The sequence below is a fragment of the Triticum urartu genome, unplaced genomic scaffold (genome assembly GCF_003073215.2).
Source record: "Triticum urartu cultivar G1812 unplaced genomic scaffold, Tu2.1 TuUngrouped_contig_294, whole genome shotgun sequence".
Lineage (NCBI taxonomy): Eukaryota > Viridiplantae > Streptophyta > Magnoliopsida > Poales > Poaceae > Triticum > Triticum urartu.
The window spans coordinates 1-58,035 of NW_024113445.1; the positions used below are offsets into that span (position 1 = coordinate 1).

Consider the following 58,035-nt stretch of genomic DNA (forward strand, 5'->3'; position numbering starts at 1 on the left):
TTCCAAATAAAGCAATAGTCCAGTACAAGTTAACTATATACAAAAAAAAGAAACAAAAGAGGGCCAAGAGAGGCAAACTTACCTAAACCTACCTATACAAAGAAGAACTCAAGGCAACCCATCCAACCAGGCTAGAAGGAGGGGTCTAACATGAGCCTTAACTCTATGAGAAAGCAAAGTTAGGTCATGTACAAATTTACAACGCCAAGCACTAAACGTAGATCGTTCCCCCTCTGAAAGTCCTTCCATTCCGGAGTATCCAAATGTTCCAAGCTGCTGTGAACACCACCTCAAAGAAAAAGCATTTACCAAATCTTTGTCTGGCCAAAGAGATGCATTGATGGACATTAGAACCACCAGACCAGTCAATCTGCAAATAAGTCCAGATCCTTATACTGAAGTTGCAAGAAAAAAACAGGTGTTGACGATCCTCATAAATATGCTAGTGGCACAACACACAAAGATTATCAGCATCCCCAGCCCGCCAGTGCCTCCTCACCAGCAGGTCCTTGGTGTTGAGCCTGTCAAAGAATAGGAGCCAGGCAAAAACCTTGATTTTCAGCGTACATAGACTACTCCATAACCATTTGCAAGGCTGAATGGTGACCATAGGAGAGTGCATGATGGTGTAGTAGCTCTTTGATGTGTAAGCTCCAGTGGGTCCTACCCAAGACCAAACATCATTAGCCAACGGGTCCCTATCCAAATTGTTCACCCAGACGGTGAGCGAATCAAGTTCAATAGCAGCCTGCTGGGAGATAGGCAACTGAAAGAAAGAGGCCCTATCGTGGCTGTCAATGAAATCTGCCACAGAAATCTTATCATCCAAAGCATAAGAGAACAACCATGGCAATCTTTGTCTCAAAGGCATCGTTGAACCCCCAAAGTCCAAGCATCAGACCAGAACAAAACCGAGTCCCCTTTGTTAACTGAAACAGAGGCAACAGCTCTGTAATTATCAGCTAACTTAAAAATATCCTTCCACCAAAAGGAGCCACAAAGAACAGTGGCATGAGGGATAACTCCATCATAATATGAATCCCACAACAAGGATACCCAGGGTATATCCGCTTTATTGTAGAATTTATGTAAGTGTTTAATGAGGAGCCCATGGTTCTAAAGCTGCAGGTTGATGACCCCCAATCCTCCTTTCTCCTTGGGTCTGCAAACCATATCCCACACAACAAGGGATTGCCTCGGGGTATCAGAGTTGCCTCTCCAAAGACATTGGCGCATAATCCGCTCTAATTGCTTGATGATGCCAGGTGGGATGGATAGGGAGCAGAGGAAGTATATAGGCATTGACGAAAGAACCGATCTCAGCAACTGGAGTCTGCAACCTTGGTTCAACATAGCTGAACTTGCAGTCAAACGCCTCTCAAGTGAATCCACCAAAGGCATCAGATCAAGGATCATGGGCTTGGTCGTTCCCAAGGGGAGGCCAAGATAGGTGAATGGCAGTGATCCAAGAGTACATTGAAAAACCTGAGAAAGCCGAAGAGCCTCATCTTCAGGGACATTAATAGGTACCATCATGGATTTAGCAAAGTTTACTCTGAGACCAGTAGATTCAGCAAAAACCTACAACATATCTCTGAGGGCTACGAGCTGGGCTTCATCCGCAGGGAGTAGCATGATAGTATCATCAGCATACTGGATTATTGGAAAATCCTTGTCATTGCAATCAATCGGCAAGGAGAGAATACCATCAAGCAACATCTTGTTAACAACCGACTGCAACAGGTCTGCTGCCAAAACAAAAAGCAATGGAGAAAAAGGGTCCCCTTGCCTAACCCCACGCTTACACTTAAAGTGGTTGCCGGGGATGCCGTTAAGAAGTACCTGAGAGTCACCAGAGGACAAAATTTCCTTGACCCAACCAATCCATTTAGGGGGAAAACCTTTTTCCATAAGCAGAGCCAGAATGGCCTCATGCTCAACAGTATCAAACGCCTTAGCAAAATCTAATTTTAAGAGGATGATTGGTTTCTTTGATTGCTTGCACTGATAGATGTATTATTGCTTTGGTTTTTTTACTTTGCTCTTTTTATTTTACTTTGCATCTTTATACCAAAAATACCAAAAATATTATCTATCATCTCTATCAGATCTCACTCCCGTAAGTGACCGTGAAGGGATTGACAACCCCTAATCGCGTTGGTTGCGTTGAGCTATTTGTTTTGTGTAGGTATGAGGGACTCGCGCGTAGCCTCCTACTGGATTGATACCTTGGTTCTCAAAAACTGAGGGAAATACTTACTCTACTCTGCTGCATCACCCTTTCCTCTTCAAGGAAATCCAACGCAGTGCTCAAGAGGTAGTAGGAAGATTTCTGGCGCCGTTGCCGGGGAGTCTATGCAAAAGTCAACATACCAAGTACCCATCACAATCCCTTATCTCTCACACTACATTATTTGCCATTTGCCTCTCGTTTTCCTCTCCCCCACTTCACCCTTGCCGTTTTATTCGCCCTCTCTTTTCCGTCTGCCTTCTTCCCGCTTGCTTGTCATTATGGCTAGTCTTATATCTTCTCCGTTTTCTCCCGAGAATGAAGTTCTAAATTTTAAGCAAAGGGAGGGAGAAAATCTAAAAGATGCTTGGTATAGGATTTGCAATGCTCAAAATAGATCTACCAGGAAGCAATCTACTTCAGTTCTTCTCTGCAATTTTTATGTCGGTGCTAATCCTTGGTATAGATATATCCTCGATACCATTACCGGAGGGAATTTCTTGGGTAGCCACACTTTTGACTCTTATAATGCTATGATAGATTTATTTGGCTCACCACCTCTTTTGGTCAATGGAACTATGGTAACTTTGGAGCATGTAATGCAAAGACTTGAAATTATTGAAAATAAAGTTGCTACCGTAGAGTTAATTGAAAATCTTGATAAAAAGATCCACAACCAAATTACACAATATGGATCTAAGGTAGGAGTAACTTTGAAAAATATTAAGGAGAAGGAACCCATAGTTAATGAGAGAATAAATCTAGATTCCACAAGAATCGATAAACTTGAGGGTATCATTACCAACTTGGGAACCACTTTTTCTTCTGTAAAGAATACTCCAAGTCCTCCCGCTAAAATTGCCAAGCTTATGTATGTTCCTAAAAATAAGGGTGGATCCTCTAATAAGGAAACTGCAGATCTTAAATCTATAAGTACTCATCCCAATCTTTTTGCTATCATTAAGGAACCATTTGCTACAAATGAATTTTTCGATCTTGTGCCTAAAAGTTTGATAATAACTAGAAAGAAAGAAATTTCTAAGGAAGGTAGATGCCTCATTGAAGAATTTCCTACCAAAGATGGCAATACCTAGATCTATCATTGCTTTTATGCCTAGCTAGGGGCGTTAAACGACAGCGCTTGTTGGGAGGTAACCCAATTTTATTTCTAGTTTTTTTGCTTTTTTCTTCTGTTTGGGAATAAATAATCCATCTACCTTCTGTTTAGATGTGGTTTTATGTTTTAATTATTGTTTGTGCCAAGTTAAACCTATAGGATCTTCTTGGATGATAGTTATATGATCTTGCTGTAATTTCCAGAAACTTTCTGTTCACGAAAACAATTGTTAAAAATCACCAGAACGTGATAAAATAGTGATTCCAATTGCTGCTGATCAATAAAAAAAATTTCCTAGGTCGTCCTATTTTGGTTGATTTCTTGGTGTTCCAGAAGTTTGCGTTAGTTACAGATTACTACAGACTGTTCTGTTTTTGACAGATTCTATTTTTCGTGTGTTGTTTGCTTATTTTGATGAGTCTATGGCTAGTAAAATAGTTTATAAACCATAGAGAAGTTGGAATACAGTAGGTTTAACACCAATATAAATAAAGAATGAGTTCATTACAGTACCTTGAAGTGGTCTTTTGTTTTCTTTCGTTAACGAAGCTCACGAGATTTCTGTTGAGTTTTGTGTTGTGAAGTTTTCAAGTTTTGGGTGAAATCTTTTGATGGATTATGGAACAAGGAGTGGCAAGAGCCTAAGCTTGGGGATGCCCATGGCACCCCAAAGATAATCCAAGGACACCAAAAAGTCAAAGCTTGGGGATACCCTGGAAGGCATCCCCTCTTTCGTCTACTTCCATCGGTAACTTTACTTGGAGCTATATTTTTATTCACCACATGATATGTGTTTTGCTTGGAGCGTCTTGTATGATTTGAGTCTTTGTTTTCTAGTTTACCACAATCATCCTTGCTGTACACACCTTTTGAGAGAGCCATACATGAATTGGAATTTGATAGAATACTCTATGTGCTTCACTTATATCATTTAGAGCACAATGGTGGATTTGTTTTATAGAAACTATTGATCTCTCATGCTTCACTTAGATTATTTTGAGAGTCTTAAATAGCATGGTAATTTGCTTAAATAATCCTAATATACTTGGCATTCAAGATTTGTAAAACTTTCTTTTGAGTGCGTTGAATACTAAGAAAAGTTTGATGCTTGATAATTATTTTGAGATATGAAGATGGTGATATTAGATTCATGCTAGTTGAGTAGTTGTGAATTTGAGAAATACTTGTGTTAAAGTTTGTGATTCCCATAGCATGCATGTATGGTGAACCGTTATGTGATGAAGTCGGAGCATGATTTATTTATTGATTGTCTTCCTTATGAGTGGCGGTCGGGGACGAGCGATGGTCTTTTCCTATCAATATATCCCCCTAGGAGCATGCGCGTAATACTTTGCTTTGATAGCTTCTAGATTTTTGCAATAAGTATATGAGTTCTTCATGACTAATGTTGAGTCCATGGATTATACGCATTTTTCCCATCCTTCCACCATTGCTAGCCTCTCTAATACCGCGCACTTTTCGCCGGTATCATACACCCACCATATACCTTTCTCAAAACAGCCACCATACCTACCTATCATGGCATTTCCATAGCCATTCCGAGATATATTGCCATGCAACTTTCTGTTGGAAATATGCCCTAGAGGCAATAATAAATTAGTTATTATTATATTTCCTTGTTCATGATAATTGTCTTTATTCATGCTATAACTGTATTATCCGGAAATCGTAATACACGTGTGAATACATAGACCATAATCTGTCCCTAGTAAGCCTCTAGTTGACTAGCTCGTTGATCAATAGATGGTTACGGTTTCCTAACCATGGACATTGGATGTCGTTGATAACGGGATCACATCATTAGGAGAATGATGTGATGGACAAGACCCAATCCTAAGCCTAGCACAAAGATCGTATACTTCGTATGCTAAAGCTTTTCTAATGTCAAGTATCATTTCATTAGACCATGAGATTGTGCAACTCCCGGATACCGTAGGAGTGCTTTGGGTGTATCAAACGTCACAACGTAACTGGGTGACTATAAAGGTGCATTACAGGTATCTCCGAAAGTGTCTGTTGGGTTGGCACGAATCGAGACTGGGATTTTTCACTCCGTGTAAGCGGAGAGGTATCTCTGGGCCCACTCGGTAGGACATCATCATATGCGCAATGTGACCAAGGAGTTGATCACGGGATGATGTGTTACGGAACGAGTAAAGAGACTTGCCGGTAACGAGATTGAACAAGGTATAAGGATACCGACGATCGAATCTCGGGCAAGTAACATACCGCTAGACAAAGGGAATTGTATACGGGATTGATTAAGTCCTTGACATCGTGGTTCATCCGATGAGATCATCGTGGAACATGTGGGAGCCATCATGGGTATCCAGATCCCGCTGTTGGTTATTGACCGGAGAACGTCTCGGTCATGTCTGCATGTCTCCCGAACCCGTAGGGTCTACACACTTAAGGTTCGGTGACGCTAGGGTTATAGAGATATTAGTATGCGGTAACCCGAAAGTTGTTCGGAGTCCCGGATGAGATCCCGGACGTCACGAGGAGTTCCGGAATGGTCCGGAGGTAAAGAATTATATATAGGAAGTGCTATTTCGGCCATCGGGACAAGTTTCGGGGTCACCGGTATTGTACCGGGACCACCGGAAGGGTCCCGGGGGCCCACCGGGTGGGGCCACCTGCCCCGGGGGGCCACATGGGCTGTAGGGGTTGTGCCTTGGCCTATATGGGCCAAGGGCACCAGCCCCAAGAGGCCCATGCGCCAAGAGAGAAAAAAGGGGGAGAGTCCTACAAGGGGAAGGCACCTCCGAGGTGCCTTGGGGAGGATGGACTCCTCCCCACCCTTGGCCGCACCCTTCCTTGGAGGAAGGGGCAAGGGCTGCGCCTCCCCCTCTCCCTTGGCCCTATATATAGTGGGGAAAAATGAGGAGCAAACCAATCTAAGGCCTGGCGCCTCCCTCTCCCTCCCGTGACACATCTCCCTCCTCCCGCAGCGCTTAGCGAAGCCCTGTTGGAATCCCGCTACTTCCACCATGCCGTCGTGCTGCTGGATCTCCATCAACCTCTCCCTCCTCCTTGCTGGATCAAGGCATGGGAGACGTCTCCGCTCCGTACGTGTGTTGAACGCGGAGGTGCCGTCCGTTCGGCGCTAGGATCATCGGTGATTTGAATCACGACGAGTACGACTCCATCAACCCCGTTCTCTTGAACGCTTCCGCGCGCGATCTACAAGGGTATGTAGATCCACTCCTCCCTCGTTGCTAGATGACTCCATAGATAGATCTTGGTGACACGTAGGAAAATTTTGAATTTATGCTACGTTACCCAACACTTTCCACCGTTCCGTTTATTATGACACGCTCCATCATTGTCATATTGCTAGCATGATCATGTAGTTGACATCGTATTTGTGGCAAAGCCACCATTCATAATTCTTTCATACATGTCACTCTTGATTCATTGCATATCCCGGTACACCGCCGGAGGCATTCATATAGAGTCATATTTTGTTCGAAGTATCGAGTTGTAAATGTTGAGTTGTAGGAAAAATAAAAGTGTGATGATCATCATTTTTAGAGCATTGTCCCAAGTGAGGAAAGGATGATGGAGACTATGATTCCCCCACAAGTCGGGATGAGACTCCAGACGAAAAAAAAGAGGCCATGAAAAAAAAAGAGAAAAGGCCCAAATAAAAAAATGAAAATGAGAGAAAAAGAGAGAAGGGACAATGTTACTATCCTTTTACCACACTTGTGCTTCAAAGTAGCACCATGATCTTCATGATAGAGAGTCTCTCATTTTGTCACTTTCATATACTAGTGGGAATTTTTCATTATAGAACTTGGCTTGTATATTCCAATGATGGGCTTCCTCAAAATGCCCTAGGTCTTCGTGAGCAAGCGAGTTGGATGCACACCCACTTAGTTTCTTTTGTTGAGCTTTCATATACTTATAGCTCTAGTGCATCCGTTGCATGGAAATCCCTACTCACTCACATTGATATCTATTGATGGGCATCTCCATAGCCCGTTGATACGCCTAGTTGATGTGAGACTATCTTCCCCTCTTTTTGTCTTCTCCACAACCAACATTCTATTCCACATATAGTGCTATATCCATGGCTCACGCTCATGTATTGCGTGAAGATTGAAAAAGTTTTGAGAATGTACAAAGTATGAAACAATTGCTTGGCTTGTCATCGGGGTTGTGCATGATTTAAATACTTTGTGTGGTGAAGATAGAGCATAGCCAGACTATATGATTTTGTAGGGATAACTTTCTTTGGCCATGTTATTCTGAGAAGACATAATTGCTTTGTTAGTATGCTTGAAATATTATTATTTTTATGTCAATATGAACTTTTATCTTGAATCTTTCGGATCTGAATATTCATACCACAATTAAGAAGAATTACATTGAAATTATGCCAAGTAGCACTCCGCATCAAAAATTCTCTTTTATCATTTACCTACTCGAGGACGAGCAGGAATTAAGCTTGGGGATGCCTGATACGTCTCCAACGTATCTATAATTTTTGATTGCTCCATGCTATATTATCTACTGTTTTGGACCATATTGGGATTTATTTTCCACTTTTATATTACTTTTGGGACTAACCTATTAACCGGAGGCCCAGCCCAGAATTGATGTTTTTTGCCTATTTTAGTGTTTCGGAGAAACAGAATATCAAATGGAGTCCAAACGGAATGAAACCTTCGGGAACGTGATTTTCTCATCAAATAAGACCCAGGAGACTTGGACCCTCCGTCAAGAAAGCCATGAGGCGGTCACGAGGGTGGAGGGCGCCCCCCTAGGGCGCGCCCCCTGCCTCGTGGGCCCCTCGAAGCTCCACCGACGTACTCCTTCCTCCTATATATACCTACGTACCCCCAAACGATCAGATACGGAGCCAAAAACCTAATTCCACCGCCGCAACTTTCTGTATCCACGAAATCCCATCTTGGGGCCTGTTCCGGAGCTCCGCCGGAAGGGGAATCGATCACGGAGGGCTTCTACATCATCATCATAGCCCCTCCGATGGAGTGTGAGTAGTTTACCTCAGACCTTCGGGTCCATAGTTAGTAGCTAGATGGCTTCTTCTCTCTTTCTGAATCTCAATACAATGTTCTCCCCCTCTCTCGTGGAGATCTATTCGATGTAATCTTCTTTTTGCGGTGTGTTTGTTGAGACCGATGAATTGTGGGTTTATGATCAAGATTATCTATGAACAATATTTGAATCTTCTCTGAATTCTTTATGTATGATTGGTTATCTTTGCAAGTCTCTTCGAATTATCAGTTTGGTTTGGCCTACTAGATTGGTTTTTCTTGCAATGGGAGAAGTGCTTAGCTTTGGGTTCAATCTTGCGGTGTCCTTTCCTAGTGACAGTAGGGGCAGCAAGACACATATTGTATTGTTGCCATCGAGGATAACAAGATGGGGTTTTTATCATATTGCATGAATTTATCCTTCTACATCATGTCATCTTGCTTAAGGCATTACTCTGTTTTCTTGAACTTAATACTCTAGATGCATGCTGGATAGCGGTCGATGAGTGGAGTAATAGTAGTAGATGCAGGCAGGAGTCGGTCTACTTGTCTCGGACGTGATGCCTATATACATGATCATGCCTAGATACTATCATAACTATGCTCAATTCTGTCAATTGCTCAACAGTAATTTGTTCACCCACCGTAGAATACTTATGCTTTTGAGAGAAGCCACTAGTGAAATCTATGGCCCCCGGGTCTATTCTCATCATATCAATCTTCCATCACTTTATTATTGCTTTGGTTTTTTTACTTTGCTCTTTTTATTTTACTTTGCATCTTTATACCAAAAATATTATCTATCATCTCTACCAGATCTCACTCCCGTAAGTGACCGTGAAGGGATTGACAACCCCTAATCGCGTTGGTTGCGTTGAGCTATTTGTTTTGTATAGGTACAAGGGACTCCTGCGTAGCCTCCTACTGGATTGATACCTTGGTTCTCAAAAACTGAGGGAAATACTTACTCTACTCTGTTGCATCACCCTTTCCTCTTCAAGGAAATCCAACGCAGTGCTCAAGAGGTAGCAGAGGGGGGCACCGCACATGGCTAAAAGATCAAACGATCAATTTTTGTCTCTAGGGTGCCCTCCTGCCCCCGTATATAAAGGAGCAAGGGGGGAGGTGCGACCGGCCTAGAGGGGGCGTGCCAGGAGGAGTCCTACTCCTACCAGGAGTAGGACTCCCTCCCTTTTCCTTGTTGGACTAGGAGTGGAGGGGGAAAGAGGAGGGAGAGATGAAGGAAAGGGGGGGGGGTGCCGCCCCCCTCTCCTTGTCCTATTCGGACTAGGGGGGAGGGGCGCGCGGCCCTGCCCTGGCCGCCTCTCCTCTTCTTCACAAGGCCCACTATGGCCCATTAAGCTCCCGGGGGGTTCCGGTAACCTCCCGGTACTCCGATAAAAATCCCGATTTCACCCGGAACACTTCCGACATCCAAACATATGCTTCCAATATATCAATCTTCATGTCTCGACCATTTCGAGACTCCTCGTCATGTCCGTGATCACATCCGGGACTCCGAACAACCTTCGGTACATCAAAACATATAAACTCATAATATAACTGTCATCGAAACGTTAAGCGTGCGGACCCTACGGGTTCGAGAACTATGTAGACATGACCGAGACACGTCTCCGGTCAATAACCAATAGCGGAACCTGGATGCTCATATTGGCTCCCACATATTCTACGAAGATCTTTATCGGTCAGACCGCATAGCAACATACGTTGTTCCCTTTGTCATCGGTATGTTACTTGCTCGAGATTCGATCGTCGGTATCTCAATACCTAGTTCAATCTCGTTACCGGCAAGTCTCTTTACTCGTTCCGTAGTGCATCATCCCGCAACTAACTCATTAGTTGCAATGCTTGCAAGGCTTAAGTGATGTGCATTACTGAGAGGGCCCAGAGATACCTCTCCGACGATCGGAGTGACAAATCCTAATCTTGAAATACGCCAACCCAACACGTACCTTTGGAGACACCTGTACAGCACCTTTATAATCACCCAATTACATTGTGACGTTTGGTAGCACACAAAGTGTTCCTCCGGTAAACGGGAGTTGCATAATCTCATAGTCATAGGAACATGTACAAGTCATGAAGAAAGCAATAGCAACATACTAAACGATCGAGTGTTAAGCTAACAGAATGGGTCAAGTCAATCACATCATTCTCCTAATGATGTGATCCCGTTAATCAAATGACAACTCATGTCAATGGCTAGGAAACTTAACCATCTTTGATCAAGGAGCTAGTCAAGTAAAGGCATACTAGTGACACTCTGTTTGTCTATGTATTCACACATGTATTATGTTTCCGGTTAATACAATTCTAACATGAATAATAAACATTTATCATGATATAAGAAAATAAATAATAACTTTATTATTGCCTCTAGGGCATATTTTCTTCAATTGCATCTCCGGAATAATGGTATTGTGCTCTGCTTGCTCCTGTTGACCATAACAAATTCCGTATGCGGCTCTCCTCATCAGGTTGTACTCTGTAGTAGAGCCCAGAATCCTTTGCTCCCAACTCAGCAAAAACATCCATTGTCTTATTCACATCATCGTCTGCTTGTTCTCGACTAATGCTCTTTTGATGAATGGTACGTTGGTCATTGAACCAAAGAAACTACCAATTATATTGTAGACCTTGCCAACACTAATATCATTTTTCACGGAGTTGCTTCACAACGTCACGGGTGTATATATCAATATGCCTGTGCGAAGGCTAGTAAACTTTCTCCCCATATTTTTCTGTTAGTGAATGGTTATGCGCTGGTCTGTACTCGCTTCTGTACCAGCCATTGTCATTTGATCGAAGCAATCGTATCATTGCGGGGCACCTGCATTGGCATGTCCGTGTGTTACTCTTCTTTGGGATTCCCTGTAACCAGCACAACAAACACGAGTGTGTCAATATGTAACTTTCACATGTCTGTCTAAAGCTAGGTTGGGATATGTGATATTGAACTGAAATGAGTACCCCGAGTGAATCAAAGTTGCTTCCTACAGCAGGAATTATGACTGTCTCCGTTTTCTTTTCTGCATATCTGCTCAATGTTTTCTCCAGGGCACTCATTCTGCCAGCACACGGGGGCGTTCATCAGGTGCACACCAACAAGCATTCTGCATTATTCAGAATCACGTAATTCAGAATTGTGTTTGAGCAGGTTCAGGAAGTACATTGTATCAACATTTGCGTGCAGCGTGTATTGTCTACTGGGAAGATAACCAATTATCATATTTGATGAGATTGAGAAGAGCTAATTTATGTCACTCACATTTAAGTTTTTCTGGAATTACAAGTGCGCTATACCTTTTCGTCCAGCCAGGATCTTGAGGGTCGTCTTTGCCTGTGGAATGCTCTGAATTTGGCGCGGATAGGGTCATTCCATCGCAGGCGCTGTTCAACTCTAGTTCTAATGTCTCCGAAGCATCGCCGGCATCACCAATGCTTGACTCAGCGGCCATACATAGGAGTTTGGCTTGCTTCGCCGGCCACCAACGATTCTGCGGCGGCGAGATCTGGCAGGGGAAATCTACGGAAAATAAACCAGTACGCGATTGAGATGCGAGTCTAGTTACAGCGGCTACTACCGGGAACAAAATTTGGGGGCCGCAAGACATACCTGTCAACCGGATCCGAGAGGAACTCGAATGCGTCGTCTCCTACGTCCGCCATCGCCATAGCCATGAGGTTCTTGCCTTATGCGGCGCACGAAGGGGGAGGATAAATTGCTTATTTCGCAACAAAAAAAAGATAGATAAATTGCTCTCAGTGTCGGGCACGACGTTTGCGTAACGGGCCGCAAGCGACTGTCGTCATCCTATACCGTGACAGGCCATCTGTACCCCTGAGACAGCATAATCGTGGACCACTACTGACCTGTTAGTTTACACGGCACCGTCTGCGTACGCCACTGTTTTCACGGACGTAGGCGACCTCTGTCCCTACGATCGCATTCATTAAAGCACACAACGCGTCGTCCAACAATTCGGCCACGAACCAGGAGCACGCGAGCCCGTCCACGCCATCGCCATCGCCGCTGTCACTGAAACTGTGCATACTGAAACTGAAAATGATCAGATGGAGTACAAAACCATTTGAAAATGATCAAGATGATCGAAATGATCAAATGGAGTACTCCTTTTCAGTTAATGTAGAGTACTTACAGTAATTATTTTTAATTGTCACTCCTACAAGCATCTCTTTCTCTTCTCTTTCTGGCTTATCACTCCATACAATTTAAATGATCATTCAAGTTCGAGTGAAGTCTGTTTTAAACCTTGAATTCGTACGGCTCGTCGGAACCAAGCCCTAACCTTTCAATCTCTGAAGTTGGTATCCTATACTGTACTCACCGATCCCGATCTATCTTCACCTTGAACATGTTTGACACACTAGGAAAAAAGATGATCCTGGCCGGGATTAATCTGTACTCCCACTTACAACACTGGCCCACGTGTCAATTCCATTCTCCACCCTATCCCCTCTCTCTCTCCTAAGATGGTGGAACACGCAGCCGCAGAACGGCGGAGGCGTTGGTCGGCGGTGAAATTCTTGAGGCAGACGGACCAGTTGAAGTGCCGCCCCTTTGTGCTGGAGCTGGACAGCTCGCTGTACGAGAACGCCTGCAGCAACCCGTCGATGGTCGCGCCCAGGTCTGTGCCGTCCCGTGGAACAACCGTTACAGCTCTCGTGGTGCTCCACGGCCTCCGGTCCGCCCTGGCATTCGCGGGTGCTGCTTCTCCCCTACAAGCTGGCGCGCGTGCTGCTGACGGCGAAGAGAAGGCTGGGCACGAGTCGTGCTGGGTTTGGCCGAGCGCCGCAGGTGCTGCTCGCTGGCATCCTCCTAGCGGAGGAGAAGATGGCAATGAAGAGCTAGAGCTTCTCCTCACCAAGCAACAATCACGGCGACTGGCCAGGACGGATGGATGGACAAGCACACGAACATCCTGCGTGCTTAGGCCAACTCCAACGCGCGGCGTCATCCTGTCCACCCGCGTCCGTTTGGGGGTAAATGGACAAAACATGCCTCCCAACAAGCGGCGTTCGACCCATTTCAGGCCCAAAGTTTGCAGCAGAACGGACACGCGCGGACGCGAGCGGCGCATGCCCTTGTCCTGCCCTGGCCCGCCCGTCGGTGAGACAGACCCCCCTTTCTCTTCCTCTACCTCCCTCCGCGCCCCTGCCATCGCCATCGCCGCCGCCACCACCACCCCCGGCCGCGTCGTCTTCCACCAGGGCCGTCCAAACCACCACTGTGCCATGCCATACTATCTCCGCGTCGGCCTACCGGAAAGCATTTGGCCGGCGTTCTCTGTGTCGCCGGTGGGAGACAAACTACGGCCGTCGTCGTCGCGCGTCGTCCCCAACCTCTTCCGGCCGGCCGTTCGGTCACGCAGGGCACCCTCCACCATCACCGACCCCAAAATCTTGGTTTGCTGCTTGCGAGGGGAGCAGGGCGTGCACTATCCGGCCGCTTTCCGACCATGACCGCAAGGCGTTCGACGGATTGCTCAGAAGGTACAATGGACAATGGTGATGAGTTTTTCTTTCACAATTTCATTTGCTCATCGGATGATGAAGAGCTGGCAGCTACGTTGGTCGTACATGAACACATCACTAGGAAGTGGCCTCGGTACAGAGGATCAATCCCCGGCCATGCTCCGGCCTTGGACCGCAATAGAGAGAAGGGCCACACCCTTCTCTATGCCGATTACTTTAAGGATGGTCCACTCTTTAGGCCACATCAATTTCGTCGCCGATTCTGAATGAGAAGGCATGTGTTCAATCATATTCGCGAGGGAGTGGTCGCGTATGGCCCATACTTTGAGTGCAAAGTGGATGTCCTAGGCAAGCTTGATTTCTCTTCATACCAGAAATGCACTGCGGCTATCCGCATGGTTGCATATGGAATTCCTGGTGATCTTGTGGATGAGTATGTTCGTATGGGTGTGTCCACATGTCTCCTCTCATTGTACAGTTTTTGCATGGCCGTGGTGGAAGTTTTCGGCCCGGAGTACCTCAGAGAGCTAAATGCCGCTTATACAGAGAAGTTGTTACCGAGAGGGGCTTTTCGGGCATGCACTAGTAGAAAAGGGGGCCATTTGTCCCGGTTCTAGAGGGCCTGGAGCCGGGACTAAAGGCCGTCCACGTGGCCGCTGTTACCAACCGGGGCCTGGAACCGGGACTAAAGACCGTCCACGTGGCCGCTGTTACCAACCGGGACTAAAGGTATTTTTATGATAAAAATTGAATTATTTTTTATTTTAAAATTTCTGAATTATTTTCCAATTTAATCTCTAATCACCCCTCATCACTGCTCAATTTAACCTCTAATCTTTAATCACCCCTCATCATTCCAAATCATCTAACTTCTCGGCCGGTCACCCATCCTCTCACTACTCCAGCCTAAGCACACTTAACTTCCGGGTTCAATCCTATTAACCCTCAGGAGTTTAGCTTGAGCATGAAGTCACACGTTTCACTGCTTGAGTTTGAAACTATTATTTTAAAAAACAATAATTATTTAGTAACACTAATATTTCTTAAATAAGTAGTTTGATCACAGTTTGACCAGATTTGACCAAAATTCAAAAAATTGAAATAATTATTTAGTAACACTAATATTCTTGAATAATTATGTAGTAACACTAATATTTCTTGAATAAGTAGTTTGACCATAGGTTGACCACAGTTTGACCAGATTTGACCAAAATTCAAAAAAACTGAAATAATTATTTACTAACACTAATATTCTTGAATAATTATTTAGTAACACTAATACTTCTTGAATAAGTAGTTTGACCAGATTTAACCAAAATAAAAAAAAAATACTGAAATTTGAGCATAACTTTTTTCCTTTTAGAATTTGAGGATTCTAAAAATTTAACAGGCCATAGTTATAGCCGTTTTATACGTTTTCGTGCTGAACATTTTGGTATATTATACATTTTTTTCGACATCATATGCAAAAGTTATATCCGTTTTAATTTTTCATGACATTTTTTTGCAAAACATGTCCAAATTTAAGTTTTTTAATTTTCCTAACTAGTAGGTGTAGTAATATAACTACATCTCGAAGGATTTTATTTTTTTGAAGTTTTTATCATTTTATTTATAAAACTAAAAAGGCGATGGGGGGGGGGGGGTTAGAGTTTGAAAATGGGACCTTTAGTCCCGGTTTGAGACACGAACTGGGACTAAAGGTGCACCCTTTAGTCCCGGTTCGTGTCTCAAACCGGGACTAAAGGTCTAATCTTTAGTCCCGGTTTGAGATACGAACCGGGACTAAAGGGCATCGCACCCTTTAGTCCCGGTTCGTGTCTGAAACCGGGACTAAAGGGCTCATTTGAACCGGGACTAATGCCTTTAGCCGCACGAACCGGGACCAATGCTCACATTAGTCCCGGTTCATGACTGAACCGGGACTAATGGGCTTATCTGGCCCGAACGAAAGCCCTGTTTTCTACTAGTGATGCTTGGTAGTATAGATTGTATGCACTGGAAGTGGAAGAACTGTCCATTTGGTTAGCATGGGCAGTACAAGGGGCATGTGAAAGGTGCCACTGTTATACTTGAAGCTGTGGCTTCACAAGATCTCTGGATATGGCATTCTTGCTTCGGCATGGCTGGTTCATATAATGATATTAGTGTTCTTCAGCGGTCTCCGGTGTTTACAAGGCTTGCGGAAGGGCACTCCCCGGAGGTGAACTTTGAGGTCAATGACCACCATTAACAAGGGATATTACCTAGCTGATGGCATTTATCCTCAGTGGTCCACTCTTATGAAGACCATACCCAATCCACAAGGAGAGAAGAGACAGAGGTTTGCCAAAATGCAAGAGAGTGCCAGGAAGGATGTGGAGCGTGCTTTCGGTGTGCTTCAATCTCGGTGGGGTATCGTTCGTAACCCTGCATTGACATGGAGCACGAAGAAGCTTTGGGAGGTGATGACTGCTTGTGTGATCATGCACAACATGATCGTGAAAGATGAGCGCGATGATAGCATCTACGACCAAGGGTTTGATTTCTAGGGTGAAATGTTGAACCTGAGCATGAACCTCCTGCAACCGTTAAACAGTTTGTCGAGTTTCATCAGGAGTTGCGTGATTGTCATACTCATGTCCAACTCCAGAATGACTTGGTTGAGCACGTGTGGACTCACATTGGCAACCGGTAGATCTATGAGTTTAATTCTTGTCATGCAAACAAACTTCGATTGGGTTGTAAGACAATTTGATGTTTGTTTTCTTGTTATGCAAACAAATTTTGATTGGGTTGTAAAGACTATTTGGGAGCTATATTTGATTTGAACCATTTCATATGCATCATTTTCATTTTATCTACTGTGATGAGCGAACGGAAGAGATGCGGCCGAAATGCGGCCGCGCGTTGGGCGTCCGTTCGACGCATCCATGAATCCGAATGGACACAACTTCATTGCCACCCCAAACGGACAAAATTCGAAAGTCTGTTTGGAGTCGCGTGTTGGAGTTGGCCTTATATCGGTGCCACACGGGCTGCACGGCCACGGCGGCCCACGTGCTCCGCCCGGGAGAGTAGGTATTGCGTGCTCTGCCGCACCTTGTCATTGGTGAAGGTGTAGCGAAATTGCCACCCGCCGTACTTGGCATCGACCTACTTCAGCTCCAACACCTCAGTGCTGAGCATGAACGACATCCGTCAACGGGCGTGACGACAATGACGAAGCTTCTCCTGGCCAGACGCAGCCTAGTACTACAAAGCTAGCACTAACTCCGGCTGCCTTGATCCTTGATTCCTAATAGACTATCCATAGTGGGAGTAACATAGATAGTAACATCACACATATAAAATAGATGATGTGGCAAGCAATAAATGAAGAAACAGAGGAAAGTGGTAACATAGCTAGTTACTAGTAGTATGAGTAACATCACACATATCAAGGCAATATGTGTCTATAGCCTAATAAATAAAGTGTTGCATCTTACCACACATATGTTACTCCCCACTATAGAGGTAATAACATAGACTAGTAACATAGGCATGTTACTAGTCTATGTTACTACCCATTGTGACTAGTCGTAGTACGATCTCCTTTCTCTATCCTGGACGTGTACTAGTATTTGCTACTTGCCCTAGCTAGTAGTTGCTACTTGCCCAATGATCTCCTTTCTACTTTAAATCCAGCAGAAAGGAGTGTCGGCGTTCTGAGAACGGGGGTCCCCAGACTTGCCTGCCTGCGGCCTGCGGCGTGGCTCAAGTGGGGGCCCAACATGGCCCATCTTCATCAGCACAAGACTCAAGACCCTCGCGAGGGGCCAGGCCTCGCGAGGCGGACGACGCGGCGCATCCTCAGGTGCAGCCTCATCAGGCTGGCTCGCGAGGAGGCGGAGACATCAAGGTGGGGTACCTCGCGAGGTGCCCATGACGTAAGCCATGACGACTCAGGATGCCAGGCGGGCGCCAGCGCGCGCAGCGTCCTTCTTTCCTCCTTGGTGCAAAGGGGACAAGCGCAACCGCGGAGTACCGAGGCATCAGGCAAAGGTTGCCACTTCGGTGCAACGAGACCAAGACCAAGAGGACTACGAGACGGAGGTCACCATGGAGCCCAGCACGGCGTCATCAACAGAGCCTTTGGCAGGCGGAGACTGCTTTTGTCAGGATAAGTGTACTCGCTGTCCCCCTTCGAATTAGCCCGCCATTGTTGGATCCCTTCCCGCTCAATATTTGGGAAGAGGACCAGGGCCTCTATAAATAGGACTAGCCACCCACGTAGCAAGGGGTCGGAGAATCGAGAAGTGAGAGAGAGAGAGAGGTGACTGAACCCCTCCTAGCAGTTCATCACCCAGCCAAGAACAGCCCCTCGCGAGGCTGTTCTTCCTTGTATTGTTCATCATGACCGGCCCCAGGAGGCAATCCACCAACCACACACTGGAGTAGGGTATTACACCACATCGGTGGCCCGAACCAGTATAAATCTTGTGTCTCTTGCGTAGTTCTTTTAGTAGTTTAGTTCCTAGTGAGACGGAGAAGTTGAAGGCGTAATCTCCGCGCGCACCCCAGTGTTCGAACCATAAGGGTCAGCCGGAACCCCCGAAATCCGACATTTGGCGCGCCAGGTAGGGGTGCGCCATAATTCGTCTTCCACCACTCCGCTCTCCTTCGACCGCCGCATCCATGCCAGACGCTCGTCGGGCCCGCGCCGAGCGCCCGGCAGCCGTCGCTTCTCACGTCGCCTGGACGGCCCCCGTCGGTGGGCGTCCCCGTCGTTCCCCGTCGCCTGCCGTCGACACCACCACCGGCCCGGCGGGAAACGAGCGGCGGGCACCACCCCAGCGTCCGCCCGCACGGAGGAGTGACTGCACCGCAACATCGACGCTTCCGATCGTTGCGGCCCTCCTGGGCGGCTCGCAGGCGCCGCCCACAAGTCGCCACATCAAGCCTTTTGCCCGCCGGGTCAACGCCGTTTCCGCATGGCAGGGGGCTTCCCCGGACCAGGCGGCGCACGAGGACGGCCTGACCTTCAGCTCGGAGGACCACCCCGCCAACCCGGTCGGCTCGGGCGCACTCCCCCTGCTGTGCAGCCCCACTATCTGCCAGGTGGCCGTCACCAGGACCCTCGTCGACGGCGGTGCGGGCCTCAGTGTGCTTTCGGTCGAGACTTTCAGCCTCCTCCGCATACCTCGGGAGCGGCTGCGGCCCAGTCGATCCTTCTCAGGTGTCGGGGGCGGATCATCCGACTCCTTGGGGCAGATCCGGCTCCCGGTAACCTTCGGCACCTACGACAACTTCCGCACGGAGGCGGTCGACTTCGACATCGCCCCCATCGGCCTCCCTTACAACGCCATCCTAGGCTACCCAGCACTGGCTCAGTTCATGGCCGCCACGCACCCGGTGTAAAACCTCATGAAGATGCCCGGGAGCAGCGGTACCCTCGCCGTGCACGGGGACACCGGGGACGCCCTGCAGGTACTCAAGCTCGCCTTCAAGATGGCAGCACCGGCACGGCCCGTCGACACGGAGACCCCTGAGCCCAAGGGGGCTGCGCCCGCCAAGAAGAAGCAGTTGTTCACCCAGGACAAGGCAGAAACCAAGCAGATACCCGTCGATGAGGACGGGTCCTCTAGAGCCACTTTCACCATAGGCGCCAACCTAGAGCCTGAGCAGGAGGAGGCCCTGGTCAAGTTCCTGCGCGCGAATAAGAAGATATTTGCTTGGGAGCCCGATCAGCTGGCGGGGATCCCCAGGAGTGTCATCGAGCATCACCTCAACGTGTGCCCAAATGTACGCCCCGTGAAGCAGAAGGCCAGGCGGCAGTCCACGGAGAAGCAAGCTTTCATCGCCCAAGAGACCCGCAAGCTGGAGGCCGCCGGGGTCATTCGCGAGGTCCGATACCCGGATTGGTTGGCCAACCCTGTCGTTGTGCCCAAGAAGGGGGGGAAAGAACGCATGTGTGTCGACTTCACCAACCTCAACAAGACATGCCCGCAAGATCCATTCCCGCTCCCCCGCATCGACCAGATTGTCGATTCCACTGCGGAGTGCGACCTGCTATGCTTCCTGGACGCCTTCTCCGGGTATCACCAGATCAAGATGGCCATGGAATACGTTGAGAAGACCGCTTTCTTGACCCCGTGCGGGGTATACTGCTATACATGCATGCCGTTCGGGCTGCGTAACGCAGGGGCAACATTTCAGCGACTGATGCACATCACCTTGGGCCAGCAGCTCGGAAAGAATGTCGAAGCCTACGTTGATGACATTGTAGTAAAATCTCGGGAGGCCAAGACCCTGATACAAGACCTGGAGGAGACCTTCGCGAGCCTCGACGCAGTAAACCTGCGGCTCAACCCAGAGAAATGCGTGTTTGGCGTCCCCTCGGGCAAGCTTTTGGGATTCCTCGTGTCCCATCATGGCATCGAGGCCAGCCCCGAGAAGGTCAAGGCGGTCGAGGACATGAGTCCACCAAAGACCCTCAGAGAAATGCAGAAGCTCACAGGGCGCGTGACCGCGCTAGGGCGCTTCATCTCCAAATTGGGGGAGCGAGCGCTGCCTTTCTTCCAGCTGATGAAGAAAAAGGGGCCCTTTGAATGGACTGAAGAGGCAGATAAGGCGTTTCAAGATCTCAAGAGGTACCTGACCAGTCCCCCAGCCATGGTGGCTCCGCGCCCTCAAGAGCCCCTGCTGCTGTACCTCGCCGCCACACCCTACTCAGCCAGCGCAGCCCTGGTGGCGGTTAGGGAGGAGCGCCAAGTCAAGACCGCAGCGGCAGCCCGAGGCAAGACAAAACGGGAACAAGGAAAGCCTGCAGAAGCCATAACCATAGTCGAGGAAGGTCAGCTGCCGAAGAATGCACAGGAGGCAGGAGAGGCAGCCCGACCGGATGGTCCACCTCCCGAGGCCACGTCGCCTCGTGAGGCGCCCTTACCTCCCGAGGGCGCAGCAACCCCAGATGCTCCCAGCCTTGTCGAGCACCCAGTTTACTTTGTTAGCATGGTGCTACGGGACGCGAGGGCACGGTACCCAATGCCTCAGAAGCTCCTCCTCGCGCTACTAGTAGCCTCGCGCAAGCTGTGTCACTACTTCCAGGCTCACCCCATCAAAGTCGTCTCATCATACCCCCTGGAGAGAGTGCTCAGGAGCCCTAACTCAGCCGGAAGGGTCGCTGAGTGGAACATAGAGCTACGGGCATTTCAGCTCGAGTTCAGCACAACCAGGGTCATCAAAGGAGCAGCGTTGGCGGATTTTGTGGCAGAATGGACGGAGGCGCCAGGCCTCAAGGCCGACGAGGATCGGTCCCTCTCCCCGGGGAGCGAGGCACCAGAGGGCTGGGTCATGTACTTCGACGGGGCGTTCTCCAGGCATTGTGCTGGGGCTGGGGCGGTGCTTATATCACCCACTCAGGACAAGCTCTACTACGCTGTGCAGCTCTATTTCCAGCAAGGTGAAAAGGTCTCCAACAACATAGCGGAGTATGAAGGTTTAATAGCGGGCTTGAAGGCCGCATCTGCCCTGGGGGTGAAACGCTTGACCATCAAGGGCGATTCGCAGCTGCTCGTCAATTTCTCCAACAAGGTGTACGAGCCGAAAGATGAGCACATGGAAGCCTACCTTGCGGAGGTCCGCAGGATGGAGAAGCAGTTCTGGGGGCTGGAGTTGCAGCATGTGCCCCGTGGCACCAATCAGGAGGCCGACGACATCGTCAAACGGGCGTCCAGGCGGTTACCTCAGGAGCCTGGCGTCTTCGAGGAGCGGCTCTTCAAGCCCTCGGCCTTGCCGTCATTGTCAAACACGGCTCAGCCTCGGGAGGAGCTCCCCCAGCCACCTGCCTCAGGAGCTCCGGTCTGTGGCCCGGTCTCAGGAGCGTGCCTGCTCCTGACGATGGAACCTCAGGAGGGGTGCTGGATCACGGAGCTCCAGAGTTACTTAACACAAGGGACCTTGCCGGAGAAGGAGGAGGAAGCGGAGCGTGTGGCACGGCAGGCCACGGCATACTGCATCAAGGATGGAGAACTCTACCGGAAGCGACCAAACAATGTATCCCTACGCTGCATCTCCAGGGAGCAGGGAAAGGAACTGCTGGAAGATATACACGACGGAGACTGTGGACATCATTCATCATCACGGACCCTCGTCGGCAAGGCATTCTGCAGTGGTTTTTATTGGCCCACCGCACTCAATGACGCCGTCGAACTGGTGAAAGGTTGTGAGGCCTGCCAGTTCCACGCCAAGCAAATCCATCAGCCGGCAGGGGGCCTGCAGACTATACCCCTTTCGTGGCCATTCGCAGTCTGGGGGCTGGACATCCTGGGTCCGTTTCCTCGGGTGCCAGGGGGCTACCGCTACCTCTACGTCGCCGTGGACAAGTTCACCAAGTGGGCTGAAGTAGAGGCCGTCCGCACCATCCCCGCGGGCTCCGCGGTCAAGTTCATCAGGGGCATCGTGAGCCGGTTCGGGGTGCCGAACCGCATCATCACAGACAACGGTTCGCAGTTCACCAGTAACCTCTTCAAAACATACTGTGCTAACCTTGGAACGCAGATATGCTACGCTTCGGTGGCGCACCCTCGGAGCAACGGCTAGGCCGAACGAGCCAACGCAGAGGTCCTGAGGGGCCTCAAGACCAGGACGTTCAAGAAGAAGCTGGAGGCCTATGGCAGAGGTTGGTACGACGAGCTTCAGTCCGTGCTGTGGTCCATCCACACCACCGCGACCAAGCCAACTGGGGAGACCCCATTCTTCCTAGTCTATGGAGCGGAAGCAGTCCTCCCTCACGAGGTCAGACGTCGCTCCGCGCGGGTCCTGGCGTTCGACGAGGCGCAGCAGGACGCCATGCGGGGGATGGACCTTGTGTTGGGGGAGGAATGTCGCCGGGAGGCCGCGCTGCGGGCGGCGAGGTATCAGCAAGCGCTGCGGCGATATCACTGCCGCAACATCCGCCCCAGGACTCTTGAGGTAGGAGACCTCGTGCTCAGGCGGGTCCTCTCCAGGGAGGGATTGCACAAGCTCTCTCCCATGTGGGAGGGCCCGTTCAAGGTTGTTCATGTCTCCAGGCCTGGCTCTGCGCGCTTGGAGACTCAAGAGGGAGTGCCGATCCAGAATGCGTGGAACATCCAGCACCTCCGGAGGTTCTACCCCTAAAAAGGCCCGGAGCCTGTGAAGCAAGGCAAGTGCCTGTGAAGATCATCGCTTTTGGAAAGGCCCGGAGCCTGTGAAGCAAGGCGAGTGCCTGTGAAGATCATCGCTTTTGGAAAGGCCCGAAGCCTGTGAAGCAAGGCGAGTGCATGTGAAGATCGTCGCTTTTTGAAAGGCCCAGAGCCTGTGAAGCAAGGCGAGTGCCTGTGAAGCTATCGCGCTTTGGAAAAAAGGCCCGGAGCCTGTGAAGCAAGGCCAATGCCTGTGAAGCTCGCCGCCCCGTGACACTCTCACGTAATAATGAGTGGGGCTGTACACACCCCGGAGTCTCAGGAGCGCCGACCTCAGGCCCTGGGGCTCCCTCCCACGCCCAGTGGCAGCACTTAGCTCCGCGCTGGTGAGAAGACGTCGAAGACTAGACTAGGTGCCGGACGTGGCCTTTTCATTTGCTTTCCGTAGTTGACGTGCTTGTTTGCATTTGAAGTCTTATTGAAGTTATCGCTGTTGCTGATTTGTGGTTAGTCGATTTTCGCTCCTCGCTTTGGTTTCTCTCGTAAACAACCTCGCGAGGGATGGTGCTTGGGCGTCCTCGCGAGCGTTTCTGCCCTAGCCGCGGGAGGGTTTCCTGGCCCTGTGTGACGCCCCCGATTTGACCGTACACTAATCATGCACGCAAATGTGTACGATCAAGATCAAGGACTCACGGGAAGATATCACAACACAACTCTACAAATAAAAAAAAGTCATACAAGCATCATATTACAAGCCAGGGGCCTCGAAGGCTCGAATACAAGAGCTCGATCATAGACGAGTCAGCGAAAGCAACAATATCTGAGTACAGACATAAGATAAACAAGTCTGCCTTAAGAAGGCTAGCACAAACTGGGATACAGATCGAAGGAGGCGCAGGCCTCCTGCCTAGGATCCTCCTAACTACTCCTGGTCGTCGTCAGCGGGCAGCACGTAGTAGTAGGCACCTCCGGTGTAGTAGGAGTCGTCGTCGAAAGTGCCGTCTGGCTCCTGGGCTCCAACATCTGGTTGCGACAACCAGGTAGAAGGGATAGAGGGAAAAGAAGGAGAAAGCAACCATGAGTACTCATCCAAAGTACTCGCAAGCAAGGAGCTACACTAGATATGTATGCATTGGTATCAACTGGATTAAGGCTATTATATGTGGACTGAACTGCAGAAAGCCGGAATAAGAGGGGGATAGCTAGTCCTTTTGAAGACTATGCTTCTGGCAGCCTCCGTCTTACAGCATGTAGAAGAGAGTAGACTGAAGTCCTCCAAGTATCATCGCATAGCATAATCCTAACCGATGATCCTCCCCTCGTCGCCCTGTGAGAGAGCAATCACCGGTTGTATATGGCACTTGGAAGGGTGTGTTTTATTAAGTATCCGGTTCTAGTTGTCATAAGGTCAAGGTACAACTCCAAGTCGTCCTGTTACCGAAGATCACGACTATTCGAATAGATTAACTTCCCTGCAGGGGTGCACCACATAACCCAACACGCTCGATCCCATTTGGCCGGACACACTTTCCTGGGTCATGCCCGGCCTCGGAAGATCAACATGTCGCAGCCCTACTTAGGCACAACAGAGAGGTCAGCACGCCGGTCTAAATCCTATGGCGCAGGGGTCTGGGCCCATCGCCCTTTGCACACCTGCACGTTGCGAACGTGGCCGGAAGCAGACCTAGCCTAGTAGGCGTTCCAGTCCAATCCGGCACGCGCCACTCAGTTGCTGATGTCACGAAGGCTTCGGCTGATACCACGATGTCGAGTGCCCATAACTGTCCCCGCGTAGATGGTTAGTGCGTATAGACCAGTAGCCAGACTCAGATCGAATACCAAGATCTCGTTAAGCGTGTTATTTTGAAATAACCGCGAACGCCGACCAGGGCCAGGCCCACCTCTCTCCTAGGTGGTCCCAACCTGCCCTGTCGCTTCGCCACAAAGATCCACACAGAGGGCAGTTGGGACAAAGGTCCTTTCAGCCCCCAATCCGTGAATCACTCGCGGGTGCTCCACAAGCCGACCCGTCTTTAGTCACCACATGTATCCTGTAGAAAATATATAGTATATACCCGTGATCACCTCCTGAGTGATCACGGCCCAGTAGTATAGCATGGCAGACGGACAAGAGTGTAGGGCCACTGATGGAACACTAGCATCCTATACTAAGCAGTAGGATAGCAGGTAATGGTAACAACAGTAGTAGCAAGGACAGGCTATGCATCAGGATAGGAAGAACGGAAAGCAGTAACATGCTACACTACTCTAATGCAAGCAGTATAGAGGAGAGTAGGCGATATCTGGTGATCAAGGGGGGGGGGGCTTGCCTGATTGCTCTGGCAAGAGAGAGGGGTCGTCAACTCCGTAGTCGTACTGGGTAGCAGCGGCGTTGGTCTCGGTGTCTAGCGAGAGAAGAGGGGGAAGAAACAATAAATATAATGTAAACAAATGCATGACGATGCATGACATGACAAAACGTGATGCTAGGTGTTCCCTAACGCGGTACGAGGGGGTACCGGTGAAGGGGGAAAACATCCGGAAAAGTATTCCCGGTGTTTCGCGTTCTCGGACAGATGAAACGGAGGGGGAAAGTTGCGTGTTCGCTATGCTAGGGATGCGTGGCGGATAAACGGGCTGCGTATTCAAATTCGTCTCGTCGTTCTGAGCAACTTTCATGTATAAAGTATTTTCATCCGAATTACGGATTAAAAGATATGATTTTCTAAAGATTTAAATCATTTTCTGATTTTAATTATATATTTAATTCCAACATTATCCAAAACAGTGTGTGGTGACGTAGGCATGACATCAGAGTGATGTCAGCAGGTCAACTGGTCGGTTGACCAGTCAAACCAGACAGGTGGGTCCAGTGGGACCCACATGTCATTGTTAGGGGCATTAACAGGGGGTTTAGACTAACTAAACAGGTTAATTAGAGGGTGGGACCCAGCCGTTAGTGAGAGAATAGGGTTTTAATTAGCTAACTATTTAGTTAACCAATTATTCTTTTTATTTATTTCGTTTATTGAAGTGGGGCCTACAGGTCAGTGAGATAGGGGTGGCCCAGTCAGCAGTTGACCCAGTCAACAGGTCAACAGGGGGCCCTGGGCCCATCAGTCAGTGGCCTAGGTGGTGGGACCCGCGATGCCAGGTCAGCAGGGCCGGCCCTCGCCGCCGGCGACCAAAAGCACGGCGCAGACCCGCCGGAGTTCACCGGAAATTGCGCACAGGGCACGGATCCGCGCGCGCCTGGGCTCGTTCGAACGAGCGCGCAGAGGCCCATCTAGTGGGGGCGGTGGCGTGGCCGGAGGAGGGCCGTAGCGTCACCGGTGACGAGCGGGGCGGACGCCGGCGTTCGGCCGTGAGAGGGAAACGGCGCTGCGGCACGGCAGCAAGTACCCTAAACGGCCAGGAGGCCTCTACGGGCGCGTGCGAGCACGACAGGCATGAGCCCGGGACCAAATGGTCACCGGACGGCTGCCGGCGATGGGCGCGTGCGGCGATGCGTTCGGGCGTTCATCGAGCTAGGGGCTAGCGGCCACGGAGCAGTGCGCGAGCGGGTGCGTTGGGTTCCAGGGGGCACCAGGAACAAGATGCCGTGCTCAGGCGAGCACGACGGAGAGTACGGCCACGGTGGCGAGGCGATCCGCGGCGATGGGCTCTCGGGTACTTCGGCGGCAGCTGGCTAGGGCGCACGAGAGAGAGAGAGGAGGGAGCAGGGGCTCACCGAGCGGCGCACACGGTGGCCCTTGGGGGTTTAGTAGCTGCAGGGGCGCGGCCGGAGTCGGTGAAGAACGGCGGCGGAGTTTGTCGGAGCAGAGGAAGACGAAGGCGGCGTCGGGGCGTTGCGGTGGCTCCGCTCTCCAACGGGGAGCACCAGTTGAAGCAGCGGACGACGGCGGCCCTTGGAGACACCGTGGGGCGGCGAGGTGGGCATGGTGGCCGTGGCTAGGCCGGAGCCATGGCGGCGGTGGCGCTCGGTTACGGAGGGGAACGAGGGGGGAGCGCGGTGGATCTGAGGGGGAAGGCGCGCGGACCGAGGGGAGAGTGGGGTGAGTGGGAGGAGAGACCGAGGGGGCGCGGCGTGGCGACCTTATCCCCTCGTCGTCGCCGGTGAGAGGGTGAGGCGGGGACGCGCCCCTGTTTCGACCCGGGTCGGGGGAACAGGGAAGGGAGGCAGCAGGGGGAGGCGGGCCGGTTCGGCCGGATGGGCCAGGTGGGTTAGCTGGGCCAGATGGCCCAGGGGGGTTTGGGGGGTTTTCCTTTCTCTTTCTTTTTTTCTTTTCTGTTTTATTTCATTTTAAAGTATTTAGTCTTTTACTAAAAATGTGTTTTCTGCACCATAATTACCTTTGTAATATTTGGCGTCCACCGAACATTTTTTTTCAATTTTGAAAACTTTTATTGTCGACCTTAATTTTAAGTTTGAATTTGACGCGTTTTCGAATTATCCCGAGATTAGTAACAGTAATCACAGATGACATGGCATCATTAGGAGAGTTTTACTGTAGCCAAATTATCCGGGCGTTACAAATCTCCTCCACTACAAGAAATCTCGTCCCGAGATTTAGGAGGTAGAAGGAAACAGTGCGGGGTATTCATCACGCAGGCGGTCCTCGCGTTCCCAAGTGGCTTCGTCTTCAGAGTGATTCGACCACTGGACTTTGAGGAATTTGATCGCCTTCTGACGTGTGCGGCGTTCAGCTTGGTCAAGAATGCAGACCGGATGCTCTTTATAAGAGAGGTCCTGTTGCAATTCGAGCACTTCATGATCCACCGCTCGGATTGGATCCTTGAAGCAACGGCGGAGTTGTGACACATGGAACACATCATGAACCTGTGAAAGGTTCGGCGGAAGCTCCAGTTGATATGCCACTTTTCCACGCCTTTCGAGAATAGTAAAGGGACCGATATAGCGAGGAGCTAGCTTGCCCTTGATCCCGAAGCGGTGAGCACCCTTCATTGGTGTAACTCGAAGATAAGCCTTTTCGCCAGGTTGATAGACCATGTCTTGGTGATGACGGTCATACTGACTTTTCTGACGTGACTGAGCAGTCTTGAGATTCTCGCGAATAATGCGAACTTGTTCTTCGTCGTGTTGGATAATATCCGGACCGAAGAGTGGACGTTCCCCAGTTTCTGACCAGTTCAGAGGGGTTCAACACTTTCGTCCATATAGCACTTCGAAGGGGGACATCTTCAGACTAGCTTGATAGCTATTATTATAAGAGAACTCGGCATATGGAAGAGATTCCTCCCATTTCTTGCCGAATGAGATTACACAAGCTCGAAGCATGTCTTCGAGAACTTGGTTGACACGTTCAACTTGCCCTTGTGACTGCGGATGAAACGCAGTACTGAAAGATAAGTGAGTTCCCATAGCTTCTTGGAAACTCGCCCAAAACCTTGAAGTGAATAAGCTGCCACGGTCTGAACTGATAACCAGTGGGATACCGTGAAGTGAAACAATTCTGGCCATATAGAGAGTAGCAAGCTGACTAGCAGTGATTGTCTCTTTGACCGCCAGAAAATGGGCAACTTTGGAAAGTCGGTCAATGACGACAAGAATAGCATCATTACCTTTCTGCGATTTGGGAAATCCAGTGACGAAGTCCATTTCAACATGGTCCCACTTCCATTCAGGAATAGAGATAGGTTGCAGTGTTCCAGCAGGCTTTTGATGCTCTGCTTTGATACGGCGACAAACGTCACACTCAGCAACATAACGAGCAATGTGCTGCTTCATATTAGACCACCAGAATCTTTGACGAATATCCTGGTACATCTTTGTACTACCAGGATGGATGGACAGAGGCGTATCATGAGCTTCTTGCATAACCCTTTTAGTCTTATCCAGGTTTTTCTTCGAACATGGTACCACTAGGCGGCCTTTGAAATACAAGGCGCCATCGTCGGCGATAGTGAAGAATGAGGGCTTTCCTTCTGCTAGATGGCGTTTAATCTTATGGACTTCAGAGTCATAACCTTGAATAGTCTTTATACCAGCTATGAGATCTGGTATGACAGCCAGGGTATTTAGAGAACCCTTAGTAACAACAAGAAGATTCATCTTGCGGAACTCCGGGGGAGGGGGAGCGAGTGCTCCAGGAGGAACAATATGGAGGTTCAGCTTTCTAAATTCTTCGACAAGCGAGGGCTGAAATTTGTGAACCTGGAGGTGGTTGCAGTAAGACCTGCGGCTCAAGGCATCAGCCATTACATTAGCCTTGCCGGGGGTATAGGATATACCCACGTCAAAGTCTGCAATAGTCTCCATCCATCTTTGTTGACGGAGGTTCAGATCTGGCTGAGTAAACAGATACTTCAGACTTTGGTGATTGGTGAAGATCTCGCAACGATTACCGAGAAGGTAGTGTCGCCACTGCTTCAGTGCATGAACGACAGCAGCAAGCTCGAGGTCGTGAACTGGGTAGTTTTCTTCGTGAGGGCGCAGTTGACGAGAGGCATAAGCAATCACTCTGCGCTCCTGCATTAGGACACAGCCTAATCCTTGACGGGAAGCGTCGCAGTAAATGACGAAGTCCTTCTTAGTATCAGGTGGAGCAAGCACGGGGGCAGAGGTCAACTTGTCTTTGAGCGCCTGAAAACTTTCCTGACACTTGTCTGTCCATTCGAACTTGACACCCTTATGCAACAGATTAGTCAGAGGCCTGGCAATCTTGGAGAAGTTCTCGACGAATCGACGGCAATAGCTGGCGAGGCCGAGAAAACTTCGGACTTGCTTCACATTCTTCGGAGGAGTCCAATCGAGAATAGCCTGAACTCGTTCAGGGTTGACGGCAATACCATTCTTGGAGATGACATGCCCAAGATAGGTTACTTCGGGGAGCCAGAATTCACACTTGGAATACTTAGCATACAGTTGATGCTCTCGAAGTTTTTCCAGCACAAGGCGAAGATGTGCAGCATGTTCTTCTTCGTTCTTGGAAAATACAAGGACATCGTCCAGATAAACCACGACAAACTTGTCGAGGTAATCCATGAATATATAATTCATCAGACGAGAGAAGGTGGCGGGAGCATTCGTTAAGCCGAATGACATGACGGTGTACTCGTATGATCCATACCGAGTCACGAATGCGGTTTTTGGGATGTCCTCCTCACGAACACGGATCTGGTGGTAACCCAACCTCAAGTCGAGTTTGGAGAACACTGATGAGCCAGCCAGTTGATCATAAAGATCATTGATCCGAGGAAGAGGGTATTTATTCTGAATGGTATGGTTTATAGGACGGTAGTCTTGGACTAATCGGTTTGTCCCATCCTTCTTCTTAACAAAGAGAGAAGGTGCTCCCCAGGAGAGCAACTTGGGCGAATGAAACCTTTGACAAGAGATTTGTCGATTTCCTCCTTAAGCTCAATGAGTTCATGCGGCGGCATCTTGTAGGGTCGTTTAGCTATAGGGGTAGTGCCGGGTTTCAAGTCGATGATGAATTCGACAGCTCTAGCAGGGGGAATCCCCGGAAGTTCTTCTGGGAAGACATCTTGGAATTCACGAACGACGGGAATGTTTTCAATGCCCTCGAGTGGTGCAGCGTTCAACGCATTCAAGGCATAAAGACGTGCCTCGGCGTTCTGAACTAGATGAGCTTGGTAAGCAATTATTTCATCAGAAGGGTGTAGCAGATGGACGACCTTAGTGGCGCAAACTATAGAAGCAGTATGCGCTTTCAACCAATCCATTCCCAGAATGAGGTCAATGCTGCAGGACTTTAGTACGATGGGGGAGGCAAGGAATTCCAGTCCTTCAATTTCAACGGGAACGTTGTGACTAACCATAGAGGTTTGACACTGGCCCGCAGGAGTGTGTACCACAATCGCAGTGTTCATCTCTTCGTATTTAATGCCATGCATGAATGCAAACTCAGCTGATAAGAATGAATGTGATGCTCCTGTATCAAATAAAACAGATGCTGGTATGGAATTTACGAGGAGTGTACCCATCACGGTAGCAGGCTGGTCTAGAACTTCATTGAGATCAACGTGGTTGGCATGAACACGACCATAAGACTTGGTACTGTTGTTGCGGGGCTGGTTGCTTCCACGGCCAGTTGCTGGAAGGGCCAGTTGATTCTGGTTCTGGTTGCATTCCCTAGCACGGTGCCCTGGTTGCCCACACCTGAAGCACAATCCATTATTGGGAGTGGGGACAGGAGCTTGTGGTGGTGGAGCTGGAAGTCTTGGCTACCTAGTTGGAGGAGCAGGCAGACGAGGTGCATCATAGGTCTGCCTTGGGGTGGGTGCATTCGGCTGGTACATGCTGTTGGGAATCCATATCTTGCGCTTCTGCGAGGACGGGCCCGAAGAAGAGCCTGTGTCACGGTTGCGCCTGTGAGAGCCCTGGTATTCCTGCAGACCAGTTTCAACATTGATGGCCTTGTTCACCAGGGTGGCGAAATCAGCAAAGTCATGCACTAGAAGTGCGAGCTTGATGTCAGCTTGAAGGCCATCACGGAACTTCTCCTGTCTGCGTGCATCAGTTGCAATGTCTTCTTCAGCATAGCGGGACAAGTCAAGAAACTCCCGTTGATAAGCTTCAACAGTCTTGTTGCCTTGGGTGAGGTTGCGAAACTCGCGCTTCTTACGGTCCATGACTCCCTGAGGAATGAAGCGAGCACGGAAGGCAGCTTGGAAGTCTGGCCAGGTGATGATTGTTCCAGTTGGCAGAGTACGCCTATGGCTGTCCCACCATTGAGCTGCGGGTCCTTTCAGGAAGAAGGAAGCAAAGGTGACATAGCTGGCAGGGGCTACATCAGCAGACTCCATCTCATAGGTGATGTCACGGAGCCAGTCATCAGCATCCAGAGGCTGAGTTGAGCTGCGGTACACGGTTGGGTTGAGGCGCATGAAATCCTGCAGAGTCACTTGGGTTGGCTGCTGGTTCATATTGGGGAGAGGAAACTGAGCCATAATATTCTCCATGAACTGACGATTCAGCTCAAACTGTTGCATCATCCCAGCCATGTACTCAGGCGGTGGTGGGGCGTTGCCACCACGACCACGACCACCTGGTCTAACCATCCTGCTAATATTTAACAGGGGTAGTTCAGCATTGAGAAATTTGCAAAAAAACAAGAATCATTCATGATGAAACATGCACAACGAAAGCAGCACGATAGATACTACATAGTAGTCGGCATATCTTACAAAAGAGATCATGCATAGAGTTTGTTACACAGAGTTCGATACATAGGCTAAGACATCATAGGCGGCACACAGGCTCGCGGCGAATGCATCTAACACTAACAAGCAAGTCTACATCAGTCCCACGCGGTACTGCGGAGGTAGGTGTAGCCCGACAGCTAGTAGTGACACGAAGGGAAGACCTCCACGCGAGTAGCCTGGGGTCCGCGGATACTCTGGTGCGGAACCCGATGCGCAGGTGGCAGGAGAGGACCAAGTGCAGGAGAGTAGCCTCCCACATCTGGCCAGCCGACGCCCTGGGGCATCACGGTCCTGGCAAGGTAGATCGCAGAACGCGACAGATCACCAGATTGGACAGAGGGGTGCAACAGCGTCAGAGCACGATACAGGTGCTGACGGGTGGTGTACAACTCGTGGCGAAGAGCTCGGTTAGCTCTATCCAGCCCATCAGCATGCAGAACCAGGTTCTGATGGTAGAAGGGCTCTCGGGTGACGGTGGAGTAGGCAGCAGTGTAGTATCCCTCCGCACCAACATCGGATGCGATAGCAATGTGCTTGAAGGGGGAGGTATCCAACTCCTGATACTCTCCACGAAGACGTGTCAGAGCAGCATAAGCAGCATCGTGGACCGCCATATCGATAGTCACTCCAACACCATGAGCAGTGTGCAGCACATTAGTGGAGTCATACTCCCGAGAGTAGAGGTGGACGATGGCACGGTACTGCTCTTGGTTGAAGTCCTGATACTCCTCATAGACGGTGTACTCAGGGTGCCAGCGATAACCCAGATAGGTCATCATCTCAACTAACACAGCAGGTGATCCTGAGGCACCAATGGCCGTCGTGTGGCGCACGACCTGCCTCGTGGGTTCCATCTGAAAACAAAGATGTTTTCACAGGAGTCAAATGACAATGTGGATAATGTTCAGATACTACTCTAAAGAATAACTAGGGCTTATCCAACTTTGGGGTGAACGTGGTCACGGGATCCTAGTGTTAGAGTTAGTAAAATCGTTTAACCCGAGTAGGAGAGAGTTCAGTGTCCCAGAGTAAGGATCGAGGAGTAAAAGAGCCTAATACCACCCAGATGGCGATGTGGGCCCGTAAGGCACACAGCCATGTTAGTAAAAGTTTTTGTAATGTCTAGACTCCACTTCGGCCAAGGAGTGTGGAAGGGGGATTCCTACAGGCAGTCGACTCTGATACCAACTTGTGACGCCCCCTATTTAACCGTACACTAATCATGCACGCAAATGTGTACGATCAAGATCAAGGACTCACGGGAAGATATCACAACACAACTCTACAAATAAAATAAGTCATACAAGCATCATATTACAAGCCAGGGGCCTCGAGGGCTCGAATACAAGAGCTCGATCATAGACGAGTCAGCGGAAGCAACAATATCTGAGTACAGACATAAGTTAAACAAGTTTGCCTTAAGAAGGCTAGCACAAACTGGGATACAGATCGAAGGAGGCGCAGGCCTCCTGCCTGGGATCCTCCTAACTACTCCTGGTCGTCGTCAGCGGGCAGCACGTAGTAGTAGGCACCTCCGGTGTAGTAGGAGTCGTCGTCGACGGTGGCGTCTGGCTCCTGGGCTCCAACATCTGGTTGCGACAACCAGGTAGAAGGGATAGAGGGAAAAGAAGGAGAAAGCAACCGTGAGTACTCATCCAAAGTACTCGCAAGCAAGGAGCTACACTACATATGTATGCATTGGTATCAACTGGATTAAGGCTATTATATGTGGACTGAACTGCAGAAAGCCGGAATAAGAGGGGGATAGCTAGTCCTTTCGAAGACTATGCTTCTGGCAGCCTCCGTCTTGCAGCATATAGAAGAGAGTAGACTGAAGTCCTCCAAGTATCATCGCATAGCATAATCCTAACCGATGATCCTCCCCTCGTCGCCCTGTGAGAGAGCAATCACCGGTTGTATCTGGCACTTGGAAGGGTGTGTTTTATTAAGTATCCGGTTCTAGTTGTCATAAGGTCAAGGTACAACTCCAAGTCGTCCTGTTACCGAAGATCACGGCTATTCGAATAGATTAACTTCCCTGCAGGGGTGCACCACATAACCCAACACGCTCGATCCCATTTGGCCGGACACACTTTCCTGGGTCATGCCCGGCCTCGGAAGATCAACACGTCGCAGCCCTACTTAGGCACAACAGAGAGGTCAGCACGCTGGTCTAAATCCTATGGCGCAGGGGTCTGGGCCCATCGCCCTTTGCACACCTGCACGTTGCGAACGCGGCCGGAAGCAGACCTAGCCTAGTAGGCGTTCCAGTCCAATCCGGCGCGCGCCACTCAGTTGCTGATGTCACGAAGGCTTCGGCTGATACCACGACGTCGAGTGCCCATAACTGTCCCCGCGTAGATGGTTAGTGCGTATAGACCAGTAGCCAAACTCAGATCAAATACCAAGATCTCGTTAAGCGTGTTATTTTGAAATAACCGCGAACGCCGACCAGGGCCAGGCCCACCTCTCTCCTAGGTGGTCCCAACCTGCCCTGTCGCTTCGCCATAAAGATCCACACAGAGGGCCGTTGGGACAAAGGTCCTTTCAGCCCCCAATCCGTGAATCACTCGCGGGTGCTCCACAAGCCGACCCGTCTTTAGTCACCACATGTATCCTGTAGAAAATATATAGTATATACCCGTGATCACCTCCCGAGTGATCACGGCCCAGTAGTATAGCATGGCAGACGGACAAGAGTGTAGGGCCACTGATGGAACACTAGCATCCTATACTAAGCAGTAGGATAGCAGGTAATGGTAACAACAGTAGTAGCAAGGATAGGCTATGCATCAGGATAGGAATAACGGAAAGCAGTAACATGCTACACTACTCTAATGCAAGCAGTATAGAGGAGAGTAGGCGATATCTGGTGATCAAGGGGGGCTTGCCTGATTGCTCTGGCAAGAGAGAGGGGTCGTCAACTCCGTAGTCGTACTGGGTAGCAGCGGCGTCGGTCTCGGTGTCTAGCGAGAGAAGAGGGGGAAGAAACAATAAATATAATGTAAACAAATGCATGACGATGCATGACATGACAAAACGTGATGCTAGGTGTGCCCTAACGCGGTACGAGGGGGTACCGGTGAAGGGGGAAAACATCCGGAAAAGTATTCCCGGTGTTTTGCGTTCTCGGACAGATGAAACGGAGGGGGAAAGTTGTGTGTTCGCTATGTTAGGGATGTGTGGCATATAAACGGGCTGCGTATTCAAATTCGTCTCGTCGTTCTGAGCAACTTTCATGTATAAAGTATTTTCATCCGAATTACGGATTAAAAGATATGATTTTCTAAAGATTTAAATCATTTTCTGATTTTAATTATATATTTAATTCCAACATTATCCAAAACAGTGTGTGGTAACGTAGGCATGACATCAGAGTGATGTCAGCAGGTCAACTGGTCGGTTGACCAGTCAAACCAGACAGGTGGGTCCAGTGGGACCCACATGTCATTGTCAGGGGCATTAACAGGGGGTTTAGACTAACTAAACAGGTTAATTAGAGGGTGGGACCCAGCAGTTAGTGAGAGAATAGGGTTTTAATTAGCTAACTATTTAGTTAACCAATTATTCTTTTTATTTATTTCGTTTATTGAAGTGGGGCCTACAGGTCAGTGAGATAGGGGTGGCCTAGTCAGCAGTTGACCCAGTCAACAGGTCAACAGGGGGCCCTGGGCCCACCAGTCAGTGGCCCAGGTGGTGGGACCCACGATGCCAGGTCAGCAGGGCCGGCCCTCGCCGCCGGCGACCAAAAGCACGGCCTAGACCCGCCGGAGTTCACCGGAAATTGCGCACAGGGCACGGATCCGCGCGTGCCTGGGCTCGTTCGAACGAGCGCGCAGAGGCGCATCTAGTGGGGGCGGTGGCGTGGCCGGAGGAGGGCTGCAGCGTCACCGGTGACGAGCGGGGCGGACGCCGGCGTTCGGCCGCGAGAGGGAAACGGCGCTGCGGCACAGCAGCAAGTACCCTAAACGACCAGGAGGCCTCTACGGGCGCGTGCGAGCACGACAGGCATGAGCCCGGGACCAAATGGTCACCGGATGGCTGCCGGCGACGGGCGCGTGCGGCGATGTGTTCGGGCGTTCATCGAGCTAGGGGCTAGCGGCCACGGAGCAGTGCGCGAGCGGGTGCGTTGGGTTCCTGGGGGCACCAAGAACAAGATGCCGTGCTCAGGCGAGCACGACGGAGAGTACGGCCACGGCGGCAAGGTGATCCGCGGCGACGGGCTCTCGGGTACTTCGGCGGCAGCTGGCTAGGGTGCACGAGAGAGAGAGAGAGGAGGGAGCAGGGGCTCACCGAGCGGCGCACACGGTGGCCCTTGGGGGTTTAGTAGCTGCAGGGGCGCGGCCGGAGTCGGTGAAGAACGGCGGTGGAGTTTGTCGGAGCAGAGGAAGACGAAGGCGGCGTCGGGGCGTTGCGGTGGCTCCGGTCTCCAACGGGGAGCACCAGTTGAAGCAGCGGACGACGGCGGCCCTTGGAGACACCGTGGGGCGGCGAGGTGGGCACGGTGGCCGTGGCTAGGCCGGAGCCATGGCGGCGGTGGCGCTCGGTTACGGAGGGGAACGAGGGGGGAGCGCGGTGGATCTGAGGGGGAAGGCGCGGGGACCGAGGGGAGAGTGGGGCGAGTGGGAGGAGAGACCGAGGGGGCGCGGCGTGGCGACCTTATCCCCTCGTCGTCGTCGGCGAGAGGGTGAGGCGGGGACGCGCCCCTGTTCCGACCCGGGTCGGGGGAACATGGAAGGGAGGCGGCAGGGGGAGGCGGGCCGGTTCGGCCGGATGGGCCAGGTGGGTTAGCTGGGCCAGATGGCCCAGGGGGGTTTGGGGGGTTTTCCTTTCTCTTTCTTTTTTTCTTTTCTGTTTTATTTCATTTTAAAGTATTTAGTCTTTTACTAAAAATGTGTTTTCTGCACCATAATTACCTTTGTAATATTTGGCGTCCACCGAACATTTTTGTTTCAATTTTGAAAACTTTTATTGTTGACCTTAATTTTAAGTTTGAATTTGACGCGTTTTCGAATTATCCCGAGATTAGTAACAGTAATCGCAGATGACATGGCATCATTAGGAGAGTTTTACTGTAGCCAAATTATCCGGGCGTTACACCCTGGCGCATTACAGGAGCACCCCTTCTAGTCTGTGCCCCTCGGGCACCGCGACGCGCACACAGGGCCTGGGTCGGTCGCCCCACCCCCCGGAAGGGGTCGAAAACTATCTACGCACAGGCGAGTAATTAAGAGGCGCAAAAATGAGATCGAGGTAATAGCTGAAATGGCGATATTTCCAACACGCCCCAGCGGGGCTCCATGCAGCTGTTCTGTCTGACGCAGGAAACAAAGGGAAAAGGAAGGGACGGGCCCGGCGCAGCCCTCCTCACACCGGCCCGCGGAGGCGACACGGGCTGCCTCCGGGCTTCAGGCGGACTCCCTCTCGCGCTTCACCGGGGCACGATGGCGGGCGGACGAACCACCACCTCCCAAGCGAGCTCGGCGGCGCGGGGGCGGACTGCTGCCGCCGCTGGAGGAGTCGCTTGAGGAAGAGTCGACGAAGCTTGAGGAGTCGCGGACGCCGCCATCAGCGCGGGCGCTATCTCCTCCATCGCCATCGGAGCGGGGCCCACGGACACGGTCGTCGTCCTCGGGGCAGCACCCCGCGCGGCGACCATCTTCCCCAAACACCCTCACATAGAGGGTGGCATCGCCGTCGAATCTGAAGTGCAGAGTGCACCGGCGCTCCAGGTCGCGAGCGCGGGCGAACGCCTGCCAGCCACGAGTAAAGGCCAAGCCTCCGCTGGCGGAGACCTCCTGCGCGACCCATGAAGACCTGCTGCAGCAGCCCTCCGCCTGAAGCCAGAGGCCACCAGGGGCACCGGCCGGGAGTTCACCCAGGAGGAAGCGAGGGAGCGGGAGCCGGGCGCAAGTCGGCTCCGCCGACCAGACGATGAACTCCGGCAGCGCCTACACAGCGCGAAAGCGCGGCCTGGGAGAGCGCGCGACCCAGGCGCGTCCTTCGGCCACGACGGCACGCCCGCCGCCGCGCTGGGAGCCGCCCCCATGGCCATCAAACGCTGCCGGGGGGGCCACCGGATGCTTCCGAGGGCGACCACGACCGCGCTTGGGCGGGGGAGAGGCAGGACCAACCTGGAGGGCCTTCCCCTTCTCTGCGGCCGAGTACTTCCTCGATGGAGCCATCACACCAAGACGGAACAAGAATTGAGGCGAAAGAGAGAGCAAGAAGGGATGGACTGGAAGGGCACGCGCGGTGCCGTGCTTATAGCCGGCGAAGGCCAACCGCCGGCCTCCACGATCACAGGTAATCGTAACACGTTCTGCATGCAGGGACTCATCCAACTCGTGCGGTCACCGAGGCTTCGTGGGGAAATGGAGATGCCATGCCCGATCAACCGCCACGCGGTGCCCAAGGCCGCAGGCTGTTAGGGCCCGCGGCGCTTCGCCCTTGCCCTTTCGCCTCTCGGCACGGCCAAGTCCGTGCGCGCCTTGGGCCCGGGGGCTACTGTCGGCGTTCTGGGAACGGGGGTCCCCAGACTTGCCTGCCTGCGGCCTGCGGCGTGGCTCAAGTGGGGGCCCAACATGGCCCATCTTCATCAGCACAAGACTCAAGACCCTCGCGAGGGGCCAGGCCTCGCGAGGCGGACGATGCGGCGCATCCTCAGGTGCAGCCTCATCAGGCTGGCTCGCGAGGAGGCGGAGACATCAAGGCGGGGTACCTCGCGAGGTGCCCATGACGTAAGCCATGACGACTCAGGATGCCAGGCGGGCGCCAGCGCACGCAGCGTCCTTCTTTCCTCCTTGGTGCAAAGGGGACAAGCGCAGCCGCGGAGTACCGAGGCATCAGGCAAAGGTTGCCACTTCGGTGCAACGAGACCAAGACCAAGAGGACTATGAGACGGAGGTCACCATGGAGCCCAGCACGGCGTCATCAACAGAGCCTTTGGCAGGCGGAGACTGCTTTTGTCAGGATAAGTGTACTCGCTGTCCCCCTTCGAATTAGCCCGCCATTGTTGGATCCCTTCCCGCTCAATATTTAGGAAGAGGACCAGGGCCTCTATAAATAGGACTAGCCACCCACGTAGCAAGGGGTCGGAGAATCGAGAAGTGAGAGAGAGAGAGGTGACTGAACCCCTCCTAGCAGTTCATCACCCAGCCAAGAACAGCCCCTCGCGAGGCTGTTCTTCCTTGTATTGTTCATCATGACCGGCCCCAGGAGGCAATCCACCAACCACACACTGGAGTAGGGTATTACACCACATCGGTGGCCGGAACCAGTATAAATCTTGTGTCTCTTGTGCAGTTCTTTTAGTAGTTTAGTTCCTAGTGAGACGGAGAAGTTGAAGGCGTAATCTCCGCGCGCACCCCAGTGTTCGAACCTTAAGGGTCAGCTGGAACCCCCGAAATCCGACAAGGAGGGGGTGGCGGCGGAGCACACCCGAATTCTCTTGTCCGCGACCCCACGCATGGCGGAGCGGCCATGTCGAGGGATGCTAGCAGGAGGCGTTCCCTTGCCGTTGCCATGAACACCGGCTGGCTGGGGTTGAGCACGAGGTGCAGTTCATACAGAGAAATGAAGAGAACGAGGAGATAAGATGAATATGACATGTGGACCCATGTACTCAGTGAGAGTAGAGAATGATCCTGACCGGGATCGTTGTTTTCCTAGCGTGCCAAATTGGTGTAACTGGATCCAGGGTTAAGATAGACCGGGATCAAAAAAAGGTTAGGGTTTTCCCTGAAAAAAAAGGTTAGGGTTTGATTCCGACGAGCCACATGAATTCAACGTTTAAAACAGACTTCACTCTTCAAGTTCCTTTTGCAAATTCAAGCTTTTGTAATGAACTGCTTATAAGATGGAGTATGTTCCTTTTGCCTCCCTTGTTAAGCAGTAGTTGTAGTGTACTCCCTTTCATGGAGCTGCTTGCAGTAATTACAAAATTCAGTTTACAAAATTTTGCAAATTCTGTAATTTTGCACATGAAGCTTCAGTAATTTAGTGTAAGTTTCAGTTAATTATCTGTTTTTTTTTCAGTTACAGTAGGACATCTCTTCTCTCTTCTCTCTTCTCTTTCTCTTCTCTTTCTCTTTTTGCATCTGTAATTTAGTGTAGGGCTTGCAAGTACTCCCCTTGTGCCCTCCATTCTCTTCTCTTCTCTTCTCTGAATGCAATCCTCTCCTCTCCACAAATGGAGTAAAATCCATCTATACTTTAATTTTCATTTTTTCATTGATTCTATGAATGTTCCTTTTGGACGTACTGAGATTCCTGTTGGTCATATTATGTTTGGTTGTTCTCTTTCAGCTGGAAAGACCCTGCTGAACCATTGACGCTAGAACAAATCGCAGATCATTGCCATTGCCCTGAAGATGTAATTTTGCATTTCTCATGCCTTCTGTTTTTCGCCAACTTCTACTCATGTATTCAGCGGCAAAGGCAGAGGAGCAATAGTAGAGGATCAATTCGAGAAGGATGCACGGCGGGGACAGACCTGGGACTCTCGATTGGAGCGGAGAAAGACGGCCGGCAAGGGAGCTGTGGCCGGCAAGAACGGGACTTGGGGCTCTCGATTGGAGCTGAGGAACGCGGACGGCAAGGGAGTTGTGGCCGGCAGGGACGGACGCCGGAGCTGCGAACGGCAGAGGGGCGGAGCGATGGAGGAAGACGACGATCCCAGCGACAAGTTTTTTTTTCCAAATCAGGGGTAGTTTGGTACTTTTCCTCCTGTTCACCTGGTCGAAGAAATGCCCCAACGACAAATTATAAATCTTTTGCCTCCGTTTCCAAAAAAAGGGTACTCCCTCCCTTTATAAAACTAAAAGGGAATGTCATTTTGAAGGTTGCCAAATAAAATTAACCTGGATATATGACATCTACCGAATAACTCAATTTAACCTTGGTGAGCATAATAGTGTTTTGTACTGCAAGGTTAATTCCCAAAACGCTAGGAGTATTATGTCATGGAAACCACCAGCTACCTAGCATAACTACACATATAACTAACTGTTGAATATAACCAATTATTAGGGTGAACCTGGATTAAAAAGGGGGTCCTTCCTGGTTCCATGAGAAACAAATAAGAGTTACCAGCAAGTATCAATTGCAAACATGTCTGTTTAGTTTCTCTTTCTTTTAAAAATAAAATAAAAAACAAGGATGTTACAGACAACATTGCATTTGCAATCACAAACAAACAGAGGATGACTCCTAGCACACGCCAAGAAAATAAGAAAGCAGCTAACCAATAAGCACAGACAAACAAATCTGAAGCGGAGAAAGACGGCCGGCGAGGGAGCTGTGGCCAGCAAGAACGGGACTTGGGGCTCTCGATTGGAGCTGAGGAAGGCGGACGGCAAGGGAGTTGTGGCCGGCAGGGACGGACGCCGGAGCTGCGAACGGCAGAGGGGCGGAGCCTGGCGGAGGGGAGGAGCGATGGAGGAAGACGACCATCCCAGCGACAAGTAATTTTTTTTTCAAATTGAGGGTAGTTTGGTACTTTTCCTCCTGTTCACCTGGTCGAAGAAATGCCCTAACGACAAATATAAATCTTTTGCCTCGGTTTCCAAAAAAAGGGTACTCCCTCCCTCTATAAAACTAAAAGGGAATGTCATTTTGAAGGTTGCCAAATAAAATTAACCTGGATATATCACATCTACCGAATAACTCAATTTAACCTTGGTGAGCATAATAGTGTTTTGTACTGCAAGGTTAATTCCCAAAAAGCTAGGAGTATTGTGTCATGGAAACCACGAGCTAGCTAGCATAACTACACATATAACTGACTGTTGAATATAACCGATTATTAGGGTGAACCTGGATAAAAAAGGGGGTCCTTCCTGGTTCCATGAGAAACAAATAAGAGTTACCAGCAAGTATAAATTGCAAACATGTCTATTTAGTTTCTCTTTCTTTTAAAAATAAAATAAAAAACAAGGATATTACAGACAACATTGCAATTGCAAGCACGAACAAACAGAGGATGACTCCTAGCACACGCCAAGAAAATAAGAAAGCAGCTAATCAATAAGCACAGACAAAAAAATCTGACATCACAATAAACACTTGCTACATAGCTCAAAATGTTAATAAATTCCCCACCCACCCAAATGGAGATGTTGCGTCACTGACAACACATGTCAGAAACAATACTCACCCAACTCTCCACAGGTATGATGGTAACAGCAGGTTATGATGTTAACAGAAGACAACCGCGGGGAACAGAAAACAGAAGGGGGTACTACAACTGACATAATATATAGTTCATACACAGTTTTAATAATACAGCTTGTATTATAGACAAGCCGGTAGAGTAGGCGGTGAGATAATGAAGAAAGGAACTCCAGAACAGGGTCTAGAGGGCCATAATAATCCTAAAATAAATAAAAGACAGACAAAGGAAGGGGCAGACCAGCAGACATGATAATCCACTACCCCCTCCACTGATACCCGGCACCAATCGCAGGTCATACAGCTTCCATGCAACCTCATGAAGAAAAAATCACCATGGCGTCGTCTTCTTTATGATCTCGAGCATCTTTACTCTGCTTCTTGCTAGGGCATTTCATCAACGGCACCCCTGGTCGTTTAGGTATTCGCTGTGTACCTGGCATGTCAAATTCCACACGTCTTCAGTAATAGTTTGGGAAAGAAGAACTGATACACAAACAACTAGCGCTAATACAACAATTGTCCTATATTTCCATGCGAAAAGACAACTGAGAAAATACCAAACTAGCTAAGCATGCAACGCTCGCCCTATATCTTAAATTACATGTCACAGCAGAAGTGTGAATTGTTCTGGTGAGAAATTCACCGTTAGCATCCCCAAATAGCTCGCATTTGACTTGGAGCTGGATGTATATCATCTCCCATCTCAGTGCTATATATCAACATAATGTGTTCAAAACCTCCCTATGTTCCCCCCAAACAAGTCTTGAGATGAATATAGTATCATGACCTAGCATATCTTACGATGGATTATCCACCCTGAACCCCCTAATATCGATGTGTGTGAAATGACGATGCCGTCACCAACTCCACCAGGAAGAACATGGATTAATCTGGTAGTTTAGCATGTATCGCTGGAAGTAACAGAGAGCGAGGCAGGGGTGAAAATAAAGTACAGTCAGTTACCTGGAGCAGTTTGGAGATATGCTGAGATGCTACTTGCATTGTAGCCCAAGGCTAAACCAAGAGTCCTCTCGGCGCAAAACTCGGCCACTTGCGTGACAGTCTTGGTCTGCATGTCAACAGCAAGCACCCATGCTGTGTGTTCGCTTTGGCGGTAGTCAATCTTGGCGAGGAAGTAAATAATGGCATCATTCTGCAGGCTGACGGTGGGCAGGCCAACGTGGAGAGTCGACAGGGTTGGGAGGGCAGCCGCTGTGGTACCAGAATCAACCTTTATATGGGTGGAATCGAGGTTGCATTCGGTGTGCCAGTCCTTGGGCCAGGACCGATTTGCCTTCTGGATGCTCCATGCTGCGACCTCCCAACGATGGGAGGCGGGCTTAGAGGAGCTTCTGTCGGGGTGAGGCAGCATCTCGACGTACTTGATGGTGTTGCCAAGGACCGCAATGTTGCGATGAGACCTTGCATCGCCAGCCCCCATGTTGGGGCGGGGCCTGAGGGCCGGTGGCAGATTCAGGTAGCTGAGCTTGGGGCGTTCGGCGAGCACGTCGCAGAAGATGATGTTGCGCCAAAGATCCACCCAGGCCACGGTGCCCTTGGGTCCTCCAATGGTGAATGTCTTGGTTGTGGAGTGTTTTTCTCGAGATGAATCTATCACCACCGGCTTCTTGCTCCAGGTCTTGGTAGCAGAGTGATAGATGCAGAGCTGAGGAGATTCTTTACCCCAGAAGAAGCGAGCTTGTGCGGCAACGACGAAGTGACCGAACTCTGCCTGTCCATGGGGGTGTAGGTTGCAGGTGCCGGTGCCTTTGTTGGGCTCGCGCATGATGGCGAGCGAGAAGCCGTTGATTTCGTGTTGGGGGCCAGGGTGCGGGAGGTGGTAAAGTTGGCAGTCGCAGGCGTCGTAGACGAAGTATTGGCGATTTCGGAGAAGCTGGGCATCGGTTGGACGCTTACCGGCGACGACGCATAGGAGGACGAGGCCGCCGTCGGTCTCGGTGGCCACGATGAAGGGCGATACGGCGAACTCGGTGTGGTCCATGTGGGTGGCGTGGACGCAGAAGTAGGAGACGAGCGGCGGGGCGACGGCGCAGAAGGTGACCTGGAGTCGGCCCTTGAGCTTGGGGGCCTTCATATCGCAGAAGGCGGTGGTGGCGTTCTTGCGGTCGGCGAAGTAGGCCTTTGGATCGATGAGGACGAAGGGCGGCCGCTTGCCGCCGCCGTCGTCGTCGGGGTAGCCGTAGGCGGGAGGAGCCGGTGGCCACTGCATGTCCTTCTCTTTGCCGTAATCGTCCATCGGATCCTCCCAGTCTTCAAATTGGCCGTCAATCGATCCCAAATCGATTGCCTTGTTCAAGCTGGATGGATCACAAATCGTTGCTTCGTCTCGGCGGGTGTGTGCGTGGATGGATTTATTGGGTGGATTGGCACGATCGATCCGTGTTGGGTGGGAAGATGAAATCGAATTGAATTGGGAAGATGAAATCCTGGGGGGAGCGAGTGAGAGCGGTGGGTGGTTATTGCCGGGGCTAGGGTTTTATTCGGGCCTCCTCCTCCTGACAGCCGCCACTTTGGGCTGCAACTTGGGCCTCCGACCTTAGGCCGCAGCCCAGGGCGAACCATATCCCCTATGTTTTTCTTTTTACCACTAAAAAAAACTTCCCTATGTTTTTTATTCCAATTCTTTACCTTTACTAGGAAATTTGTCCGTGCTTTGCAACGGGAGAAAACCATGGGGTGCAGAACCGGCTCCGCGATAGTGTTGAGTGCTTTTATGGGAGGCCACCATCGAAGGGGGCGTTGGCAAGGAGGAGGGAATTAACCTGGGCAAGAAGATATTGCAATTGATAAGGACCCGGGGGAGGCCAATGGCACGGTTCCAAGTGGTGGCAACAAAGCTGTTGAGCTAGTCATCAACCCATGCAACTGCGTGAGCTAGAAATTTTCAAGACTTCTTTTTTGTACTGAGTGGGTTTATATGTATGGTAGTCAAGATTAATAAAGCTCAAGAGTATCTGACATTAAAAAGGAGGCATCTTGTTCTTTTATTATGTATGCACTTTGTGGCAACCAAATAATATAGATGCAATAATGCGTTGAAGGGAGATGAAACTGTGCTCCAAATAGGTCATGTCAGATCCAAAGAGGTTGACATTCTATCTAAAACAGGAACGTTGTATTGTTTTTTATGTGTAGCCATTTTCAAAGAAACCACTATATAGAAGCGGCATGGCAGATTAGTTGGTGGCATCAGGAAAAAGTATATTATGCTGGGAATCCTAACATAGAAGTTACATCCTATATGAATTAAATTTTTCTGGGCACCGTAAAATTGTTACCTTGGAAATTGGAATAAGAGAAATGTCAAAGTTAAGCCAAAGATGACGGAGCAAAAAAAAAGATGATTAGAATGTAGATTGCTCAATATTTATCGTCGACCGCTAATTCAGGAAGTGCATTGAGCTGCAGATATAAATGATAATTAGAATGTTGAATGCTCAATCTCGATCGTCAACGATTAACTCAAGAAATGCATAACTTGAGAGCAGCTCACATGTCAGATCTCCCGTAAACTATTTATGACATGGAGCATCCGTGAAAGAGAAAAACTGATTTAATGAACTGAAGACCGTAAATCTTGAATAAGATATGTGGCACAACATGTACAAAATCGCATGTTGGCCAAGGGATCCAACTTTAAAAAATTGATAATTGTAATTAGAAGTATCTCATTTAACTGTTTCAGGTCATCTAAATCTCGAAATGAAAAGCCATAAATACATGCATACATGTTATATTTTCGTATTTTTTCTGTATGTCCATTTAGTGTATCTCCAAAACTAAAAAAAGGCTGAAACATTTTATAAAAAGTTCCAACAACAAAGTAATTAATTTACAGCAAGAACATATTATACGGATATTCTCTACCAAAATTCAAGCCTAATTAAGTTTCTTCTTTTCTTGAACGAAACATCACCAAAAATCCTAAAACATATATATTATTTAAAATTCAGTAATCCATGTCACACAACCGGAAGAGAGAAGAACATGCATATAACTGCTAGTCGGAGGTCATCAAACCAACATGTTCAGTGTTTCAATTAGTTATCTTTTGAACACTCGTATCCTTGTAATTTGGAACTAATCAAGCCGAAAATAGGAACTAGAATTATGTACTCCGTCATGAAATATATCTGTCAAATCTCAAATTTAACTAATTAGAATAAGGAAGCACTAAGGTCGCATGAAATCAGAAAAGTTCTACTGATCAAGTCAGAAAAGTTCTACGGACCAAGTCCTCGTATCTGTGAGATATTTGGTGTTTATACTATATGAATTCTCTTAAAATTCAACGATGCTTTGTGTCGTTATTAATCATAGCATAAAGGCCCGTGCGTTGCAATGGGTACAAAATAAACAAATGATTAGAAACCTAAACAATAATTTATCACTGAAAGAAAACCTTGCGAGTAGAAATACAAAATTCAAAGCACTCGGCATATTTAAATGAAATCCATTCTCAAATGAAAAATATATTCCGTACTAAATCTATAATTTACCACACGCATCTTCAGCCTCTTTTCTCCTCTCTGCACTCTTTGTCTTGGTTCTCCAGTACGACAAAGCTTCTTTTGTTGGTTCTCCAGTACGCCAAAGCTTTTGTTCTTGGTTCTCCAGTATGGCAAAGCTTCTGTTCTTGGTTCTCCAGTATGGCAAAGCTCCTTCCATTGATGACGTGTTGCTCCTAAGCTTATCGAGATGCTTTTATTTTCTTGCTTTTATTAAGCCCATTGCTACTTCCTCAGCGATAGCCTCAGACCTAGGGTGGGGAAGGACCCGATGCTTGGTTTTTAAGACCTGCAGATCGTCATCATCAGCACACACAACAGAATTGTGATTGTCGCTGGACCATCATCACGCCGACCCTTCTCACTGATGAAGTTGCAAGTCACAAGTACATGAAAGGCAGAACATAGTCATTAGCGGGTAGAGAGGGAATTGTTGAGATCAACCAAACAGTCTACAAACAAATGCATAGCTCGGTCACAACTGGGTTTAGGTGAAACAATTGCTAGTATATGCATGTCAATTGTGATAAATCAAACCAATGAAAACAAAACATTCTCAACTGGGGAGAATCCATAAATACGATGGGCATGTATCCATGTTGTCTCAAAATGCAGAAAGTTTGTTCTCTTTATCCTTATGTGTCACTTTTCCACCATTAATCTTCCCTTGTTGTGTAAAGATTCCTTTAGAATGACAGAAAATGGGCTTTTCATCCTAGGCGGGCTGGAGACGCTGCTGCATGACATTCTATGGGCCGTCCATGACGGAAAAACCGTGGTAGAAGCGAGGGCGAGGAAAATATCGGGGTGTTCTCCGTTTACGGTGGGTGGTCGGGGCCGAGCGATGCGCGTTTTTCTCGTACACGCACGCACTTGGGTGCGAGGAGTTGGACTCTAACTGAACCCAAGCGAGGCGTTGGGATCTAACTGAACCCGAGCGATTGCACTGCGGGCTACTCGTTATTGAACCCGAGCGATCGATCGATGGCTGTTAACTGAACCCGATCGAGCGATTCCTTCGCTACTGCTGCTAACTAAAACCTATCGATACTGCCTCTGGATGAACAGTGAGCGTTGCTGGGGGGGGGGGGGTTTGGGGGAACAGTTCCCAGTGGGGGTGGATGAACAGGACCCCGTGGTGTTGCCTCTGGATGAACAGGACCCTGATCGACCGATCCGGTTGGGGCTGGATGAACAGGACCCCGTGGAGGGCTGGACGAAAAGGACCACCCCGTGGAGGGTAGGATGAACAGTATGAAGGAAATATGCCCTAGAGGCAATAATAAAGTTATTATTTATTTCCTTATATCATGATAAATGTTTATTATTCATGCTAGAATTGTATTAACCGGAAACATAATACATGTGTGAATACATAGACAAGCAGAGTGTCACTAGTATGCCTCTACTTGACTAGCTCGTTAATCAAAGATGGTTATGTTTCCTAACCATGGACAAAGAGTTGTTATTTGATTAACGGGATCACATCATTAGGTGAATGATCTGATTGACATGACCCATTCCATTAGCTTAGCACCCGATCGTTTAGTATGTTGCTATTGCTTTCTTCATGACTTATACATGTTCCTATGACTATGAGATTATGCAACTCCCGTTTACCGGAGGAACACTTTGTGTGCTACCAAACGTCACAACGTAACTGGGTGATTATAAAGGAGCTCTACAGGTGTCTCCAAAGGTACATGTTGGGTTGGCGTATTTCGAGATTAAGATTTGTCACTCCGATTGTCGGAGAGGTATCTCTGGGCCCTCTCGGTAATGCACATCACATAAGCCTTGCAAGCATTACAACTAATATGTTAGTTGTGAGATGATGTATTACGGAACGAGTAAAGAGACTTGCCGGTAACGAGATTGAACTAGGTATTGGATACCGACGATCGAATCTCGGGCAAGTAACATACCGATGACAAAGGGAACAACGTATGTTGTTATGCGGTCTGACCGATAAAGATCTTCGTAGAATATGTAGGAGCCAATATGGGCATCCAGGTCCCGCTATTGGTTATTGACCGGAGACGTGTCTCGGTCATGTCTACATTGTTCTCGAACCGTAGGGTCCGCACGCTTAAGGTTTCGATGACAGTTATATTATGAGTTTATGAGTTTTGATGTACCGAAGGAGTTCAGAGTCCCGGATGAGATCGAGGACATGACGAGGAGTCTCGAAATGGTCGAGACGTAAAGATCGATATATTGGACGACTATATTCGGATGTCGGAAAGGTTCCGAGTGATTCGGGTATTTTTCGGAGTACCGGGTAGTTACGGGAGAAGCAATGGGCCTTGATGGGCTTTAGTGGGAAGAGGAGAAAGGGCCAAGGGGCTGCTGCGCCCCCCCTCCCCTCTGGTCCGAATTGGACTAGGGAAAAGGGGGCCGGCCACCTTTCCTTCTCCTCCACTTCCTTCTCCCTTCCTCCCCTCTTGGTGGACTCCTACTAGGACTTGGAGTCCTAGTAGGACTCCACATCCTGGCCGCATCAAGCCTTGGCCGGCCTCCTCCTCCTCCATCCTTTATATACGGGGGCAGGGGGGCACCCTAGAACACACAAGTTGATCTTCGTGATCGTTCCTTAGCCATGTGCGGTGCCCCCTTCCACCATATTCCACCTCGGTCATATTGTTGCAGTGCTTAGGCGAAGCCTTGCGTCGGTAGAACATCATCATCGTCACCACGCCGTCGTGCTGACGGAACTCCTCCCCGAAGTTTTGCTGGATCGGAGCCCGGGGAACGTCATCGAGCTGTACTGTGCTAAGAACTCGGAGGTGCCGGAGTAACGGTGCTTGGATCGGTCGGATCGGGAAGACGTATGACTACTTCCTCTACGTTGTGTCAACGCTTCCGTTGTTGATCTACAAGGGTACGTAGATCATACTCTCCCCTCTCGTTGCTATGCATCACCATGATCTTGCGTGTGCGTAGGAAAATTTTGAAATTACTACGTTTCCCAATAGTGGCATCCGAGCCTAGGTTTTATGTGTTGATGTTATATGCATGAGTAGAACACAAATGAGTTGTGGGCGATATAGGTCATACTGCTTACCAGCATGTCATACTTTGGTTCGGCGGTATTGTTGGACGAAGCGACCCGGACCAACATTACGCGTACGCTTACGCGAGACCGGTTCTCCCGACGTGCTTTGCACAGAGGTGGCTTGCGGGCGACAGTTTCTCCAACTTTAGTTGAACCGAGTGTGGCTACGCCCGGTCCTTGCGAAGGTTAAAACAGCACCAACTTGACAAACTATCGTTGTGGTTTTGATGCGTAGGTAAGATTGGTTCTTGCTTAAGCCCGTAGCAGCCACGTAAAACTTGCAATAACAAAGTAGAAGACGTCTAACTTGTTTTTGCAGGGCATGTTGTGATGTGATATGGTCAAGACATGATGCTGAATTTTATTGTATGAGATGATCATCTTTTGTAACCGAGTTATCGGCAACTGGCAGGAGCCATATGGTTGTCGCTTTATTGTATGCAATGCAATCGCCCTGTAATGCTTTACTTTATCACTAAACGGTAGCGATAGTCGTAGAAGCATAAGATTGGCGAAACGACAACGATGCTATGATGGAGATCAAGGTGTCGCGCCGGTGACGATGGTGATCATGACGGTGCTTCGGAGATGGAGATCACAGGCACAAGATGATGATGGTCATATCATATCACTTATATTGATTGCATGTGATGTTTATCTTTTATGCATCTTATCTTGCCTTGTTTGACGGTAGCATTATAAGATGATCTCTCACTAAATTATCAAGAAGTGTTCTCCCTGAGTATGCACCGTTGCGAAAGTTCTTCGTGCTGAGACACCACGTGATGATCGGGTGTGATAGGCTCTACGTTCAAATACAACAGGTGCAAAACAGTTGCACACGCGAAATACTCAGGTTATACTTGACGAGCCAAGCATATACAGATATGGCCTCGGAACACGGAGACCGAAAGGTCGAGCGTGAATCATATAGTAGATATGATCAACATAGTGATGTTCACCAATGAAACTACTCCATCTTACGTGATGATCGGACATGGTTTAGTTGATTTGGATCACATGATCACTTAGAGGATTAGAGGGATGTCTATCTAAGTGGGAGTTCTTAAGTAAAATTGAACTTAAATTTATCATCTTCCTCCCCATCTCTGGCGCCGCTCCGCGACTCCTCCGGTCCAAGGGTAAGCTCCCCCTCCCCTCCCCTCCCCTTCCCTCCCGCATGCGTCCGACCCAATGCTTGCGCGCGCGCGCAAGCGCGGCCGCGAAATCCCCCGCGCCGTCCGCTTGACGCCGCCGCGCCATAGTGTAAGCTCGTCGCGTCCCCGATGTCTCCCCGCCCACCTAGCGGCATCGGGCGTTTGGTTTTCTGATGAGGTTCGGGCTTAAACCCGAACTGAATTTTGGCTGGCCGCGGCCGCCCCCGCCACCCGGATCCGCCACCTGCATGGCGGTGGCCGCTCGGGGCCCAGATCCGAGCCTCTCGGCCGCGCCCTCGGTGGATCTGAGGTCGATGCGGTGGTTAGGTTCCTGGCATCAGATCTGCTGTGCCTCCTAGTTACGATCTGAGATTGCATTGGCTGTGTACTGTATCTGTAGAGCGACTGTCAGGGAGTGAGTGCTGGTTTTATGTGCTGATTGTTATTATCATTTCTAATGATCAGTTTGTTTTCTCGGCCGTTCTAACCCGTCGGCCAATTTAATTTGCCTCCAGTTCTGTCCAATTATGCATATCCGTAGTACCAGGACATTTTCTGATCAGCGTTGTTACTATTTTATTTCACATATAAATCCTGTGGTCAACTTAAACGCTGCATGTCCTACTCGTACTCAGACATTTTGATCCCAGACATCCGTTCCCCTGAATGTTATGTTGTTTGTAGTAGTATGATGATGCCTTCATGCCTGAGAGGGACCCTGCTTTCTTTCCGGCCGATTTTAGCTGCCCTGTACCCACACCATGGGAGTTGGTTGGATCCTAAATGGAGGCCTTTAGTGCGTGTAGCCTGCCTTCATGGCACGGCTAAACATTCCCAGTATACAGAAACATCCTGGCTTAGCCAAAGGTATTTCTTAAGCCTCTGAATTCTTACTGGAGGAGCCCATGCCACAGTAATAATTAAAAAAAATTGTGTACATGGAAAGCACGAAGAAGATCGAGTACTGATTTGGTTTGGAAAAATATGCTGTGATAATTTTGGATCCCTTGCCTGTTAGCTTATATATATATATATATATATATATATATATATATATATTCCTGTATGTGCATTAATTGATTTTTATTTTGGATCCCTTGTCTGTTAGGTTGAAGAAATATATACTTTGCTATATGTGCAAAGTATTTTGGAAAGTCCCTTACCAACCAATGTTCCTGCAGATTAATTGATTTTAATTTTTTGATGGTGTAGAAAGATGGCGTCCCACATTGTTGGCTACCCTCGCATGGGCCCCAAGAGGGAGCTCAAGTTTGCCTTGGAGTCTTTCTGGGATGGGAAGAGCAGCGCCGAGGATTTGGAGAAGGTTGCTGCCGACCTCAGGGCCAGCATCTGGAAGCAGATGTCAGAGGCTGGGATTAAGTACATTCCCAGCAACACCTTCTCATACTATGACCAGGTGCTTGACACAACGGCCATGCTTGGTGCCGTCCCGGACCGCTACTCATGGACTGGCGGAGAGATTGGCTACAGCACCTACTTCTCAATGGCCAGGGGCAATGCCACTGTCCCTGCTATGGAGATGACCAAGTGGTTTGACACTAACTAGTAAGTCAATCTGCATCTCTTGAATGGTGATCAGAGGTGAAATCTTTTTAGGGCATTGGTCATGCAGTTTTGCTTACTGGCTTTGTTACTCTTTTGCAGCCACTTCATTGTGCCTGAATTGAGCCCAGCAACCAAGTTCTCATATGCTTCACACAAGGCTGTCTCTGAATACAAGGAGGCAAAGGCGGTATGTTCCTTCACCCACAGCATTGTCTCAGCCTCCTTTTCATAGTAGTTTCCTTGCACATGATTTGGTAGTAAAAAATATCTTCTGACCTCTACTAGTACTATTTTGTGCTAGCTATCTAAATCTGATCCCACAGTGCTAGTTTTTATGTCTTGCTTTGCTAGTTACATGTTTTTTGGTTAAAGTAGAGCCTTTAACCACATCTGGATGAGACCCAATATCTTAGCAATCCCATACTGCAAAACGCTGACTAGTTGATTTTGTAACCTATACCTGAAGTTGAAATTTATAGTTCTGGAACAAGCATGTTTTTTTCTGTCGTCCACAGAATAATGCATTACCATTTGCACCTAATTGAATATAGAAATTCATTTCAAGGTCCTGAATATAGAAATTCATTTGCCATGCTATTTGTCTTCACAAAATGATGCCTGCATGCTTACATGTTCTTCCATGCAGCTCGGTGTTGACACTGTTCCAGTGCTTGTTGGACCAGTCTCATACTTGCTGCTCTCCAAGGCAGCGAAGGGTGTGGAGAAATTATTCTCTCTTCTTTCACTTCTTGATAGCATTCTTCCCATCTACAAGTAAGCATCGGCTGACACAACCAACTCCTTTTCTTTTAACTTGAATCTTCAGTTGATAATGTCATTTGTTATATAAATTGCAGGGAAGTTGTGGCTGAGCTGAAGGCAGCTGGTGCTTCATGGATTCAGTTTGATGAGCCCACCCTTGTTAAGGACCTTGCTGCTCACGAATTGGCCGCGTTCTCTTCAGCATATGCTGAACTCGAATCGGCACTCTCTGGATTGAATGTGCTTACTGAGACATACTTTGCCGATGTTCCTGCTGAATCTTACAAGTACATTTCTCCAGTGCTAATCAATTCTACTCAGCCATTTTGTGTGTTTCAAGTTGTTCTATTAAAACAGTAAAACAGCAACTAATTCTTTTGTAACCACAGGACCCTCACATCATTGAGTGGCGTGACTGCCTATGGTTTTGATCTTGTTCGTGGAACTAAGACACTTGAACTTATCAAGAGCGCTGGTATCCCATCTGGGAAGTACTTATTTGCTGGTGTTGTAGATGGAAGGAACATCTGGGCTGATGATCTTGCTGCATCTCTCAGCACTCTCCAGTGTCTTGAGGCTGTTGTTGGCAAGGGTAAGCAGTAAACAATATATTTATTATTTACCATCTCCAGGTCACGGTTTAGGACGTTTTCAACATTGACAGTTCTTTAGGTGTAACTTTGACCATCAGTTCCTATGAAAATATGTTGCTTCAAATAAAACCAAGTATTGATTATAAACATATATCTCATGATATTGATGTTGGTATTTGTTCTATACTGATAGCTGTGATCAAACCTTAAAATGTTCCATTAATACATATTCTAAAACGACCTACAGTGTGACTCAGAGGTGGTATCTGTTATCCATTGTCATTGCTTTCTGTATTAAAGCAATTGTGAATACTTTCTTGCAGACAAGCTTGTGGTGTCCACCTCCTGCTCTCTGATGCTATCAAGGAAGAAATTAGCAAGGTTGTCAAGATCCAAGAGGAGCTTGACATCGATGTGCTCGTCCACGGAGAGCCTGAGGTGAGCAATGCTAATTAATATTCTTTGTGGCAGACTCATTTGCAACATGTTTGGACGTTTTGAAATGAAGCTATATCTGTCTATGGATCATTGAAATAGGAATTTGCTTAAGCATATCGTATTTGCTCTCTGGTAACTTAGTGTATGTGCATTTTTTTGACTAATTTCTATGTACATTTCAGAGAAATGACGTGGTTGAGTACTTTGGCGAGCAATTGTCTGGTTTTGCATTTACTGCCAATGGATGGGTGCAATCCTATGGATCACGTTGCGTGAAGCCACCGATCATCTATGGTGATGTCAGCCGCCCCAACCCCATGACAGTCTTCTGGTCCAAGATGGCTCAGGACATGACCCCTCGCCCAATGAAGGGAATGCTGACTGGTCCTGTCACAATCCTCAACTGGTCTTTTGTCAGGAACGACCAGCCAAGGTTGATACCGCTTCCTAGCTTCTTACATCTGTTTTGATTCGATGGCCTTCACGTGGAGGTGTTTTAACTGCTACTAATCGGTACGCCACTTGTTGGTATACAGGTTTGAGACATGCTACCAGATTGCTCTTGCCATTAAAAAGGAGGTTGAGGATCTCGAAGCTGGTGGTATTCAGGTTTGTACTAAGCTTTCTTTGTCATTTCACCATATCATTACTGTGTCCATGTGGCATGTGTAATAAATATGCTTCGGTCATCTGCAGGTGATCCAGATCGATGAGGCTGCTCTAAGAGAGGGTCTGCCACTTCGCAAGTCGGAGCATGCTTTCTACTTGGACTGGGCTGTCCACTCATTCAGAATCACCAACTGCGGTGTGCAAGATACCACTCAGGTAATCTACTTGGAATGCCATGAATGTAATCAGAAAATCTTTGTTACCATCTTCATCCATACCTTATGAGACTTGTTTTTCCTGGGCAGATCCACACTCACATGTGCTACTCCAACTTCAACGATATCATCCACTCCATCATCAACATGGACGCCGACGTCATCACCATTGAGAATTCCCGCTCCGACGAGAAGCTCCTGTCGGTCTTCCGCGAGGGCGTGACCTACGGAGCCGGCATCGGCCCTGGCGTCTACGACATCCACTCCCCCAGGATCCCCGAGGAGATTGCCGACCGCGTCAACAAGATGCTTGCGGTGCTCGACACCAACATCCTGTGGGTGAACCCTGACTGCGGCCTCAAGACCCGCAAATACACCGAGGTGAAGCCCGCCCTGACCAACATGGTTGCCGCGGCCAAGCTCATCCGCACCCAGCTCGCCAGCACAAAGTGAAGAGCCACGAAAGCGAACAGCAGCCTGATACTACTACCTATTGTTTTGTCTGGGCAGAGCGCCAAATGAGCCACATTTGTTTTGAATAATCCGATTCTTTATCGTACGTACCGCCCGAGTTTGGATAGGGTTAGTCTTGCTATGGTGAACTGCTACGTGTTGACATGTTGTATCTATGTTTGGTGGGTGGTTTCTTATTGTTTACAGGCTGTGGTCTCGAGCCTTGTGTGTCACGGTTATAAACGGAGGTGAAAATTGTTGTGCATCTCTCGGCTCCTCCTTGATTTTCACAAGCTGTCTGCTCATCTGTGAACCTGTTCTCAGATGACAGTTACAAACTGAAGCCATTTATGTTATAAGTACATGCTTCACAATCACAGTAGCAGCATTGCATACAGCGCACCAGCTCCTACCACCGCGAGGACGAGGACAACAAATCCAACCACATGCAGAGGCCTAAGCTTCTCCCACCACCTCTTGTCATCACCACCACCATCGTTTCTCGGTGCATCCGGTGTGGCAATCTCCTCCTCCTGTATCTGAATCCTGGTCTCCGCCTTCGGCACCATATTCTTCTTCTCTTGAGCCCTCTTCTTCTCCGCGTCCTCTTGGGCGCTCCAGAAGCTGCCATTGCTGCTGCTGGTGCCGCCCGACGAGCCATCGCCTTTCTGCTCGCCGTGAGACGGGGGCTGAGCGCCTCCAGGCTGCTGCTGTTCCTTCTCCGTGGCCATGGACGATGACGACGGTGGTTGAGCGCCTCCAGGCTGCTGCTGTTCCTTCTGCGTGGCCATGGACGATGACGACGGTGGTTGAGGGCCTGGTGGTGGCGGTGGTGGCCCCTTGGGCAGGATGACGTAGAGCACGGCTTGGTCCTTGTCCATCACGGCCCTGATGCCGCCGGTGCGGACGCTCTTAGGCACCGGGAACGACTTGAGGAACCGCGCGCCGCCCACAGGGCGCTCGCCAGCCACCTTGAGCTTCCGGCTCGTGTTGTAGAGCACCCTCAGCTCCTCCTTGATGAACCCTGCGACCATGGCAAGACAGACATCTTCAGAACACACACAAGTCACACTGTCACAGGCTCATAATGCAGCAGCGAAAGGAAGCCGGAGGCAATGCGCACCGGGGCTCGACGGCCGTGTACACGCGGTGGCGCGGCGCCGGCGCCTGCATGGCGAGACCGTTGATCGACGCTGCATTATAGGGAAGGATCTTTCAGCGACAAGGATTTGGCTAGGAGACAGGGAAGGGGTGCATGGGGAAAGTATTTAGTGCTCCCAGGCCTAGGGTGCTCCCGGTGCTCCGATGCGAAAAACATTTTTTAAAATGTTTAAAAAATTCTGAAAAAATGCAGCACATCGACGGAACATCGATGTCTCTTGTCACAAAATTTCAAATCAAAGTTTGAAACATTGCTCGAGATACAAAAATGACAAATTTGATATCAATGTGATAATGGGCCAAAACTAAAGCCCAATTTATATTATGTACAAAAATTTGTCATTTTTGTATCTCAAGCAATGTTTTGAATTTTGATTTGAAATTTTGTGACAAGAGACATTGATGTTCCTTCGATGTGCTGCATTTTTTTTAGAATTTTTTGAACATTCTAAAAATGTTTTTCGGACATTTGGAGCATCGGGAGCACCCCAAGCCTGAGAGCACTAGATATTTTCCCGGGGTGCATGCATTATAGGGAAGATGACACAATATAACTAACTATGCGGCGATGATGGTTGTTGCTAGCTAGGCAACTCCTTCCTTTGCTTGTGCTGCTCTAGGATGTTTTGCTTTGGCCACAAGGCGGCAATGCATGCACTCATTCATGCATGGTACAAACACCATGCATGACACGCCCGCACACCAGCCTTGCAAAACAGCGATACAAGGCTTACAAAGCACAACCCAGATGCTGCTACGAGCTAACATAAGAACAGGCAAGACCACTGGCGGAGCCAGGAACTTGCTCCTGGGTATTCATGTAAAACTTTTTTTTTGCCAAAGCAATATAATAAAACCATAAATGTACAGTAAGATAGCAACATCAATGACTCAATGACCATACATCGATAATAGTAGCAAAATATCATTGTGGCAATATCTCTAACAATTAAGAAAGCTTACAAATAGCAAAGGAAATTACAATATAACTTTACGATCACTTTTTGGAAGAGATTGATGACATCCTCATCTTTCACTTGCTTGAAGAATTCCCTCTCAACGAACGTAACCAAGCGATTGTTCAAATATTCATCACCCATTTTGTTTCTTAGTGAATTC

At 49.2% G+C, this 58,035-nt stretch overlaps 2 protein-coding genes and 1 long non-coding RNA gene across 3 annotated transcripts; 1 reads left to right on the plus strand and 2 right to left on the minus strand.

Moving 5' to 3' along the window:
• Positions 1–10,691: 10,691 nt before the first annotated feature.
• On the minus strand, positions 10,692–12,168 carry LOC125527126. The gene is made up of 4 exons (XR_007291976.1): positions 12,012–12,168; positions 11,699–11,921; positions 11,366–11,508; positions 10,692–11,266 (listed from the first exon to the last, which is right to left on the minus strand). It is a non-coding gene; the product is annotated as an uncharacterized LOC125527126 (long non-coding RNA).
• A 31,165-nt stretch (positions 12,169–43,333) lies between these two features.
• LOC125527124 lies at positions 43,334–44,820 on the minus strand. The gene has a single exon (XM_048691689.1). The coding sequence runs from the start codon at positions 44,633–44,635 to the stop codon at positions 43,334–43,336; it is 1,302 nt and encodes a 433-aa protein (XP_048547646.1). The 5' UTR covers positions 44,636–44,820.
• Positions 44,821–52,335: 7,515 nt separating this feature from the next.
• On the plus strand, positions 52,336–55,770 carry LOC125527125 (5-methyltetrahydropteroyltriglutamate--homocysteine methyltransferase 2-like). The gene is made up of 11 exons (XM_048691690.1): positions 52,336–52,685; positions 52,785–52,872; positions 53,332–53,459; positions 53,543–53,734; positions 53,837–54,039; positions 54,364–54,478; positions 54,578–54,596; positions 54,661–54,911; positions 55,015–55,087; positions 55,175–55,303; positions 55,393–55,770. The coding sequence occupies exons 1-11, from the start codon at positions 52,336–52,338 to the stop codon at positions 55,753–55,755; spliced, it is 1,911 nt and encodes a 636-aa protein (XP_048547647.1). The 3' UTR covers positions 55,756–55,770.
• Positions 55,771–58,035: the final 2,265 nt, after the last annotated feature.

Bases quoted from the DNA above. Each gene is read 5' to 3' on its own strand.
- LOC125527124 (XM_048691689.1), bottom strand. From the start codon at position 44,635: ATGGACGATTACGGCAAAGAGAAGGACATGCAGTGGCCACCGGCTCCT.
- LOC125527125 (XM_048691690.1), top strand. From the start codon at position 52,336: ATGGCGTCCCACATTGTTGGCTACCCTCGCATGGGCCCCAAGAGGGAG. The intron at 53,735-53,836 runs GTACATTTCTCC...TTGTAACCACAG, and splicing joins GTTCCTGCTGAATCTTACAA to GACCCTCACATCATTGAGTG. The intron at 55,304-55,392 runs GTAATCTACTTG...TTTCCTGGGCAG, and splicing joins GTGTGCAAGATACCACTCAG to ATCCACACTCACATGTGCTA.